Genomic DNA, 62403 nt, shown 5'->3' on the forward strand with positions numbered 1-62403 from the left:
ACTGGGTCATCAAGAGAGCTACCATGGGGCCTGTCATGGGTTGGGTGAAGGGCCCAAGGAATCCCAGATGAGAGTGGGACATCTCAAGGCTGAGCAGTGTCCTGCCATGCAACTTTCTCCCACAAGATAAGTTAACCAACTCAAAAGGACGGGGAGCTAGAGAATAAGGGGTATTTTGTCTTCTTTTATTTTTTAAATTATATTTGATCATCAAAATGTGTGTAGGCAGTAATTTAGCTCTGGGGAAAGTGCCCATTGAAAATTGTGTTGAATAGTAGAGCTCAAATCTCATTACATGAGTAATGGTCCAACAAAGCCTGCCTGTTCTTTGCCACCCACTTTAGTTTGCACAATGGAAATAACTCCTTAGGCAAGAAGAGGAGTCTGATGCAAATTCTGTGTTCCTACAGATGCCCTATTGTCCCTTTTCCAAATATAGCACTGAAGACTGTGGGTGGTGACGTAGGAAGTCATTTGGTTGCTGTGGGCTAGGGAATTAATGTGGAAAGAGTTGCCATAGCCATAGAAAGTGGTCTAGGTATTACCTTGACAGTGCTTTTTGTAGAAAAAGTGGATTCAGATACTAAATTGGGATAATACTCCCTTTATAGATACTAATTACGTAAAAGCAGCTTACTTTTCATTATTAATAGACTATTCTTTAGTGATCAGTGAAGGTTAACTGTGGGTCAATAGCATCTTTTTCTGGGACAACTCATGAGAATGGTTCTGCTAAATATAATGTGACCTTGTCTTTTGTCTCTGAACAAAAGAAAAGAAGTGAAAGGAAAGAAGAAAAAAGGAAAGAAAAAGGAAAGGGAAAAAAAGATAAAAAAAATCTACATTTCTTGGAGTTTTCCACATTACAGTAGCTTCCTGCTGGTTATCCTTCTTCCTTTCTTGTCCCGAGTCAATTACTCACCAAGTAGCCAGACCAATCTTCTTAAAATGCATCACATGTTCTATCAGTGTCCTACTTTGTACCCTCAGATGCTTCTCATTATATGCAAAATTAAAACCAAATCCCTACCATGGTGTCTTAGACTGCTAACATTTGGATCTTGAATGTTCTCCAAAGACCTCATGATAAAGGCTTGGTCACCAACCTGTGGCAATGTTCGTTGGTGATAGAACCTTTAAAAGGAGTGGCCTAGCAGAAGGAAGTTATGCTGTTGGGGGTCATGCCCTTGAAAGGGATGTTGGGACTCTTTCTCTCCTGTTGATTTCCAGTTGCCATGAAATGAGTAATTTTCCTCAGTCAGTCATTTCTGCCATGATGTTCTGCTTCACCACGGGCTCAAAATCAATGGAGCCAACCAACTGTGGACTGATACCTCTGAAATGGAGAGATGAAATAAAGCATTCTCTCCTTTTAAATTGTTTACTCATGTATTTGTCACAGTGATGGAGAGCTGACTGACACACAGGCCCTAACTCATTTTACCCAATTTTGAGTCTTCCAATTCATTAACAGGATACCTCTTCATCAGGTCTTCTTTGATTTACTTCAGCAATATCTTGTGGTTTTCACTAAGAAAATTTTTATATATTTTCTTAGATTTATGTGCAAATTTTTTTCTTTGCTATAATTTACATTATACTTTAGTTTTTTTCCAGTTACTTACTGATAGTATGAAGAAATACCCGACTTACCTCTTAACTCACCTAGCTCCAGCCTTACTGAACTCCTTTCTGTAACAGAGTAAATTCCTTCCCAGCTCAGGTGTTTGTATTTGCTGCTGTCTGTCTAGAAACACCCTGCTGTAAATGTTTGTGTGGTTGCTTATTTTAAACCCTTCATTGAGGTATAATTTACATATGATACAATTCAAGTAAATGATTTAGTGGTTATTAATATATTTACAAAATTATGCAACCATCTCCATAGTCTAATTTCATAATATTTTATTTATCCCTAAAAAAAACCTTGTATGTATAGCAATCACTCATTCCCCCAAATCATTCTCTAACCCTGGACAACGGTTAAGGATCTCTATGTTTCTATATATTTGTCTATCCTGAACTCTTTACATGAATGGGAACATAAAATATATGGGTTAATTGTGTCTGAATTTTTTCACTCAGTATAATGCTTTTGAGATTCAGCTGTGTCATAGTAGTTGTCAGTACTCCAGTCTTTTTTATTTCTCAAGAATTCTCCTTTGTATGGATGTACCACATCTTGTTTATCCATTAATCAGTGGATAGATATTTGTGTTGTTTCTTTTTTTTTTAGGTACTATGTATCATGCTTCTATGAACATTGATGTATGAGCCTTTGTTGTGGCCATACATTTTCATTTTCTTGGGTAGATAGTGTTAAGGTCTGTAAACAAGTCAGGATGGCACCTGGTGTTTTTCCAGAGAAATGTTAGAGTCTGTAAACAAGTCTGCATGGTGCCTGGCAAAATGCCAGAGGGAGTGGTTTGTGAAGTAAGAAAAGCGAGCCATTAAGTGTGGAGATTCCTTATTGGTTGACTGCTGTATCTATTTTATGCTAATTAGATAAGCTGTGTGGAATGTATAAATATCACTCAGGTCCTACAATAAATGGCTTCCACTCCTGCTGTCATTCGACAAGTCATTCGTCACCCCCCGGTTATTTTGCTGCAGCTGGACTGCGGCAAGATAGGAGTAGAATTTCTAGATAAAGTGGTAGCTTAGCATTTTGAGCAGCTGAAAAATTGTTTCCAGGAGTAGCTACAACCATTTTCTATTCCCACCAGCAATGTAAGAAGGTCCCAATTTCTCTACATCTTCACCAATGTATGTGGTTGGTTTTATTTCATTATTTTGATCTGCAACCCAGTGATAAAGCTGGCTTACTTTCCATACCCAGTGCAATGTAACATCCACAGTCACTATCATATTGCCTAATTTATTGATTATATAAAATATTATTATTTTAAATTTTATTCTGCATATTTGTTTACTTGTCTGTTGTCTATTCACACTGTGTCCCCAACAAGCAGAATGGAAACTACATGAAAGTAGGAATTTGTCTATATTTTTTTTTGTTTTTTGAGACCCTATAACAACAGAGCCTGACATAGAATATACACTCAATCGCTATTTATTGAATAAACTAGTCATCCAAATTAGTAAAGTGACTTATAATTATTAAACCAAAATTGGAATAAGTTTTTTGAAATGCACAGCTGCATGGAACAGAGACTCTTCCTTTGATATAGCTTTGGACTTGTGTCTTCTTAATTTCCCAAACTAGAGGTAATGGCTCCTTTCTAATGATCTACGATAACTCTAGATTTACGGACCAATACTAGTCTTATGACTGCAAGAAAGAGGAATTCAGACAGTTACAGGGTCAACCAGACATTAGTCACCATCTGCTTCCACTGTGACCACAGCTTGTGTCCTCATCTCCTGTTATCTGAACTTACTCTTGTAACCAGTGTTCACCTTAATTTGGTTTCCTGGAGGCCTTCCCATGAGAGGTTGTTCCTATCTGAACTATTGGCCAAAACAAAAATGACTGAAATGTCTGAGGAGTCTTGTTTTGCAGCAGGAGAGGCCAGACTAGTTCTAACAGGATTGTCTGTAGGTACTTCTGTATGGCCAAGAACAGAAGTACCCTCACAGCAGAGGACACATGTAGAGGGTGCAGCAAAAGTTGGTGTGGCAGTGATGCAGCAGTGGGTTGTAGACTCTAGGCATGAGGCATAGGGTTGAAGTAGATGCCACTCATTGGAAAAACAGAAAAGGAATGGTCCTCCTCTAGTAGGGATAAAAGACAGGAAGTTAGCAAAGGCTTCTGGGTGAGGGGCATCAATATCTTGTAGTTTTCACTAAGGAAAATTTCATATATTTTCTTAGATATATGTGATTTTTTTTTCTTTGCTACAATTTACATTACACTTTATTTTTTTCTGGTTATTTACTGATAGTATAAAGAATACAAGGTTGACATGTTGACATAATATCCCACGATCTTGCTAAACTCATTGTTTTTGTAGATTAATAGATTCTTAGGGATTTACTGTACAGACAATAATATCATCTTAAAACAGAAAGAATTTTATCTCCTCACAATCTCTCTGCCATTTTTTCACATTTCTTGCTTTTGCACCATGTAGAATGTCCAAAAAAATATTGAATAGCAGTGGAGAGAGTAGACATTTCTGCCTTATTCTTGCTTTTAGGGATCAACAGTCAAATCTTTTACTATTAATGATGAGGTAAATTATAGATTGTTTCATATGTCCTTGATCATTTTTGTGGACTTTACCTTTAACTCCTACTTCCATGGAGATTTTATTATGAAAGACTTGAACTTTTAATTAATGTGCCTTCTGAATCTGTTGAGGTGATTATATAAATTTTTCATGTAATTTTTCATTTTAAAAATGACCAACCTGTTATTGTTAGGAATAGCCCTAGTTTATCACAATTTGCTATACTTTTTATCCAATGAAAATATAATTTACTAATATATTGTTAAGAATATCTGTACTGACAATCATGAGGGATATCAATGGATAATTTTTCTCTGAGAATATCTGTTTTTAAAAATATGGTATCTGGGTTATAAAGTGAATATGCAAAATTTAATAGCTTTTATCTACACACAAAAAAAATACACACCAATCAATATTCCTCCCATGCTCTGTCACCAATGCAACAAGGCTATCTCTCCTGGGAAAATGTAGGAGGTTGATTTCCATGTACTTGAAAAGTACTTCCATTAACTTGATCTCAGATTTTTGACAGGTTTGACCTTTACCTGACTTGTATTCATTGTTAAGAGTAACACTCATTTTAACTTTTTACATCCTAAGAGAAGGAGATCTCTCTGAAAGTGATCTCTGATGTAGCAAGGTGTTTTTGAGTCATACACTTCAAGGGAAAATGAGTCTCAATCCAGGGAGGAAGTGCCTTAATGTTCTCTGCTCTCCACTCCATCCACAAGACTAGAGAAAAGGTCTGCAGGAATTTTGAGGAATCCAAAAGTGAAGATCAAGACCTAATAATGCAGACTTGGAGAGGAGAGATGATCATGGGGCAATAACAACACTTGTAGGTAGGAGATGTGGTTGCTTTAAAAACAACAACAACAACAACAACAACAACAACAAAAACCAGTGGATATTTTTATGGAGAATATTTGAATGAGGTACTTTTTGAAGAAAAAACCCAAAACCTGAGAACAGGTAACCAAGAATAGGACCTAAAGGATAAATGAAGGGCCCAACTAAGAAGTGCTTACCTTGTGAGTCACTTCTCCTTTGGAACAGAAGTCAAATTTAGCATATGTATTTAAATTATGTCCTTATAATCCTCTCTAGGTTATGTAAACTAAGGGTTCTTTTTTTAATTGGTTCTTTTTAGTTATACATGACAGTAGAATCAGTTTTTAAAAACTTATACAAATATGGAATATATCTGGTTCTAATTAACACCTCGTTCTTGTGCATGTACACAATGATGGGATTCATTTAGGTATTTTCACATATGTACATAAAACATTATGTCAGAGTCATTTCATTGTCTTTCCTATTCAAATGCATGGTCCTCAACCCCATGTGCATATTAAAATTACTTTGAGCGTTTTTGTAAAATGCCAAGGCCCAGGTCTCACCCTGGACCAATTTTATAAACATTTCTGGGTGTATTTTCTAGGCAATGATATATTTTGCAATCTCTCAGTTTTTATTAATAGACAATCACATTTGAGAATCAGTAGCCTAGATACTTGACTAAAATTTGTAAAACCCATACAGGCATGGAGTCTCAAAGGGAAAGGAAACCTGTTCATACTGAATCCTGCTTCAGGGCAGGCTCTTGAAAGGAGACTGATTTATAACATGGGGGTCAGGGTTCTGCAGATAAAGAGTTCCTTGTGCTGGTGAGGTAAATAGCAGAAGAGAGTGCAGGGGAAACCCTGGAGGCAGACTATGCGATGGGAGTCAGCTCTATAATGCTTAAACCAACTCGAGACAACTCCTTTCAATTAGAGAGAGAAGCAACTGAGGCACAAGGGGGAAAGCAGTATTATTTGAGTTTCATTGACTTTATTAAAGACTGGCCCTGTAGTTCCAATATTAGGTTTTCCTCAACTTCACATGAAGTTGTGAAAATTGTGATCTCAGGCTTGAGAGCCCTCTTACTGATTAGGAAATTGGCAGGGAGGGATGAACAAAAAAGTAAAATGAACTGATTATTAGCTATGTGTGTTTTCATCCCTGAAATAAAAATTTCTCTGTCTTGTTTGTGTTTATTCAATGTTCATTAATATTTATATATTTATTTCACAGCATAATTATTGCAGATTTTATGCTAAATGTTTTGCCAAAAAAATGGCATGTGACCATTATGTGAAGATTTTTTTTTTAATTGTGCTGGTATTACTTGAAAAAATTGATTACTAAATTCTCTTTGGCCCAAGCTTAGAATGCACAGAACATTCATGAATATGTGTTAATGTGGTGACAACATAGTGAAATGCAGTAATTAATTCTCTTGTCCAGTCATTCATCAAATCATTTTCTAAACTCACTATGAGTCAGGCAAGTTTAAGGCCTGGGGTTAATATGTGAAAGAGAGGCAAGTCCTTTATTCATGAACCTTAGAATCTAGTAGAGGAGACAGTCAAGAAAACAAACAAATAATTATCTAGATAATACAGGCTATAAAAAGAAACAAAGTAGGGTAAGTGGATAGAGAATAGAGATGTGTATAGAAATAAGTCCTGTTTTGCATAAGAAGGTTTTTTGGTATAGTTTGGGCCCCAAAGGACCATGTATTAAAGTTTTGGTCCCTATCTTAGCATCATCAAGAGGTAACAGACACTTTTAAAGAGGTAGAGTCAAGAGGGAGGTCTTCTGGTCATTGAAAATGTGCCTCTGAAGGCACATTTCTTCCTTCCTCTTTCTTTTTCTTGCCAACCATGAGGTGAGAAGTTAGGCTCTACCACATTTCTGCCATGATGTGCTGCTTTGCCACCGCAAAGCAATGGATTATGGAATGAAACCTCCAAAATAAATCTTTTCTCCTTTTACATTTATTATCTCAGGTATTTGTTATACTGATGGAAAACTGACACAGTTGTCAAAGAAATCTCCCTGAAGAGGTGACATTTAATCAGAGGCTTGAGAAAGTGCCAGCCCTATGAATATCTGAGAAATGCAGAAAGCCTTACAAAGAGGAAGCAGTGAGGAAAAGCCCCCAAGACCAGACCAGAATGACTTTAAGATATGCAGGGTGGGATCATGTGCAGCTTTGCCAATCTTGGTAAGGAGTTGGGATTTAATCATAAGTGTGCTGAAAAGTCATTGAAGATACTCAAGCAGATCAATGTTCCTGTTAAATGGTTTTAAAAGACTAGTATGGCTATTGATTTGCAAGTGGATAATTGAAAGAATGAATTAAGTATTATTATGATATCCCATTATGAGCATAAATGTCTGGTCAGGTGAAGTAGATTGAGAGTTCCAAGACACAGAATAGAAATTGTCCCTTGCAGCCTTATCTCGAGGGGATGCCCTCATGATCTAAAAAGACTTAATTAATATGTTTGAAGGGAAAGGTTTCCTTGAGAGGCAATTCCTGTTGGATGAGGTCCCATGCTGTTGGCAAGAGTTTATAAAAACACTCTTCCTTCAAACCATCGCAGATGTGATGATCCAGGAGGAGTCAGAGACTGCATCGTAATGACTGTCACCATAAACAGCTGCATCTGCTTGCTAGGAGAGCCAGGCACATGAGTCTGTGTTTCATACCTATGGCACTGGAACATCATTTTCCATTATGTTCTATTTTGTTCTGACAGACAAATGATTAATTAGCACAATCAGAGCTCTCCTTGAAAATGGCCATGGATCAATGTGTCCCCCTCCATCATGTAATTGAATCAAGGCCCACACACCTGTTTCCACTTCCTTTAAACAAACACCTGCCCAATAACCAATACAAAGCAATATTAAATCTCCACCCGCCTAGTGCATAAGTACGACTTTCAACTTGACCTAATCAATGCTGAAAGCTAGAAAAACACAAGTTTCATAGAAGACTATGTACTGCCTGATCTGTACAGATTATCAAAATGTTAGCATCTCTGGCCCAACCCAGACTGCATAATGCACTTGGCAATGGCTACAGTGTTGGGTGATTCAGCGTTTAGCTCTGGATGGAACTGGGATTATGTTTGGTTTTCCAGTTGTGTGACATGGAGCAATTCACTTAACCTCAGTAAGCCCTTGTTTTCCCATCTTTTAAGTGGGGGTAACAATAATTACTTAAAATGTTTGTTTTCTTAATATATAAATCACACATATAAAAGGTTTATCACAGTATTTAGCACATGATAAATAAGTGTTAGCATTTTTCTCATAATAATAGAATACTAAAAACATTTCTTTTGATTTGGGTGGGAGGGTGCACACCTGTAATCCTAGCAACTCAGGAGGCTGAGGCAGTAGGATCACAAGTTCAAATCCAGCCTCAGCAACTTAGTGAGACCCTGTCTCAAAATAATTAATAAAATAAAATAGGGGCTGGAGATGTGCCTCAGTGGTAAGCAACTCTGGATTAAAAAAAATTACATTTGTATATTGTAATTCTGGTTAGGAGAAAGTTAATTCTACTCTCTCTTTTGTATTGATTACCACTTGACATTCGTGAATAGAATATATGAAACAAATATTTGAGGAATTTGAAAGTAATTAATAACAGGACAACTGGGGAGCAAAAATAAAAAGAATGACCCTTAAGGAAATAACCCCCACCATATTTCTAGGGCAGCCTGTAACTTGAAATTATGCAACAGGTACAAACATAAACAGGTGCAAGTAAAACATTCTGTCTTGGGCTGAAGAACTGCAAAAGAACTCCTGGGAAACAGAGACCTTTTATTCCTCCCAATCCCCCTCAGGCATGTCCCAGCAACGAAGTGGCTTTTTCTCTCATGCAGTGGCAATTGCCACAGCAATGTAGATGGTATCAGGGGTAACAGCTCTAGCTCTTGATGCTGTTTTCTCTTTGCTTTGAGATGGACCCAGTTGCAGGAGATCCATGATAGTACAGGGTGCTAAAACCATAGTTTTCTACCCAGATCCTGGAAAAGAGACCCATAGGAGTGACATTATGGACAGGGATTATTCAGAGATTAAGAGGTAGTTGGAGGAAGGGGAACTTTAAATCCATTTATAAAGTCTTGGACTCATTTCTGAACCTTGATCAGAAGCAATCTAACAAAGGCTTTTAAAATCGAACTATAGTGTAGACTACCACTCAGGTCACAGACTGACCTGTGGGTGGTACATGCACAGAGCTAGATAGATAGGGCAGACAAGGGTGAGAAAGCAAAATTGACTCTGGAACCATTAGACAGATGGATCAGGACTAGAATTCAAAGCTAAGTGTGTTGATTGCCTTTTAGAGCAAGCAAGCAAACAACAATCTTCAGGAACTTTTTAACAGAACTTAGAGCTCATAGAATAATGTCAAAATGTCCAGAATAAAATCTAGATTTACTTGACATATGAAGAACCAGGAAAAGTTTAATATCCTTCAAGGGAAAATATAATCACTAGATATAAAATGCAAGGTAGCCCAGTTGTGGAAATTATCAAAGACTTTAAAGCACAGTTTGTACTGATGAGCCCTGATATAAGTGTGAAATGGGAGACAGTCATTCTCATCAAAATAACAGAAGATATACATTTGTTTGGAGAGAATAAGGTATTGTTTTCTAAACAAGTAATGAACATATAACTGTCTATGGCTTGCCCTACTGAGCTCTGGAGCCTCCACTGGGGCAGAGGAAGCAGAGGGGTAGGTAGAACTTGGGGCTATGTGGAACAGACAAAGTGGGCAAGACCACTGAGCAAAAATGAGTGATGTTGCTGCTCAGGGCAGAAACCCTCCCCCCAACATACATCAGTGATAGGGCTACTGATCAAAGCAGGATACATTTCACATGGTTCAACAGCTTTGAATAATTTAAGGAAACTATGCCACTAGGTAATACAAAATAGAAGGGAATACTTTTATTCATAGGACTTAAAAACAAAGCAGTACATTTGACAAATAACAAGTGTCCATAGAAGAATATAGATGATCCAAAGTAAGAATAAATCACTTTAAAATATATATCTGTCATCAGTCAACGTATGAATGAATAATGCAATTGTGGTATATATTCACGATGCAGTTTTCCTCAGCCATAAAGAAGAATGAAGTTATGGCATTTGCTAGTAAATGGAGGGAACTGGAGACCCTCATGTAAAGTGAAATAAACCAGATTCAGAAAGTCAAAGAATGAATGTTTTCTCTCATGTGCAGAAGCTAGATCAAAATAAGGAGGAAAATGCAGGGGGCTGGGGGAGGAGGGGTCAGAAATCCTATGAAAATAGAAGTGAGGTCAATAGAGTAGGGAAAGGGATTCGGGGGAGGGAGGAGGTATGGAAAGAAGGGAGAAATGATGGAATGAAATTGAGCAAGACTATCTTATGTACATATGTATGTAAGAATATAACACAGTGAATCTTTATATCTATAAAGCACAAATTTTTTAAAAAAACTATAAACAAATAGAAGAAAAACTAGTAGAGTAGAGGAAGGGAAGAAGGGAGGAGAGAAAGGGGAAGTACTAGGGACTGAACTGGAACAAATCATATTCTATGCTTGAATGATTATGTCAAAATGAACCCCAATTTTTTTTAAAAGAGAGAGGGAAAGAGAGAGAATTTTTTAATATTTATTTTTCAGTACTTGGCGGACACAACATCTTTGTTTGTATGTGGTGCTGAGGATCGAACCCTGGCCGCACGCATGCCAGGTGAGCACGCTACCACTTTAGCCACATCCCCAGCCCCAGAGAGAGAAAATTTTCAATATTTATTTTTTAGTTATCAGCGAACACAACATCTTTGTTTGTATGTGGTGCTGAGGATCGAACCCGGGCCGCGCACATGCCAGGCGAGCGTGCTACCACTTGAGCCACATCCCCAGTCCCAGAACCCCAATTTTATACATAAAAATACATATAACTCTAGTGAATTAACACACATACACACACACACACACACACACACACACACAAACATACACACATTTGGGGAGAGAAAATGCCAGATATTTATATTTATATTTCTTTAGTCTTGCAAACTACAACCTTGTGAGATATCCCCAATATTTTAAGTTTTAACAAAGAAAAATATATAGATGTCCTGTGACTCTGATACATTATAACTAGAAAATAAACAATTGTTAAATATAATGAGAAGAAACTGGTGGTACATTTAAGAACTGCATTAAATGCTAGTGCTTTCTTTCACTTCCATTTTCCTGGGGAATGAATAAGACACTGAGTGTTTGAGGGCCTTACTAGTGTTGGATGGAATTCGAGTTCTCAAAGTACTCCATCAGACATTTGTTAATATTCTTTGCGTGTAAGGTACTTTGCTCGCAGAGTGCTTTTCAACAGAAGGAAGCTGGCATTTGTTGAGTTCTTGCGCACTGATCAAAACATCCATCATACACTGAGCTTTTACTATGTGACTGATATTGGATGAATTGCTGATGAACCTGGTTTACTGCATTTATTCTGTCCAACCACCCGACATAGTTTTTCTTATTCTTATTTCACAGAGGAAGAAGTGAGGGAAAAGATAGCAAGTGGCCAAAGTCCTATGATTTGGTTCTTATGTGGTTCTTATGATTTGAAATCATTCTTGATGTGGAGATTTCTTTCTTAGCTGAGAACAAATTCAGAGAGGAACATCCTATACCAAATCTTCTGGCCTGATAATGTTTTAAAGTTAGACTATTAGAGAGGCTTAGCTTGGGTCAGAGAAGAATGCCTTGTTTTAGCTTGTGTTTATATTCTTCAATTTGGAAGAAAGGCAATTTGACAATATTTTAAATAATCTATAATCCCTGCAATTGTAGCTGATGTTTGTTGTTCAAATTAGGCATGCAACCCACTTGAAAACACTCTGAAAGTTTGTCTTTTCCAAGGGAAATAGCTTGTCTCCTTTAACTTCTTCACAAATGGCCTATTTTATTGACTTATGTTATATCAAAGACACCAACTACTTCCTCAATAAAGAAGCAACAATTATAGCAGACCAGATTCTCATGCCAGTCAAAAGTCTTTTGATTTTATTTTTCCACTTGAGAAAAAATATTTCCTTTTAAGGAAATAAGAAGGCTCCATCTCTTTGGACAAAAGTTTACATGTAAGAGAATATCTGTAAAATCAACCAAATCTAATGGGCCACTTTTCTGAGGAATGTTTTTCTATGGGCTAAAAAATGGATTTCTTTACTGAAATCTACAAGGTCTACACATATGCTTTGGTTCAGAAGAGCCTTCAGGGTTTCATCTTTGTGTCTCCATCATGCCACTTGGGTCTTTTCTCATGCATAACGAGACCAAGGAAAATGTGTGACTTGCTTTCCAAGGGCTGTTTCTCAGATCAACCTCTCTATTCAGAGCTATAGGACTTGAACACTGAAATGTGGAACCCAGATGGAATAAATTAAATCAGGGAAAGACCCTGAAACTTTGAGGTAGAATAAGCCAAATTGTTCCCTGGCCAATTCTAAACTGAAAACCATCAGATAGTGTCATTTTACTTTTTATTTCTTTTTAATTCAAAGGAAATCATGCCAATCTCAGTAAAAGAGTTCCTGTTATTCACTTTCTGCAAGTATTTATTGAAATCTTCTTCTTTATTTTCATATATGCGGTCTAGGTTTTTCTTGTAGAATCAACTTGAACATGGTTAACATCAAAGAGAGAAAGAGAGTCCAGGAGTTTGGGACTTGGTGAGAGAATAGTAAGATACCTCATGCAGGGACAGAAAAGAGACTCTGGCCACTTTTTTTGTGGGAGAGGAGCAGATAATAGCAAGCTGAAATTGGGCAGGATGAGAGGTTTAAAAAGATTGTTGTGATAGAACTCGTCTCCTGGAATAAAAGCAGCTCTGAACCTCTTTGAATGAAAGAGAGGTTACATGTGATTAGATCTCATGCAATATTTTTCAAACTTTTCTAAGCCATAAGTATTTTTGTTTTTTAAAAAATACCTGCTTCAGCCCACTAGGTAGTGCAGACACAAGCAGGGATACTGTGTTTAAGTTGGGTCCATTGGTGAGCTTTATATAAGTCCTTAGGCCTGGCAGAACCATCATGATACGCCATTGGTTTAGCAAACCAGAGTGTGAACTCAACCCCTTACTTGTTGCTAGACCTTAGGCTATATAGTCTCTCTCTCTCTCTCTCTCTCTCTCTCTCTCTCTCTCTCTCTCTCTCTCTCTGTGTGTGTGTGTGTGTGTCTGTGTGTGTGTGTGTGTGTGTGTGTGTGTGTGTAGATGAATTCCTACCCCTCAGGATTATTGTGAAGATAAGTGCTAAGGCACATGAAGTGCTTAGCTCAATACCTGGCCTATTGCAGATATTCAATAAATGGCATGCACTCTCCTTACTATCATTATCTTCCTAATCATTAACAGTAGGGTTTACTGACCCTAATCACATTCCAGGCTTTGTCTGAAGGGCTAGTGTGCATTGCTTCTGTTAATTTACACATGATGCCCCTGGGGCTTAGGGAGGTTAAATAGTTTATCCAGAATACATAGTGAGTAGTGGAGTTGAATTTAACTCATTGTGTCCCAGCATTCCATAGAGAGGGTCTTCTACATGGGACTCTGAGCCACAATAGGTTAAGCCTGAAATCCTGAATTTAACACCAGAGCTCAGTTGCTTCTTATTAATGTGTTTTAGGACTCTGTTTACCTTTTGTAGGTCTGTAACTCCATCTCTGAACTCTTTCTTAGTGTACTCTGTTTCCAAAGAAACAGAGCCAGGCAAAGGTAAGAGGAGATTTATTATGTGAACCAGGAAAGCCAGTGGTGTCATGCAGTATGCATCCAAAGGCTTGACAATGAGAGGTGGGATTTGGAAGCAGCATTGCTAACCAGTTCATGGTGCACAGAAGATGACAAAGGCTCTGGCCTTTCTACATCTCAGTTTCTCTTTGTGATCTCTGCTGGAGAGTTAGAAGAATAAACTAGGAAACACTATGGAGTATTTGGAGGTCTTTGGGGATTCCATATGCTAACTGTCACTTGGAAACAATGGGTCTCTTTTACTCCTCCATCATATCTGAAGTCATCTGCCTGATTGTCAGGAATAACCACAAACAAATCCATTTTTAAAACCCAAACTCAGCTTCTACTATAGCCTAAAATAGGCTTCTTCTGTAGTCAGATCACTGTCCTCACTCCCTCCTGAGACTGTTAATTTATTTTCATCTCCCTCATTCATCAGGCGTTTGTTAATATTCTTTGTGTGTAAGGTACTTTGCTCGCAGAGTGCTTTTCAACAGAAGGAAGCTGGCATTTGTTGAGTTCTCGTGCACTCGTCATAACAGCCATCATACACTGAGCATTTACTATGTGACTGGTACTGGATGAGTTGCTGCTAAACCTGGCTTATTGCATTTATTCTGTCCAACCACCTGGCGTGGTTTTTCTTATTCTTATTTGAGAGAGGAAGAAGTGAGGGAAAAGAGAGCAAGTGGCCAAAGTCCTATGTGGTACAAGAAGCCTGAACTTTCATCCTGATAGTTTTTCTTAAACACAAGGGTAAAGGGTGGTACATGGCCCTTAAGTAGCTTTTGGTTTAGTGGGGAGAATGCATCCTATGCAGATAATGATAATGCAAAGTAATAGGTTATAAGTGTCTTAATAAAGGTGCAAAGTGATAAAGGAGTTAAAAAGCATAGGGATCCCTTCAACCAGAGATCATCAAAGAAATCCTGTGCTAGAGGTCTAGCCCAAGACTTACAGGAGAGATGTAGTCTTCCCTTTATCTACATACAGAACCTACATATCCTTCCACGTACTTAAAATCATCTCCAGATTACTTATGATACCTAGTATAACGTAAATGCTAGGTAAACACTTGTTATGCTATTTAGAGAATATTGATGAGAAAAAGTCTCTACATGTTGAGACAGATGCATTTTTTTCTGAATATTGTTGAGCTCTGGTTGGTTGAATTCATGGATGCAGAGCCTGTGGATATGGAGAGCAGACTGTAATTTGTATAGATTATCATGTATGGGGTGGTTTAGTGGAATAGCATTTAAGATTCATATGAAGGCCAAGTAGAATCTGAGACTGTAAAGCTATGGTGGTCAGGGTAGGGAGGGCCCAGAACCAGGTATTTCTCTTCAGTCAGCAGGTGTTATGGGGAAGAAGCAGGCAGAGATCACAGGCAAACTCAAAGTGTCCTGGAAAATGGAGGCCTAAAGTCTGATCCAGGTGAAGATTTTAAGAAGTTCAGAAAGAAAAGCCATTTGGTAGGTACAAATGCAATTGTGACTAGAAATAGAACCAGGATGCAAAGACCAAAAGAGGGGCATAGCACAGGGAGGTGATGCAATGGGAGACAAGAGCAGAGGCTTGCTGCTTCTGGGGCAAAAACACATTTTGGTGGAATACTGCGCGGGAGGGGATGGTACGATCCTGTGATTCTCTTCATTTCTCTGGGATATCCTAAAAGTACTTCCTGGTACTCACCTTAATCAAGCAAATATGGCCCAAGTGGTGCCTGAGGGGGACCAACCAGGCAGAGGCCAGTGTGGTTCAGGGAGAAATAAGCTAGGGTTACATAGAAGGCCACTGCCTTGTGCTGTCACCAGGTTCTGAAGGGACTTCTGGAGACCACATTGTGGTGGGAAACTCAGCAATGACATGGTGACAGATTCTGAGGTAACAGGGAGTAAGACATGAGTAGATAAGGCAAAATGGTGGCTTAGAGTCTGTGTGGCAGGGAAATAGAAGATGCTGTACTGGGATTCTGGAGATAGGTGGGAACTGGGGGCATAGAGGACTGCAGAGGGGACGTGTATATGGAAGGGAGAGATATGAAGGGAAAAGGAGAATTAAGGAGAGGATGGGAGCTTCCACATTCTGAGGAAGTACAGTCAGTGGAGGAAACAAGGGGTCCTCCCCAGGGAACTTGGGAATAAAAAGTCAAAGAGTTTCCAAAATGCAAGGAGGATGAGGAGTGGAAGCTGGTGGTGAGGCTGGTTCTGGCGATGGCCAGTTTCAAAACAGTGTCCTACTTTCTTTGCTAGCGGGTGACCTCTGCCTGTCCATTCTCTTCTACAAATTATAAACTTCCCCAGGGCATTATTTTTCCACGACATGCTCCCTGCCCATTCCATTCTCCGTGTGTTCCCCATTCCATAGAGAGTCAGTGTCTCTGGAACAAGTTAATGTCAAACACTTCTCACTCCACATCACACTCTGCCACATTACACACAGAATTCTCCACCATATTGTCAGTACTGAAATTAGCTCACTGAGTTTTTTGTTATTGTTTGCAATCTTCACCTGACTCATGCAATGTAGTCATTCTGTCTTGCTCCTGGCTGCCTCTTGCACAAAGGGTCCCTGGCACACTGTAGGTGCTTCATCTGCACTCCCATTGGCTGACTGACTCAGGCCCTTTGAATGCCCAGGCGCCACTACATTCTGGATTCTCTTTCCCTCACCTTTGTCACTTCCCCAACCAGGCCTTTGAACACCTAATCTGAATCAGACTCTCCATTGTGTCCTCTTTCTTAAAATCTGGTTAATTTTCTTCAAAGCACTTACCCAGCTTTTAATGATGAATGCATGTGTGTGTTTATATTCTCTCTCCCCCATCAGGCAGTAAGGTCTAGTAGGGCAAAGACTGTACACCACTTGGTTACCACTGTACAGTCTGGGTCAGGTACATAGTAGGTGATTAATTATTCCATAACCAATGAGTACATAGTATTCCAAATTGCTTTGAGTTTAATCATAGAGCAGAATATGCAAACAAACAAACAAAAGATATAGGTGATGAAGGGTTGGGAGACAATTCTGGGTGAGGGTGGATTTAGATCTCCTTGCTACAGCTGTTGTGAGCTCTTACATTGTACATCAAATCCACTTGGAACTAGAGGAAGTTATTTGTATCTTTTTCCTCCCTCAGAACAACTTGAAGGAGGGGCTGGACCAGACTCCTCTGGAGCTGCTGATGGGGGAGACATCTCAGTTCTGGTCTCCTTGGCCAGTAAATCAAGGGCAGCCAACTGGACCACACCTGAGCAGGGAGGCTTCTGGCCACCGACCATGGCTGTGTGGGTGTTAGCACTTGAAGTCTGGCTACTGTTTTCTTCTGTCCAGTTATGCTGCTGCAGGTGTGTATAGTGTTCAGGAGGCTCTGCCGTGAGAAACTCCAGCTGCTGAAGGGAAACAAGAATAAAAAGAGTGGACAATGTATAGTATTTGTACCAAATAGCTCACTCACTTGGGAGAGAGGCATTTATGAGGTCTAAATTCTCTAGAATGGGCTCTTTGAGCCAGGAGCACATTATGGTAGTACTTAGTTTCGATTGGCTAAGGAGTAAGTTGCACCATGCCCGTGATTCTTGTTCTTAATTGGAAAATAGGTGATAGCATTTCCCTCTTATTTATGGGGCAGGGGGGATGATGGAGATGGCAGTTAGGGGAACTGAGTTCCCAAGGTACTTTGTTCCTGAAATGAAGGTGTGGGCACATGATCCTGGAATCTGAAATGATGGCAAAATCGGGTTCTCAATGAATGCCCTCCTCCTCTGGCAGGTTAGACACAGTCACACTCTGCCTCCCATTGCTCCATACCAATAGAAGTCCTTCTCTGATTTGCTGAGCCCGGTCTCCTAACTGAAACTCCAGCTCTTCCACTTGCTGCCTCAGGGCCTCACACAAAGTTTGAAGTTGTTCAGCCTCTTCCCTGAAGATAAATAACAGAAAACAACCAAATTTAATAATCACCTCTAAGGGCATTCTTACCTTGTCCCTCTCAAAATGTTGGTCCTGTCTTGGAAATTTCTTTTTTGGGCAGGGTATAGGGGATTGAACTCAAGGGCATCTGACCACTGAGCCATACCCCCAGCCCTATTTTTTTTTTTAATTTAGAGACAGGGTCTCACTGAGTTGCTTAGCACTTTGCTTTTGCTGAGGCTGTCTTTGAACTTGGGATCCTTCTATCTCAGTCTCCTGAGCAGAGATTACATATTATAGGCATGTGCCGCCATACCTGGCCTGTCTTTGAAATTTTGAATGTCGCCTTCTCTATTTGATTCAGTTACAGAAACAGATATATTCTTCAGGAAGGTTGCTTTTTTTCTGGGGGGGGGGTAAAGGGGGAAGGGGTGCTGAGGATTGAATCCAGGGCCTTATGCATGCTAGGCACGTGCTCTTCCACTGAGCTTTATTCCCATCCTTTTTTTTCTTTAAAACAACTCCATGATAGTATAATTTACCTATCATAAAGTTTACTGTTTTAAAGTTTACCTGATTTGTAGTAAATTTAACAAGGTGAGCAACTATCACCATCATCCAGTTCATGTACCATCTCCCCAAAAAGAACCCTCATGGCCCTGTACAGTTAAATCCTACCTCTATCTTATTGTTCAGGCAATGAACAATGCCTCCGATTTGGGGACATATTTTTAAGAAAATGTTTTATTAGTACATTATAGTCATATATCATGGTAAGGTTCATTTTGATATAAAATCATTTTTTAAAAATTCTTTTATTAAAAAGTATTTTTTAAGTTGTTGATGGACCTTTATTTTATGTATTTATATGTGGTGCTGAGAATCAAACCCAGTACCTCACACATGTTAGGCAAGTGCAATACCACTGAGCCACAACCCCAGCCCAATATAAAATCATTTTGATATAAAATAATTTGTTCCATTTCAGTTCCCCAGTACTTCACCTTTCCTCCCTCCCTTCCTCCCTCTCTTCCTCCCTCTCCACCCCCCCCCCTTAGAGTCTCTGACTGGCCTCTACTGATCTTTCTATTTTTGAGAGATTTGGGACACATTTTTAACCCATGTGAAAATAACGTAGATTTTCAAAACTCTAATAACCTCCAACATTTGCATTTGCATGAACCCTATTCACATCCCCTGAAGATTTCCTGCAGGTAATCCCCCTCCTCCCAGCCCACTGTCTTTCTTCTGACCTTCTCATATCACTCTGGCCTTAAAGAGTAAATGTTCCCATCCAGCAAATGACTATCATAGGCTCCCACTGAGAAAGCAAAAACAAGACCATGAAAGTTAAGAAAAACCTGGCCTGTTTCTCATTAGCCCTGCTCCAGGGTGCTCACCAGTCCTGTCCTGCCCTGATTACCTTCTCTTTCTCCAGGTGTGTGGTCTGGTACTTACTTTTATTACTCCCTCAGATAATTACCTTTCCTCCTCCGACATGTCCCTGGAAAAAAAGTGCCTGCTGTCCTGTGAGGTGCTGCTCAATTTCCTCTAAATGCTCCCGGAAACTCTGGCATACAGTCTTCATGGCTTTCATCTCGAGGACTGTTCACTGAGAACCATTAGAAAGAGCTGAGAAAGGTGTCCTTTCTGATGCACTGGAAAAGCTCACCCAGAGAAGGGAATGGGTCTCCTTCCCACAGGGGATCAAAGTTCTCCTGTTAATATATGAGGAAGAGAATAGGGAGACCCAGCCTTGGGCCTCAGGAAGTAACTAATGCCCATAGTTAGCTGAAACAGGAAGGCAGAGGTTCTTGTGCAGCCCTTGAGTGGCTATCATTATGTCTCAAAGAGACTGGGTGATGTGGCACTGCAAAGACATGGACAGAAGGGGGTAGGGCAGGCCAGCCAGAGGGCTTGTGTTTGGAAAAGTTGAGTCTCTCATTTAATTTTGTTTAACTTTGGTGCTGAGTACCAAGAACACTGGACACATCTGCTCAGATGGTGTGTGCTTGATTAAAGAAAATCTACTTAGAATATATTTTTCATGAGTCATAGCCCTGCTTAGCCACCATCCCTGGAGGTTGAGATCTGCAGCATCAGCTCATCCAGCTAACAAGCTCACCCAGAGTAAGACAGGCAAAGGTTGGGCATCCCATCCTTTCTGGGAGTTGGAATCTGGAATTGAGCTCCATCTACACTCTCCACCATGCTTTCCATTTCTTCTGATGTGAATCATCCTTCAAATTTTACATTCTCTCTAGAGCTGTGCCTTTGCCTTTGTTTCCTAATTTAAACATATTCCTGCAGCATCTGAAATTGCAGAATGCTCTCCACATAACAACTCTGATCTGTGTTAAGATACTTAATCAAACTCTAGCATGGCTTCTAGTAGAACAAGACTCTGTCCCTAGAATGCTTAGCCTCAGCCCCTAATTAAAATGCCTGCCCCCCCAAAAGCTGAGAGCTGCCAGGAAAATTTATAGTTTGCTTTAGCCAAAACCTGGCATAGACCCCTGACCTACCTTTCTTACATTATTTACTAAAAGGGGCTTAAAATTGTGAACGTATATCTCTTACAACTCAGAATTGTCTTTCTCAAGGACCCAAGAACCATTCCTTTGAGACATACTCATCTGGAAGACTGTTGCCCAGGCTCTGTGGGAGGGTAGAATCCTAGTTTCAGTACCTGTCAGCTGGCTGAACAGCATTTACACTGACCAACCTTTTGTAAGTTTTCTCATATCTGACTCTATTGAGCTCCTACTCCTCCCTTTCTCTTACTTTCTTTAAAATGCCTAAATGACCTGTGTGCAAATCAGAATGGAGTTCAGTTCTTTCCCCTACCACCAGCAATTGAACAAAATTTCTTTTCACTGCTCTGACTTCCGTCTGCTGTGTATCTTTGATACGCTCAAGCTCTGTCCATTTGTGGGACACTCTAATGATATGCTGAGTTTTTACCCAGCTGTCTCTCTTATTTTGCAATCTGGTTGGATCATGCTTTGAATAAACCCAGGACTCAAGACCCCAGGATCACTACCTACCCAACTCTGGGTGGGGTTAATGCTTATTGGACCCTAAAGTTATCTCTACCAGTTTCCCCAGGCCCCATCAGTGTGCCTAGCTGCCTGCTCACTTATTCCCTTCTCATTGACATAATTCTAGTTAGGGGCAGCAATGTGTTTAGCTGAAGAACTACATTCCCAGTGTCCCTTGCAGATAGGACAGCCAATGGGATGGAAGCAGAGAGCCTGATGTGGGGCCTTTGAGACACTCTTTAGAGGTATCTGACATGGCTAGCAGGCCCACTTAACATTTTCTTCTCACCCTTCCACAGAGACAAACCTTACACCTAGGCTAATTCTTCCAGTCCTGTTTCTAGGAAGTCCCATATTTCTTACCCTTCTCCCCAAAACCACATGGCCAAGATCCTGGCAGTCCTATGTTCTTTTCAGAATTGTCATAATGGTAATACTTTCTTTTTGCTTTGAGAGTTAAGTTTTGAGTTTATCCTCCAAGTTTTATAATTTTCTATGCAATATTTAACTGCCTCAGTACAAGTGTATGTGAACCAGCAATAAGGAAACTCTGAAGCATTATTGATGTTGGCAAGAGTGCTTGGAAGATGATCATATTATGGCTTTTAAAGCCAGAAAAGATCCTGGAGACCATGAGGGATTCTTTTACAGACACATATTCTGAAAAAGAATGGTTAATAACTTTGTGGTAAAAAAAATGGCAGCCAGATTTCAAACCCAAGCCTTCAGATTTATCTCTTTTCTTCTCAGTACCTGACTGGGTCACAAAGGGCCTATGGAGTAGCTAGACACATGGAGAAATTATCTGTCCCTCAGGAGGGAGTTGATCAAGTGGTTCAAGTGTACACCTATACAATATCCAAGACTGGCCAGGGGTTCAAATTCACTTCAAAGTTCTAGGGACAGTGAGATTAGGCCCTTCAAAAGACATTGCCCAAGTTGGCTGGACATCATAAACATTAGGTTTTATGTTCCATCTTGATCTTTCAGGGTGACCCTTCATGATTGGATGGTGTGGGGTTGGATTTGGAAATAACCAATGGAATGTTCACATTCCCCTCAGTAATGTGGAAGATTCTGAAAGGCTGCCATCTTCTGTCATTTGGAAACACAAAGAAAATACATTTTAGCCCTAGAACAGATAAAGAAACAGTCTGCAAGGAAGAATGTATTTTGTACTCCTTTTCGGGGGTGTCCGGTACCGGGATTGAACTCAGGAGCACTCAATGACTAAGCCACATCCCCAGCCCTATTTTGTATTTTATTGAGAGACAGGGTCTCACTGAGTTGCTTAGTGCCTTGCTGTTGCTGAGGCTGGTTTTTAACTCATGATCCTCCTGCCTCAGGATCCTGAGCTGCTGGTATTACAGGCTTGAGCCACTGCACTTGGCTTTTTTTTTCTTTCCAATTTAAGGACTAAGTTAAACCCTGATCTAATACAAGTTCTGCTCTACTGACCCAAACCCATTAAAACAAACTTCAGTTGTAAAAGAAAGAGTACCAATAACCATTGAACTTTCACTTTTGAATCAGCTCATATTACTTTTTAAATTTTGTATAATTTTGGTTTTCTGTAAAATTAAATCATAAACACAATAGAAGAATTTTCTAATATTCAGATCTTATTCTAGAAAGATTTTCATTTTTGAATTAATAAATAATTCTTGAGAAGTCATCTATATAGGTTTATATATGTAAATTTAATTATATCAACAAATCAATTTTTAAGTTAAATTATTGTAAAGAATCAATTCACTTCTAAGAATTTATTCATATCAACAAACCTTTATCTTAAGATATCCCAGAAGACCACAAAAATGGCCATGTGTTTCTCTTCAGTGAAGCCACTGGATAAGCTGGAGGTGTTTCTCTGTGTCATATTTTTACCTAAAATTGCTCTTAGTTTTAACTTCTGTTTGGAATTCCTGTTATATAAAAGGTGATATCCATGCCTGCCTATAATCTTCATTTGCTCCAAGACGCATTTTATAGTTAATTTTCTCCTAAATATCTTTCCTAACCCTTGCTAATACATAGCATTTAACTTAAAGTCATTTTTCTCTGGAATATTTTTCAGGCCTTATAAACTCACGCTCACTCTGAAGGTGGCAGATGTTGCTGCACTAGGCACCCTTTTCCTCTTTGTTCTTTAAGTTTCTTTGTTTGGTTTCTGGGCTCACCAAGGAATTCCATCCCTGTGTGTGTGTATGTGTGTGTGTGTGTGTGTGTGTGTGTGTGTGTGTGTGTGTAGGCGTGTATGTATGTCTGCTACAAGTACAAATACACATGCACATAGTTGCATGTGTTTTGATTGTTTCCTTTTAATGTGTGTTTCTGGTTCCTTGGATCTAAAGAAAGAGAAACATTAACATCTAGTAAAACTCTATATAGTATTCATTTCAGTAGGTATATACTACTAAATTAATTTGGTAAAAGTACCTTTTTTGTATAATTGCAAGCTCTAGAAGGGGAGAAGGCTAAGGCAATATGGGACAAGATATCTTAAACCGTGGGCTGGTGGCACGCACACTCTTTCCAATTCCTGCTTGTTTAAAACCTACATAGCCATCTGAGGATGTCCACTGTGCATTATGGGCCACAAAGCCTCTCTATTTTCAGGAGAAGTGCTGATATGTCATAGCATCAACCCAGTAGGATCATCTATTTCTAGATGACAAGTTGTTCCGCACAGATGGGACTATGCAGGTCCAAGGCCTAAAGTAGGAAGAATGGGAAAACCTCTGGTCTAGACTCAGGGTTACCCCTAGACCTATATTAGTCTCCTGTCTAAAAAGCATTCTTGCCTAGTACCTGGCTCTGGGTTCTGAGCCTAAGTTTCTCTAGTGCTGTGTCCGTCTGTGTTCTGCCTTCCAAAAGCTTAGTCCTTCTACCTGCTTATATGCTCCCTAGTGCCAGATGCCCACTTTCTCCCTCAGTCCTCAAAATCATGCTCCTACAAATTTCTGAGGACTCCTCCAATACCTCATGTGCTCCAAGCCATGGTAGCAGTGGTCTGACCAGGCTGTGCTACTTGGTCTGCTGTGCTCCTAGATGCCCGGCTTGCCTGATGAAGTCCTTCTAGAACTTGTGTCAGGCCCACCCATCAGCTGCTCTAGACTCTGGGGCTTCTGTACTCATTGACTCAACCATGTCAAATAACCTCCTGCAGCTGGACACTTTTGTTTGTGCCATGGGAGACTGGGTTACCTTTTTTCCCTCTTTGTTCAATTGTGGTCATGTCACTGAATGAGGGATAGTCTAACTGAGTATCTATATTCATCTGTTGTCACAGATACCTGATTTTAATATCAAGTGATAAATTGATAGTACTTCTCAATTGATACATGTTTGGAATCTCTCTTCTCAACACAATCAATAAACGAATTTGTATTGTTTTCAAGGGTGGATGTGAACAGACGAGGTATTATCTTATTGCTTGAATAAAACTTTCTCTTACAAGAAGATAATCTCCATTCATGTATCATTTAAAAATATTCCAAATGCCTGATAGTTTTGAAATATGAAAGAATAATGTGACAAATTATTTCAACTTTCATGTAATTATTTTCTTTATCATTACATTAATAGATATTTCTATTTGTTGAGAGATCATGTAGAAATATGCTTTATCTTCTAAATAATCACTTTCTAATGTAAACATTACTTATATATATATTTAGATATTTTAGAGTTGGACACACCTTTGCTTGGAATGGAATGGATGTCCAAAACTTTCATGTCTTCCAAATTTGAATTTGTATTTGCCACTTTGTAGTTTGGAAGTGCTGGAAGAATTATATAACCTCTCTCAATTCTAGTTCCTGGTCTATAAAAGAGAGAGGACATGGAATATATTAGGAATCCAATAAATATTTATGGTATGTATGAATCCAAGGTCAGATGACATAAAGTCATTAAAATGGTTAGCATAGGTACTCAACAAATATTTATGGAACTGAAGAATTTGAAGGTAACCTAGCAGACACGAAACCCTAGATGCTCAGTAAATCACGTTTCCTATTAATTTTCTTTGAATAGCTGCAATCCTAGTGTCTGTGCCTCTCTTTTAACTCTCTCTGTATGCAGTTTCATGTGTGAGAGTCTTGATATTTTGAATTAATGGTGGGCCTTGAAGGCCTAGATTATTTCTTACCTTGAGGGTTGTTGAAAAGAAGGCACTGGAAGGACTCATTAAATACCTGTTGACTAATCAAAGGCCCAAAAAGGTTGATCAATTTCTAATAACCCCAATGTCTGCTTTGAAGAAAGCCTAGAAAGGGTGGACCAAAGTACTACTTGACATGAGGAGTTCTAGATTCAAGATCTTGGCAGAAGTAAAACAATATTAATAACTGAAGATGAGAGGAACACCCAACTAATATTACCTAGAGCTTCTCTGTACCAGACTGTGGTGAGTACTTTACAAGCTTATTTAATAATAAGACAATCCAGGTCTACAGGCTGCATCATCTCCTTATTTGATAGGGTGAACCCAGAGAAATTAAATGACATGTGCAAGATTATTCAGCAAAGAAAATGTAAGACCCAGAACTTCTCAGCTAGACTGAACTGGAGATGAGGCGAGTGCATGAATGCTGACAATCTTGGGGATATGAATTTACTGTTTTATGCCTTAGTTTTCCCTTCTGTAAAATGAGGACTAATCATAAAGTCTGCCTTCCTTGCTTCAAAAGGTGATTGATTAGAAGCACGAAATAAGAAGAGATTTGGGAGAATATGCCCTCAATAATAAAGTACTCTACAAATAGTTCCTGTGATTTAAGTCAGGAGGGCGATCCCCAAGATCTCACATTCAGAAAGGAAGCCTCAACCTTATCCCTGAGGCATGAGTGGTGCCTTTGGTGCACTTGCTTTCTCATCTTTGCAGGGGAAAGACTTACAGAACAAAGCTCCCTCATCGTGGCGTCCTGGAGGGCTTTCAAGGTCCTCGTGAACTGGGCTTCTGGGTGATCTGCATGTGAGCCCAGGCCATGCCTACAGACTGGAGTTGCAGGGCCGGGGCTTGGCCTTTCTGCACAGCAGTGGGGATGGTGATGACAGCAGCCACAGCAGAGGGTAGGTGTAGTGTGGCAGGTGCCCATTGGGTAAAGACTAGGGAAACCCGTGTCCAGAGAGACCGATTTGGTGAGGGGCAGGGACCTCTGAGTGAAGGCCTTGTCACTTGGGGATGAACAGCAATGCCAGGGCTGGGTTTCATAGGTATAAGTCTGAACAGAAACATCAGTGACCTGTCTCACTTCTGTCTCTAGTCTTGGTCCTGTGGTAGTCAAAGGGTCACACAGAGTGCATTCTAAATCTGTGCTTCCACAGTCAGTCCCCAAGGCCATGGCACTGTGAGCAGCTGACACCAGATTAGAGGACATCTGGGATGACACAGACTGGGAGCAGCCAGCGTTTGAGTCAGTGGGAACATCTCCAGGCAGTTTATTGAGGTGGGAAACAGACCTGTCAGATGTTTGGCCAAGGTCAACTGAACAGGATGTGACTTCTCTGTGCTTAGGAAGTTGCTGTGGTAGCCACTCTTGTACTAGTGAGCTGTGGCTGGTGTAGGGACAAAACTTGCTGCCCTCTTCTGCTCCTAGGGCCTCCAAGTCCTCATGAGGGAAATTGTCTTGAGTCTGATGAATCCCAGGAAAACTTTGAGACTCACAGTGGTGGCCTTGTGCGAGTATTTCCTCTGTTCCCTCAGGCCCCAGAGTCCTGTCCTTCTCTTCTGTGATGTGGGCCAATCCCAGAGGGCCACAATATGTGGAGGTGACCATGGCTCCAGGGCCTTCGTATTCAGCATGGAACACTGGTGGGGGCTGCCACAGATGGCCGACTTCCCTTGGGTGTTCTTTCCCAGTGGCGGTCTTGGCCAGGGTTGCGTCTGGGATCAACAGCTCTGGTGGCCCCTCTGTGGCCTCAAGCTGAGGCTCTTCCTCCACCACAGATGCTGAAGCCTTTTCTTCCAAGATGCTCCAGTCTTGGCTAGAAAAAGATGTGCTCACCATGCTTTTGGAACCAGACCTCTCTGACTCTTGCTGACAGTCCTGGGATGACACTAAGCTGTGGCTCTGATCCCCTGGCTTTCTGCCTCCGTTCTCAGCAGGACTCTGGCTGCTAGGGAAGGAAGACATCTGTAGGAGCAACCGGGACAAAGGGAAAGGTGTCAGGAGGTGGGGAAGGCAATAGGGGTAAGGTTGTAAGTGTCATCATGGTTGACTCCGAAGTTAGGAGACAAAAGTTACAGGCTCAAGTTCTACATCAGTGTGTGCTTCATCCAGCATCAGTTCATGAGGCTCCGCTTTCTTGATTAAAAAAATTAAAAGGATGGGGCTGGGGTTGTGGCTCAGTGGTGGAGCGCTTGCCTAGCATGCAGGAGGCACTGTGTTTGATCCTCAGCACCACATAAAAAGGAAGAAAGAAAGAAGGAAAGAAAGGAAGAAATAAAGGGAAAAAAGAAGGAGTGGTATTGTGTCCATCTACAACTAAAAAATATATATATTAAAAAAATGAAAAGGAAAGGTGGAATGTTCTGAAACCTCGTCTACTGTGACTCCATCATGCTCTGCCCCTTGACTGCACATGGCATGTGCCTCCAAACCCTTCTGAATCTGGCAGCCATCTTAAACTTATCTTACCTTCTAAGTTAGCCATGAGTGAGGTTAGGGTGGACCATGTGGGGTGAGCAATAAGGGCCCTCTTCCTACCTGGAAGGGTGGGGCTTCCGGTGGCTCCTCCAGAAACCCACTGCTGTCGGACTGACAGCTGTTTGTTCTGTCCACCCTGGTGCCTGTGAGAAGAAAGAGGCCTTGAGTTCAGTAAAATAGAAACATGCTGCCAACAGGACCCCCTAGGTGCCCAGCATGTCAGAGAGCCTCCACAAATGCCAAGCATATAGGAATAAAGGAATTCCATTACTTTCTCTCTTAGTTGCTAAAGAGTTCATGTAAAGCTGCATCTCTAGTTTCCTAATACAAAGAGGAAAACATGTACTAGAGGAAGGGGCACTAACTTCTCTCAAAACTAAGTTACAGACAGGCACAGTCATGCATGCATGTTATCCCAGCAGCTCGGGAGGCTGAGGCAGGAGAGTTGCGAGTTCAAAGCTAACCTCAAAAACAAGGTGCTAAGAACTCAGTGAGACCCTGTCTCTAAATAAAATACAAAATAGTTTTGGGGATGTGGCTCAGTGGTTGAGTGTCCTTGATTTCAGTCCCTGGCACCCTCCCCCCAAACAAACAAACAAAAGACTAAATAACAATATGGTTGTGAGCAGATTCTTTACTGAGGGGAAGAAAATTCAGAAGGAGACCTTACATGCCTTAAATTCTACACTAATAAAACAGTAAAAAACTAAAATTTGTATGTGTGTGTGTATATTTACATATTCTTTTTTCTTTTACTAAATTGTTACTAAATTTTAGATAAGAATCTTTTCCTAAGCCAGGTGTGGTGGCACAAGCCTGTAATCCCAGTGGCACAGGATGCTGAGGCAAGAGAATTGCAAATTCAAAGACATCCTCAGCAACTTAGTGAGGTCCTAAAGCAACTCAGTGAGACCATTCTTGAAATAAAATATAAAAAAGGGCTGGGAATGTGGCTTAGTGCTTAAGTGACTCTGGGTTCAATCCTGGTACACACACACACACACACACACACACACACAAACACACACACAAAGAAGATAATTGAATAAACAAAAATAATAGCAATGTGTATGGGGATTATAACAAAGACCTAGAAAAGTGAAAAGTCTGCAAAAATAAGCACTTATTATTATAAAACTGAGTTGTGTGCATGGTAATAGCTACCCAAAAGATATTCCTTTAACATGTGCAATATGTACAAAACATTTAACTTGGGTAATAGACTTGTTTACTTATTGTCAGAGAAAATAGAGACTATTGATTGTGTATTTATTATAGAAATAAATACATTTTAAATATACAAATTAAATGTATATTTAATTTGTGTAATACATTTGATTTTACTGCTTTTGTTATAATTTTAACTCAATCAGTATTAAAACTTTCTAGATCCTTTCAGAGTTAGGAGAACAATTTGTGCTTCTGTGAAAAAATAAATGATGATGATTGTAGTAAACTTTCAAAAGCTCAATGCAGAATATAATTTTTTAAAAGTATTATGCAACAGGCCCTGTCATTTTGGCACAACCCTATAGAGTGGACACCGTATCTTCAAATATTTTCTACATGAACCCCATCTTGCAAGCTTATCATACAAGCTTCAGGACCCCTGGCTGCCTGTTACTACTCACTCCCAAAGCCCCTCTGCAGTACAGTATGCAGACAGGAGAGAAGAGGACAGGACTAATTTCCACTCTTCACTCTCCACCCCCATACTACATATCATTAGAAACCCAACAGGATGCTTGAGCCTTGTTGGAGGATGGCAAGGTAAACTTTGCAACCTCTTGTTCTTTCTTTATGTTTTGGTGTAAAATTTGCACCACAAACTGAAGGACTCCCAGTACGTCATTATTATTTCATCTTTCCAGATAATATCTAAGTAATTATTATTCTGGAGTATAAACTTCACATATGATGTTTGCCATTCCCCTTCTTACAATGCAAAATGAAATGATAAATTAGAATATTAGAATAAAGTGATGTGTTACAGTGTATTCACCCATAGACTGGGTGGACCATAACAGCCTGTTTCAAATGTAAATACAGATGTCCCTGGTATAGGTAGGAGATTGGTTCCAGGACCTCTCCCAAAATTCCAAAATCCTCAGATGCTCAAGTCCCTTATATTAAAAAAAAATGGCATAGTGTTAGCATATAACCTACACATATCTTCTTTTGTACTTTCTTTTTTGAGTTAGGTATTCTTTGTGGGAGAGAGGAAAAGTATTGGTGATTAAATTCAGGGGCACTTGACTACTTAGCCACATCCTGAGCCCTATTTTGTATTTTGTTTAAAGACAGGGTCTCACTGAGTCGCTTAGCGCCTTACCTTTGCTGAGACTGCTTTGAACTCTTCCCTCAGCCTCCTGAGCTGCTGGGATTATAGGCATGTACCACCATGCCCTGCTACATGTACTTTGTGTTTTTAGGATGCTTTTTGTGTAATTTAAATCTTCCTAGATTACTTATATAGCTAATACAATGTAAATGCTATGTGTTGTATATGGTCAGTACAAAAGCTTTGTTCCTTTGAATATTTTTGGTCTGTGGTTGGGCTGTGGATGCAGAAGCCCTTCATGTATGGAGGACAGATTAAACAACCATATACATGAAGGGTGTCTAAAAAGTACAAGGAGTAATCTCCTCTAAAAGGGGTATGTTTGTCATATAACTGTTACTTTTCATTAACTATTTATAAAGCAAAAACAAACAAATCTCTGAAACTGACTTAAGGGAATCTGTGAGTCCATCAGGCTTTGAGGACCTCACTTGTGTGGTGAGATCAAATGGTGGAGTTGGGCATGATTCTGTCAGCAATGAAGCTTTTTAACTTGTGTTTGCTCTAAAAGTTGAATGCATGCATTTAAATTATTTTAAGAAACTCAACAAGAAAAATGTGGGAAAATTTACAGATGGGTTAATTTCTTTAAGAGGTTCAAAATTCTTGCTCCTTTTAAAGCACCTTTTCAGCAACTAGACCATAACACCTAGATACTGGGCTTCCAAATTCTAAATATTCCCTTAGGGGTGTAGGAATTAAAAAAGACAAAGGATGAGAAATCACCTAGCTCAGGATGGCTATGATGGATTATTAAAAAAACAGACAAAAACAAATGTGTATCATGTATCACTCCCCCACCCTCATATGAATGTGTATCACAAGGGAGGCTGGACTTCAGGGAAGGAAGTTGGGCTTTTGGCAAGAGTAACAGAAGTGGTACCAGCATACCCAGGTCAGTTCCTGAAGCTAGCTAGACCAAGAGTGAGCAACCCAAGTCTCAGATCCTCAAGAGAATTCCCCCTGAGCACTTAACATATCCAAGAGCCAGAGCTCTTCCTTACTCTGCTAAATGGGGGCCTTGACTTCCCACTTGGATGCTACCAGTCCTTGTCCTCCAGCTAGATCTTATTTCCCCAGCCTTCCACTCCTGGTTGGCTCTTGTTCCAAACCAGTTAGATAAATAGAACCCTTCACTACCAACCTTCTACACAATTTTGTTATATTGTTTCAATGGCTGGTTCTCCCACCAGGCCAACTTCTCTATGATGAACACTGCTGAAATGCTGCTAGGCTCCGTGACTGAATCATCTAGAAGATCTGGAGCCACCTATCTGGTTCAAATTCTGACTCTTTTATTTATGAGCTATGTAATGTGGGGGAAGTCTGCTTGTCTCCTTGTGTCTGATCCCTCATGTGGAAAAAATGAATATGATACTGTTATTTGTGGAGTTTTGATTAGAATAATATCCACTATTGTCATATATGTAAGCAATAAAAAATCTAATATATTAATAAGGATGCAGAGCATCACTATTGATATTATTATTGAATATCATGAATGATCATTGTGATTAATATTAATATTTATTTTAAGTTTCCTTTTTCAGTACACAGCTGTCTTCATGAATTTCAGTTTTATCTTCCCAATTAGGTGGACCTGCCTGGTGCAGGACTACTTCACTGTTATATACATTTAAAAACATTTTGTGCCTGGGAGGAGGCCAATGCCTCAGGCACTTTATCTAAATAATCACTAGATGGCAGCATTACACCAACCACAGAGTGAGGAGCCAAATCCCTACCAAGAACCTTGGAATGGTTCACATGAGCAAGCCAAGTCAACCTGAAGGCTGCTTTTCTGGACTGTAATGATAATAAAAGCTTCTGAATCCTAAGTGAAAAATTTTACATCTTAAATAGTCTGTTCATATAGGCTCAAGGGAAAAAAAACCTATGGAATTGAAAGATTAAGGAGGGAGAGGGAAAAAAAGAATAGTATGGCAGGCCAAAGTTGTATAGAGAAAGAGAACAACCTGAGACTGTTTGGATTCACTGTCTTCATCAGAGATTCTAACTCACTTATGTCATTACCGAGTTCCTATCTCTTCCATCTTATAATGATAGAAAATTTCTGTGAGAGCTCAGGGGTAAAGCTGAGTCACAGACCAAGGTATCTTAGAACTGGAGTGGACTTTGCACCTGAGGCAAATGCAAACACCCTTAGGAGGTGAGCAGGTAGCCTAAGTATGTGAAGCAACTCGGTTCAGGACCAGAAGTGGTGTGGTGTGGGTTGTGTGGACTACTCTGGTTGTTCCTCAAGGGCATTTTTAAAAAATTGATTTAAAAATGTTTTCTAGACTAACAAAATCTCTCCATTGGCCACAGTCTCCAGGTAAGAAGTCAAGATGGTGTCATGTATCATATAATGCAGGAATCCCTTCTAGAACAATCCTAACAGATGTCACCTAGCAGTGTTCACAATTCTTGTTATGGGGAATTGTTCCTATGTGATTAGAACCTTAGAGCATATTATACTTTTCAGAAATGCTGAAATTCATAGAATTTTCCATTTATTGATCACAGTAAAACTCAGTGAAGTAACAAACAGAACATGACTAACCCCCTTTTCTGAAGAAAGTTCTCTTGTACTTTCCAAGCCTTTCTCCTTAGTGTAGTCCCCCCATTCCCTTTAGATCAGTCCTCATAGGACAGGGTTTCCTACTGTTTGTCCCTTGTACTTTCCGATAAGCTCTTACTTAATAATGCTTGCTGTAAAGCCTGGCTTCCAGATCTTGTTTCCGAAGCCAGCTGAGAACTGGCCTGGCCAGCATCGTCAGCAGGAAGATTGTTCTCCTCCCTACCTCTGGGTATTTTGGTTCCATACTCAGCCTAAGGTTGTGTGAGTTTAGTTAGAAATGGTGCTCCCAGGGTTGGGTTACGCCAACTAAGGAATAAATATTCTGAAAACTAAATGAAGGATTTAGCTTGCATCCTTGTGGAATTGCTCATTTGAGATCATAGTGCCTTCCTGTCAAGGATGATTTTGATCATCACTTAAAAAATTCATTTTCATTTTATATTCTCTAAGAATGGAGAATATTATGTCTGCCTTAAACCTTAGTTTTGGTCTTAGTTCATGAATTTTTGTATATTGTACATGTTATGATTTCCATTTTCATCTTGTTTTGTTGCCATACTTTTGGTATTTATTTTGCTCATTCATTTTGCTTTTTTACTTTTCTTTGAATCTTTATTTTAAATGTGAATAGAATTTTTGAATGATGCTTAAGTCTATTTCTTTGTTTAGATGTATTTATTCCATGTATTTATTCTGAAACTTACTTGTATTATCTATCTATAGCTTGGAAAAATGTTCTTGCTGTGGATCAAGGCACTGTTAATTACTGACGGCAACAGACTTTGGAGGCAGAGCCTGGGTGGCTCTTGAGGAAATCTTCATTCTTGACAAATGAACCTTGGTCCCCCGTGGTGTCCTATGCAGACCTAAGATAGTCCACAGTATCAGCAAAGACACCTGCCCTCATGGAGCTTATGTCTTGACTGTGACCCAGGAGAATTAGTTGTTATGGAAGACATTCCTGAGACAAGTTGATTCTTTCTTCTATGCCAGAAGTCTTGGTAGAAGACTTCCCCTGCAAGGTTTCTATATCACATTCTGATAACTTCCATTAGCAGCATCCTGCTGATACTTTTGGTTCAAGTTCCTTAACCCAGGAATCCCACCCCTCCTTTTTTTTCCTTTTTCCTTTTCTCTCTCTTCTCCCTTCCCTTTTCTCTTACTGATTGCTTCAGATTTAGCTGTTTTCCCTTTGTTCTTTTGTTAGAATAAACTTTCTTCATCATTAAGTGGGGGGGGGCGGAAAACTGCTTCTCTATAATTAACTTTTCTTGGCTTAATACCATTACTTGTTGTTCATTATGATAGAAGCAATAAATGGTGGTGAAGAAATGGAAAAAGCAAAAAGATTCATATATATAATCTAATCATTTAGGAAAATAAAATATTTCTGCATGTTGAAGAATGTGAATTGTCTTTGAGCACATGCATGTGTTTGTTTGTGTTGTAAAATAATAATCATAATATGCACACTTTATATCCTGCTTTTGTCACATAATGTATTTTTTTTCATAAAAATACCATAAAAGATAAAAAATTGTGGCAACTTTTAATTTTTTTATGATTTGCCTTCAATACCTGGGACTTGGGGTACATGCCACCACCAGCTCTTAATCTCTTCAGAAACTACTGAAATTTCAGGATTTTTACTTTTTGAATTAGTGATTTCTTTTTAACTGAATGTTTTAAATTTATTTTCTATGTCATCAATTTAATAATTTATTTTTATTTCATATTCTCTAAGAATGGAGAATATTATGTCTGCCTTTCATCTTAGTTTTGGTCTTAATTCATAAACTTTTATATGTAATACATGCTATAATTTCTGTTTTCTTGTTGTTTCATTGGCATACTTTTTTGGTATTTATCTTGCTCATTCATTCTACTCTTTACTTTTCTTTGACTCTTTATTTTAAATGTGCATGGAATTTTTGAAGACCTTTAAATCTATTTCTTTGTTTAGTTGTATTTATTGTAGCTCCATTTTCATGTGATATACATTCAATCTTATTGGTTATAATTGTATATTATCTACCTTTAAAATTGTGATGGATGTAGTAAAAATGTGGCACACTGGATAAAAATCCTTCCTCCTTTTCTGGAAATAGGTATCATTAATAGTCCATGATAGATTTTTCTGCTATACTGGAATTCAGCCTCAGCATCTTTGTCAGATCAAAATTACTACTGGCTAAAACTAATCAATGAGAATCAGAACTCATGTTTTTAACCACCCTTCTACTTACTGGTGTATCAATAAAAACTGACCTAATTTCATGCGTAAGTAGATCTGATTTTGAGTTGGATCATAGTTATCAAATAGACTAGAAAGAGAATAAAAGAAAATAAGGTAAATTGCATAGCTTACTCTGACACTCAATATATGATAGTTTTATTAATATAATTAGTTTTCAATTCATATTCTTTTGCTAGTGGACTATATTTCCTTTGTTTCTTTGTCCCCCCACCCACAGTAATTCCAAAGGCTTATAGAATGTTTTTGTATTTAACAATATTAACATCAAAATTTTACCCATTTCAAATTATAATTGTCAATGTTGAGAACTAAACAGTATCTATTGGCTCCCTAATGAATCTATATTTAACAGTTTCTCTTCTATTATAACTTTCTTTGACATGATCTAGAATTTTAGATCCAGTAATTGTTATTTTTTAAATATTCATGATAATTTATCTTATTCACAATTATATTTATAATTCTTCAGACTCTGCCTTGCCTGTCCACTCAAACAGGACTCCCTTATCTGGTAGGCTGCTATATATCTTGGACACTTCTTTTTCAGGAAGAATCCATGGATGCTCTATTTCCTTGGCCTATGCTTATCTGAAATGCTGCTTCATATGAACATCAGAAAGCATATTGAATATTTTTTTCATACAGGGGATTGAACTCAGGGACACTCCACCACTGAGCCACATCCCCAGCCCTATTTTGTATTTTATTTAGAGATAGAGTCTCACTGAGTTGTTTAGTGCCTCACTTTTGCTGAGGCTGGCTTTGAACTTGTGATCCTCCTGCCTCTGTCTCTGGAGTTACTGGGATTACAGGGGTGTCCACTGTGCCCATCACATCCACTGGAATTTAAAGTGTAAAGTTTACTACTCAAGAATCCTAAACTGGTCTGGTTGGTGCACAGCTGTAATCCCAGTGACTCGGGTGGCCAAAGCAGGAGGATTGTGAGTTCAAACCCAGCCTCAGCAAACAGTGAGGCCCTAAGCAACTCAGTGAGACTTTGTCTCTAATAAAAATATAAAAAAGGGCTTAGGGGATATAGCTCACTGGTTAAGCAACATTGGGTTCAATTCCTGCTACAAAAAAAAAAGTATGTACCTGTACTATCTACTGACATCTGACATGAGGACATTTGTGAGATATCAATTTGAAAAACAAAAACAAAAATGAAAAAACCAAACCCCTACATTGGTCCAATTAATTGACTATTGTATTTTTAAATATATAACTCATCTGGCCCCTCTAGCAGTGTGAATATCTTTCTCTCTAAAAACTGTCAGATTAACACCATACCTTGAAAATTGTTGAAAAGAACACTCTGGGGTAATATATTCAGACAATGTGACCCAATGATATCTGTCCCCCATCTCCATTCCCCTACAATGCTTCTGTCAGAGGAATGAAAAGAGGCCAGGGTTCCTGGAGCTTTGTGGCATAGAGTAATCAGGGAATCATTGATGACCAAGGATCTTGGAATGAAAAAAGCTAGGATTTTAATACAGTTAGATATTTCTGAAATAGAACATTTCTATGACTCCATAAAGATTGTATTGTTTAACCACACTTATCTTCTTTATCTAGAAGGATACGTATTTATTAGACATTCCTGAGACAAAAAGAAGGGGGAAGATTTAATTTTGAGTACTAAATGTTCATTCTTTATCCTGTAAGAATGTAAAGTAATGGCAAATTTTAATTTAGATCTTTGAAAACAGAATAATAGAAATTTCTAGGACTAAATGAACAGTCTCTCCACTTGAGATAATAAGTAGATTTCAAATTTTGACTTCTCTTGAGTGTTTAATTTCTGTACTGATTCAACTAGCATAGTTCTAGTGATAACTAGTCCAATTGTCCGCCCCCCCTTGTGAATCTGAGTGGGAACAAATATTTATCCTTGCTTCAGTTAACTAGTTGATTGGCAGGTGATTACATCTAATGCTCAGACAGAAAGAAGAAGTAGTCCTTTTATATGGCAGCCTAGTTGATCAAAACTAATAACCCAAGTTGGAGAAGAAAATAAATATTGACCAAGTTAGAACCAAAGTTTCCATCAAAAGTTAAGCTGATGACCTCATCTCCAGCTGTACTCTAGAGCCTCACATGGACTCATGGCTCTGTGAGAAACAGAGGCTTTTCAGGGAGGCCAATATATGTGCATTATTCTACATTCACCCTCCCTGGCGTCCACTACCCTCCATTCCCATCATTGTCTGCCCTGCCTGTGCTCCAGGCTTTGACTTGTATTTAATCAATGGGATGTGCCAGGAGAAGAAGGAGATGGAGGCACAGGGGAAGGGCACAGGATTACACATCCATTGCCTCCTTTTCTAGGGACAATTTGAAAGTGGCTGCACCTTTAGGATGAAAGATTCCTTTGAGTCTTTCTTTTAAAGCTCTAAACTTTTACTGGTTCCAGGACCAGGATCACTCTGTTTCCCCAGACCTAAAAGTGATAATGGCTTTCTATTCTTGATAGCCTTGGGTGTTTCTTTGGTGGTTCCATGAATCCAGCCTGCTTTGGTAAATGGTCCCTTTTCAAAACTCTCTTCAGTTAAACCCTTTTGAATATGTTTTTTTTCTCTGCCTGAGTGATACAACTACCACAATCAGCCACACAATTTAACCCAGTATTCATGTAACATTGTATCTTTTTGCTTTAATTTGAATTCATTTCCTCTGTAACAAAAAGGAAATTTGAGTTTTTAGGGATCTCAAACCATCCAAGTTTGAACAAAAATGGAGAGAAGATTGGGACCTTATCCTTCATATCTGTCAAATTTAATCCTATCATCTTGGCTTGTTCACTAGCATTTTGATGATTCTCTAAAGAATATCTTCCATATTACCTGTTTTTGGCAGGTAGAACAGAGAGGGGGACCGTAATTTAATTATAGAATATTTTTATAATTATTCTAGTATACTGATGTTATTTTTTCCAAGTACAAAGAGTTTTATTTAAAAGATAGAACAGAGAGCAAATGAGACCTCTGGTCATAAGGATATTTTAAATGAAGGATGGTTGTGAACAAGAATATTTTTCCTTCTGGTGTTTCTTTCTACTAGATAGTTTACTAGTATATATTTTTAAGTCTATTATTCAATAAAAATCAGGTAGACTATTGAGGAATTGTAATAAACATAGACCTTGATTTAAATATAATTAAATATATTATTTTATAAAATAGACTCTGACTATAAGGGTAGAATGAACATACATATCTTTGCAAGGTTTGTGTGCATGCCCAGGAAAGATGTGAGATGACCTTGATCATTCACATCTGCCTCACCATGAGTTGCTGAACAAATAGGAAGTGAAAACTAAAGCTGAGTTTTAAATACTTAGAATATCATAGGCATGCCCCAACAATATACAGAGCACCTTATCATAGGGTGCTAAATTTATTTGTTCAGGCACTTAAGAAGATCTCTGTCATTAGCTTAATTAACTTAGTGCTTAACTAAGAAATTTTAGTAGAGACTTCAGTGACTGCAATGACAAAGAATAGACTTTGTGCAATTCATCCTGAAGAATTACTTTAAAACAAACTAACTATAAAAACACAACTAAATCAACCCCCCAAATTCCTTGGGATAATATCTGAATTTGATAAATTTCATATTATATTATTCCAAATGCCAAGTTTATTACAAAGTTTAAAACAAACTAACTACATTACAAAACATGAAAAGAAACAGGTAAGTATGGTCACTACACAGCAAAACAAAATGAAAGTCAATAAAACTTGAGAAAGTGCAGAAGTAGTCACAAGAATAATAAATTAGCCTATATATATATATATATATATATACATATATATATATGTACATATTATATATAATTTTATATATATATATACACATACATATGTATATATGTGTATATATATATATATATATATATATATATATATATATATATATATATATATATTTAAAGGAAAACAATTAAAGGAAACTATATCTAAACATTTAAAGGGATATGTGAGAACAATGTCTCATCAAGTTTGGAATATTGCCAAATAGATTTAAATTATTTAAAAAATAAATAAAATTTTAGAGTTGCAAAGAATGATAAATGAAATGAAAAATTCAGAGCAGGTTGTTGACATCAGAAGTGAGATTGCCAAATAAAGCATCAGAAATTTTGAGAATAAGTCAACTTAGTTTACCCAGCTGTTAAAACAAATAGAAAAAAAAATTAAGAAAAACTAACAGAGCCTTAGAGATTGGTACATAATATGAGTTCAAGAAAGAGAAAAGAAAGGAACATAAAGACTATCTCAATAAACAATGTTTGTAACTTTCCAAATTTGATTTAAAAAATAATGAAATCAATCATACACCTCCTCAAAATACCTACTTGTGCTTGGCAAGTGGTGCACATGTCTAATCCAATGGCTCGGGAGGCTGAGGTAGGAGGATCACAAGTTCAAAGCCAACCTCAACAACTTAACAAGACCCTATGCAACCCAGCAAGACCCTGTTTCTAAATAAAATATTAAAAAGGTCTGGGGATGTTACTCAGTGCTAAAATGCTCATGTGTTCATCCCTGGAACAAACAAAACAAAACAAAAAACCCTTCTTTTATTTGTATTTGTATTCTACTATATTTTGCAGACTATAGTTGAATGTGGGTAAGTGAAACACAAAACTGGATAGGGGGGCTGGGTGCAGTGGCATATGCCTATTACAGCTCCAAATGCTGAGGCAGGAGGATTGTGAGTTCAAAGCCAGCCTCAGCAAAAGTGAGGTACTAAGCAACTCAGTGAGACCCCGCCTCTAAATAAAATACAAAATACGCTGGGGGTGGTTCAGTGCTCCTGAGTTCCATCCTCGGTACCCCCAAAAAAAATCTGGATAAGGGGAACTACTGTAGTAGGGACTCATCTTGAAAGTAATTTGCAATATTGTGATATTTTTATTGACAAAAATGTGACAGCATGATCAGAGATTATCAAAATATAGCCCTTAGTACTCTCTTAAGGAAAATGAGGCATTAAATCATTCAAAAATGAAAATTCTTTCTTTGCTTCTTATTAGCAAGGTATGTGTAAATTTGTATACTTCCATTTTTAGATATGACCAAAACAATTACTAATAGCACTAAGTGACTAATTAAGCATTAATACAAGCAGTGTGTTGGAGTTTACTAAGAATTCAAATTTGGTTTTCTATTAAGAGGCCTGCTTTTTATACAATGCTTTAACAATATACTGCAAGATTCCTACTATACATGCAAACATAGAAGTTGTTGGGAATCTTGCAATTTTCAAGAATTATGATTTGCAATCACTATATTGGTAACATCTTGAATTGATCATGGTTCTACTTAGTGGCTTACCTTGCATTTTAAAATGTAAACAATTATTAATTTAACTTTTTATTTATTATATTTATGTTTATACCTTTAGGATCTAATACTAGTGTTGGTGCCTATTGCCATCAGTAGATTTTTAAACATGTAGATCTTAGAGTTCAGTTACAAATCATCCCTACCACTTGTCATAGATTAGGTTTCCCAGAGATAGACTACGGGTTGATGTTTGATTTAGTGCTTCTAGGAAGAGCAGTAGGTGAATGGGAAATGGGATCATGAAGAGAAGAAGGAAATCCACTCGTCAGCACATCCTTCCACCCGCTGACAAAGATCCAATTGTTCTGTCATCTTTTTGATTCCTCAGGGCCTATTTGTTTCAGCTTCTAAAATAGCTAGTACCTTAAATCACACAGTCAATTCTCCAGATCACTTGATGAGCAGTTTTCAAAGGCCCTGTCTCTGATTTCCTCTGTGCCCAAAGCAGAAAGCAGCATGAAGATTATGCATAAGCAAAAGAGACAAAAACAAAAACAAAAACAAAAACCACATAAGACTAAAAAGGTTTCTAAAATTCACATGTTGGCAGCTTAAAAAGAGTGGCTTATCTTTCAAACAGTTATCAGACTCTACCCCCACACCCCCACATCCTTCCTCCTGCTTTTGCCTTTCCAAACCCAAACATTCTATTTATAAAAGGAATGCTTTTAATCTTGTGGTTTGTGGGTATGGGATGGGTGTCCTGGTCATATTCCAATCAAGATAATTAAATTCTCTCTGTTGCTTACATTCCAAGTGACATTCTTCTTTCCTCTTTAGCAAACTGCTCTGAGGCATCACTGTGAGGTGGTAAACAGCTGGAGGGGCTTCCCCAGAGGTGGTTGCACATCAGTGTTAAGTGAGCTCCTCCCAGTATAGTTTGTCTATCAACTTGTTGAAAGCATTTGGCATTTTTAAAGCTTTTGGCATCTTTCAGAGGAAAAAAAGGGAAGATTCTATGATTAGTGCTATAGCCTCAGTAGATTTGAAGCACTGCTGTAATTAGAATGGAAATAACAGCAACAATTTAAAAAGTGATAGACCTTTGCAGACAGGATGATTGATATAAATGAGGTTCTCAATAACAAGTATTTTATAGATAACCTATAATAAAATTAGGCCTTGCATTTTAGGTTATCAAATAAACCATACCTCCAGTATTAAGCATTTTCAACCTAGGCAGAAGGCTCATTGAAATAGTAACCAAATTTCCCCAGTAGTTTAATTAAACTGAAATGCCTATTAGCATAAAATCAAAATCATATCATTTTTGTGAAAAAAGACATCCTGAATGTAGATAAAAGAGTTCAGATCAAGTTATTTCCAGAGAAATACATTCTAATTCGTTTCCTCCATTTACAGGGACCCTTTGATGAGTTCCTTACCTTTTGAATAATTCAGTGTCCTTGATTCATATCACCACACTCTCCTGCCATTTTCTGTTTTAGATCTGTGTACCCTCCCGTACCCACACCACCTGAGGGACACAATCTAAAATTCAGTAAGTTTGGTTGAGAGAATGAAGATAAATAATTTGAAGAATATTGAAATTTTAGATGAAAATACTTGCTGTCTTAAGAAAAGTTTGCTTAGATTCACTTCTCACCCTACAAATCATAGCAGAGAAAGAAAATTCAACCTCTCTTCTGTTTGAACATGACAGTGAAAGAATTTCAGAAGTAGGCATATTTGCAGTCAGAAGAGGAATTGCTAATGCTCAGGGACATTTCAAGCAGATGTGGCCTCCCTGGGATCCTGAGGAAAGGAGAGAAAACAGACCTTAGGAAAAAAAACTGGAGTGAATATATTTTTCATATTACATTATATTATATTGACATTAAGATAAAAATTGTTAATAAAAACAAAGAAATATATCATTTTATAATGATAAAATAATCAATTTATCAGGAAGACATTACAATTACAACCAAAAAATATACCAAAAACCAAGCTCCAAAATACATTAAAACAAACACACAAACAATCAAACAAAAACCCTGATGGATTTGAAAGGTAAAACATATAATTCAACAATAGTAATGAAGGACTTTAGTACTCTATTTTTAGCAATGAGTAGAACAATCAGACTGAAGATCGACAACAAAATAGAAGAGTTGAAAAATACCATAAGTCAAGTAAACCCAATAGATATTTGAGGAACACTCCTCCTAACAGAAGAAAACACATTCTACTCAAATGTACTGCAGCATTCTCTGGGATAAGCCATATGATAGGTCATGAAACATGCCTCGATATATTTGAAGGATTAAAATATACAAAGCATATTTTCTGAGTGCAATATAATGAAATTTAGAAGTCAGTAACAAAAGGAACTGAGAAATTCACAGTTTTTTTTTGTTGTTGTTGTTTTAAAAAGCTCACTTCCAAGTAAAGAAGATACCACAGGGAAATTAGAATATACTTCATGATGAGTGCAAACCACTGCAACAAGTCATAATTTATGGGATGCAACCAAAACAATTTTTCAAGGGAAATTTTCATCTCTAAAAGGCTTATATTAAGAAAGAATTCAAGTCAGTCATCTAAACCTTCACCTTAAGAAACTACAAAACTATCAAACTAAATGTAAAAAATGCAGGATGAAGGAAATAATATAGAGGAGAGATAAGTAAAATAGATGATTAAAAAACAATAGAAAGAATTTTTAAAGAAGTTTCTTCTTTGAAACGGTCAACAAAACTGACATATCTTTAGGTAGCTTGACCAAGAAAAAAAGTAAGAATGAATTAATAAATCAAAAATGAAAGAAAACATAGTATTAGTAACTTTCCTGAAGGAACATGCATTACAAGACAATGAAATAAATGACAAATTTGATGACTTAGATAAATTGCAGAAATTCCTAAAAAGGTAAAAGCTATTGAGATTTAGTCTAGAAGAAATAAAAAATTTGAACAGGCCTATGACAAGTAAAGGTATTTAATTAATAATTTAAAAACATTCCACAAACGAAAGTCCATGTCTGTTTGCTTTGTTGGTGGATTCTACCAAATGTTTAAAGAATTACTAATAATATAAGGTTCTTAAAAAAACCTTAATAACTTATTACTTCAGAACTCTTCTAAAAATACCGGAGGAGAGAACATTTACCATATTAGCTTTCTGTCACTATAAAAAAATACCTGGGTAATCAACTTATAAAGAAAAAAGCTTTATTTTGGCTAACAACTTTGGAAGTTCTAGTACATGATCAGCTAGTCTCATTGCTTTTGGACAAGGAAGAATATCATAATGGAAATGTGTGGTATAGCAAAACAGGTCAGCTCACAACCATGAAAAGAGATAGAGATAGAGATAGAGATAGAGATAGAGATAGATAGAGAGAGAGAGAGAGAGAGAGAGAGAGAAAAGAGGGGGCCAGGGTTGCATTATCCTCTTCAACGGCATGCCCCTAAGACCTGAAGATCTCCCCTAGGCCCCATGTCTTTAAAGTTCTACCATCCCTCAACAGAACCGCACTTGTTACCAAACCTCTGCTATATGGGCCTTTGGAGAACATTCCAGATCCAAACCATAGAATTTTCCAACTAATTCTATGTCTAGATTTGATATCAAGTATAGACAAAGACATCACCTGAAAAGTCCTTGTGAACATACATGTAAAAGTCCCAAATAAAATACTAGCAAAATAAATTCAACAATACATGTAAGGGTTATGCACTATGTTCATGTGAGATACATCCCAGAAATATGATATTTTAACTAAAAATCAGTCTATACCATAAGCAATAGGTAAAATTAAAAATCAAATACCTATGGTCACCTAGATTGATGCAGAAAAAGCCTTGGACAAAATGTAACAATTTCTAATGATCCAAACCCTCAAAAAACTAGGAATAGAACTGACTATCCTCCACCTGGTAAAGGGCACATACAAAATTAACAGAGTAACATTGTACTTAATGGTAAAAGACTGAATGCTTTCCCCCTAAAATTAAGAAGCAGAAGGGATATCCATTTTCCCTGCTTCTATTTACAGGACAATTATGTCAGAAAAAGAAATAAATAAAACAACATTCAGAATGAAAAGGAAGAATTAAAATTATGTCTATTTGCAGATAACATGGTCATGTGTGTGTGTGTGCACACATATGAATATATATATATATATATATGCACACACATATATCTATACCTAAAAATCCACTAAAAACTATTAGAACTAAAAAATAAGCTCACTGAGGTTGGAGAAAATAAGATAAATATAGAAAAATTTTATTTCCACATAGTAGCAATAAACAGCTCAAAACAAATCAAGAAAATAATTGCATTTATAACAACATTGAAAAAAAATAAAGTACTTAGAATACATTTAACCAAAGAGCTGCAAGACTTCTGTATAGAAAATAATAAAACACAGTTGAAAGATATTTAAAAAAACAAACAAATAAATGGAACTATACTCCATATACAGGTCAGAAAACTAAGGTTAAGATAACAATAGCCTGTAAATTGATTTTAAGATTCAGTACAATTTCTGTCAAAATTCAAAGCACAGTACATGGCTTTTCCAAATATCAAGGAAGTGAAAAGTGAAACCTTGCCATGTGCCTGAAAGCATGAGAACTATTGGAATGGCAAGCTATATGGCCTGTCACAGGTGGATAATGCAATGTGGGTTCTAATATTACATTGTTTATGAGAAATAGGAATTTATGTTTCTTCAGAAGGTCTTGATCATTGAGCAACTCTTTACTGAGTGCTCAGTAGGCAAGGAACTATACAACACAGCAGAATATAAAGGTCTACAAAGAAAAAAATAGAATCTTTTTAAAATTTATATATAACAGCGAATTGCATTACAATTCTTATTACATGTATAGAGCACAATTTTTCATATCTGTGGTTGTAGACATAGTATATTCATTCACACCAATTAGTAAACTACAATTTTAATTCTAAAAGGGCATAGATTTGTTGTTACTTGTTCAACTATTTATTCATTTGATCATTTATTTAAGCAGGCATGCACAAAGATGCATAAGGTTATGTGCAGAGAGGGTGCAGAGCTTCTGTGCCATATCTGGGCACACCACCCTACAGCACATGAACGTATTCACCACCTCAAGAAGCTGCTCAAACCCTGCTACTTAGAGATTTGTATTCAGAATTAATCATGTAGGCACAATTAATGAAATCATTGGTGATTAAATTCAATCTCTAGCCCCTCTCCCTGACCTGGAGGCCAGGGGCTGGGGCTGAAAGTTCTAATGCTTAAAATTAATTGGTTTTCTGGCAGCTATCCCTGACCCTGCATCTAAAAGTCATCCCTCTGCTCTCATGAGTCCTTTTCTTAGGGCTCTAAGAAGTCTGTAAATTCCCAAGTCTTAAGACTTCTGTGCTAGGAACTTTGGAGAAAAAGCAAACATTCATTATTTCTTTTTACTGTACTATGAACACCTAAATGTGTTTATGGCCCCGAGAATACAGTGATGAATGGAGTGATTGTGGTCTCTGTCCTTATGGAACTTCAAATTAGGCAAACTTTCCGAGGGAGAGTTCAGTTTAGAGAAGCTGGTGAAAGTTGAAACAAAGATAAATAAAATATGACCACCTTTTCCATAAGCATTTACCTCCATGGGCAAATAGCAATCAGTAAACTACTTGGGAACAGGAACAAGGTGCTGGGTGTGGGATAGAGGTGAGAGTCAGAGAAGCTAGTACTGGATTTCAGACAACCTGCATCACCTGAATCCCATCTTTTTTGCCATGGTCAATGGTTGGCATTCATTTTTATCAAAGCACAAGACAAGGTGCAGAGTGGAGGGGCCAGGAGAGTTTAGCCAAATAGAGAAGGTGGTTTAAATCCCTACCTCAGGGTGTAACCTGGGTTTTACAGCTCATGGAGAATAATACATGCACACAACAATGTACGCATGGATTCATGGGTCACCTGAATCGATAAATTCCTAAACAAATATGCAAATAAATGAATCATAAAATATAAACTATTTATATATAGGGAGTTATATCATGTTGCTTCCCATTCTTTGAATTTTAAATTTAGGAGATTTGTGGTAGAAATTTCTTATATGAATATTAAAACTTCCTTAAGGAACCATTAAAAATATCCTTTAACAAGCATATTTGTCAAGAATGCTCCTATCCTGTGGGCTTTGGTTTTGGTTCATCTCATTCTCCTTGACTTCTCTACATCTTTAAACAGGAAATTAATTTAGTTTTCCTCAAGTTGTAACACTGGTGTTTTCACTGAAATTGATCCATGCATCAGTAATACTTTTGCATATGATCCTGACATGTTGGACTATGGAGGTTTTCTATTCTCTCAGTAAGGAAGAGTGCATCTAGAATATCTCACTGCTATTATGATTTGGATCTTAAAGATCCCTAAAGGCTCAAGTGCTAATGGCTTGGTCACCAGCATGTGGTGCTACTGGAGGAAGGGAAAACCTTAGGAGATGGAGACCTAGTAGGAGGAAATTAGATCTTTGGGGCATGCCGGCCCTGGCCCCCCCTCTCCTTTTTTGCTTCCTGGTCACCCTGAGTTGACCTCTGTCAGGTACTCCTGCCACCATGATGTACTGTTCTACCCTAGGCTTAAAGCAACAGGGCCAAGTGACCATGGACTGAAACCCTTGAAAATGTGAGCCAAAATTAACCTTTCCTCACATGTTTGTTTTTTTCTTTTTTTTTTAATCTCAGGTTTTTATGTCACAGTCACAGCAAACTGACAAACACAGTTGCCTTATGTGGATACTTTACACTTTTTGAGTGGATACTTTCCACTTTTAAAAAACGTGAGTGATCACCATGAGTTTGGGACCAAGTTAGTCAATTTTGTGACTAAATCAGGATGCTCCAATCTGTGGTTTTAGCTGTTTGAATTTCCTAGGATATAATTAGTTTCTGAATATACTTATCTCAAAATCTTACCTCATGAACTTCTTGAATTAGTGCTCTACTTTCTAAAATATCACCTCCATTTTTGAGCCTAAAGTCACAAATGCAAAAAAAAAAAAAAAAATGTTTGTTTCAGAGTATGGTAAAGAAGGCTGATTATTAGATAAAGTTCATCCTGTTTATAGACCTTTATCCCTTTAAGACACAGCTGGTGCAGGGGCTTTGAATGTGTCGCATTAGGATTCATCTGGCTTCTCTGATAAGTGTTCTTCAGCAGCTTCCATGTGGAGGGAGTTCTGCAGATGCAGTTACAGCAGTCTTTCTCCCTCCCGTGGGATTTCACAGAGTGGCATCTCATCTTGCAGGCAAGATATATCAGGCATACACAGTTGGGGTGATGATTTCTGCCTAAAGTGGTATTTGCCTTTCTAGAGAGCAGGGAGCAGGCTTGTTGTGACCTCTTTGTCTCTGAGGACCCCCTCAGAGGAACTGTCTGGTTGACACTGAGCTCTGATATAAGCACCTGCTCATGGGTGGGCACACCTGATTGCTTGACCCCATGACTGACCTTTCACATCCTGCTAAATCCTTTTTGGCTGTGCGTTTCTTGCTGCACTCAGATTAGCTACAGAAAGAAAGACAAGGAGATCTAATGCATTTTTATAGTCCCCATTCTGGATGTTGAATGTGGCAGTTTATTTCCTGAACAGCTGTGTTGAAGGTCTGAGTGTGTTGGATACACTAAAGGCATCAGCATAGAAATGAAAAAGGAGATTGGCGCATTATATTCAAATCATCTTTCCAAACCTGGGAAGGATTTGGATTGTTCCACTGTTCAGTGGCATTCCGCAGGGGCTAGGAGTTCACCTAGAGGGGAAGGCTGCGATGTGCTGTTTTGTACATTGATGGACAGGTCAATACAGAGGGCATTCTTTAGTCAGTGCTCCTGCTCTTGTAAGACAGAAGGAATTGAGGAATCAAAGAAATGCCCCGAGGTGGAAGAGCATCCAGGATCTTGGGTGGAGTTCTTGCTTTTCTCCGCTTCTCACCATTAGGTTGCCAGATTCACGAGAGCACTTGATGGTGGACTGTGTACCAGATACTTTGCAGGGGTCATACATGCTTCATGTTGCTTAATGCTCATAGGAAACCTCAGGTGAGAGGGGCTTTTAAAAGAGAAGCACTAGTGTGATCCCCTTACCAGATTGTCATTGTTTCCCTAGCCAACTCCTTCTGGCTTTTCATAATCTAATAGTGCCATATCTCTGTAAAGAAATTTGAAGGTGTTTTTTTTTCAAGTGCATTATTCAGATCTTTAATGCATATGGGTATAATGGCTAACAATTATCATGGGTTTGATAGGTGCCAGTTTTTTTGCTAAGAAGTCCTCAAGTGAACATGTAAGATAAATATCATGATCCCCACTTTTAAAAATTGATGAAGAGAGGATAAGGGATATCCCCAAGATCACACAGACAGAAATCACAGACACCAGGACTTGACCTGGTGCCATCTCACCCAGAGCCAAGGCTTTAACTCTGATCTGCTAGCTTTCTTGGTGGCTTATTGTAAGGACAGAGAGAGCATTTCCACTGAACCCAAGCTCAAGAACTTCCTGTCTTGTCTTCATGATGGTAGCATACCTACTTCCCTTAGCAGTCTACTTCATAATTTTTAGCCTATTAATTGTGTTAAATTTCCAAAAACAGTGTTGCAGTAAAACACATCATTCTATGGAATCTAAATACATGAACTTAAAAAAATTTTGAACTGGACAACAAAACTTGATGTAATACCTGGAAATTGAATAACACTTGTTCAAATTAGATGCTGCTCGTAAGCAATTCACAAGTAATTGCCTAGGTCCTGGAAATGTCACCTCAAGTGAGTCTCAGAAATAAGGGAGATGGAGGCACACATTTACATCCAAGTACTTACAGGAAAGCAAAAGTGCCCTTTTTAAAAAGTTCAGAGCCTACCATGGGTATTCATGAGCCTGCAGCTTTGCCAAAGCTTCATCTTCATAATTCTAATAGCAGCGAGGCTCAGGGACAGAGAGTTGTGTTTCTAATCAGTTGATTTATTTGAGCACACTGGCAAGTTCAAAGTCATTTCAGGACCTCTTTGGTTGTCTTCTAAGTGAAGAAAGATTCCAACAAACAGAGATAATATCCCCCAGAAGCTGTGAAAGTCTGTCTAGAAATCAATTGTTAAGCTACCTATGGAGTTTAAAGCAGAAAGAGCTGTAATGAAGTAAGTTTCTGCAGTGGCAGAAAGGATGTATGTGCATTGGACTAGTGGGAACATTGATTATATACTTCTTGTATGCACATTGCTATATGGAGGAAACAAAAGTTTACCGGTAGCCCTGTAGAAATGTAATTGCCCAAGAATTCTCTTATAGGAATCCTCTTGATGTACACATGTGCAGAACTGGAAAAATAATGTGAAAATTTAATGCCAAATGTGATGGTTCCTCCCTTACACACCTGTTATGAGTCAGTGCTTTTTCCAAGCCTTCTGCAGGCACCTCTGCAAGGAGTGTGCCTGTTGGAGTTGGCGGTGGGACTTGGTGCAGTCTTGAGAGGTGCCTTTAAACTGAACTATAGTGTGCAGACATTCTCACTGAAAGGGGCTGTTCCAGTGGGCTCACTCACAGCTTCCATTTGAACCTTCTCTTACCTCAAGTACCAGGCTAGGCCTTGGAAAAATCCCTCCAAGAAGAGCAATAAATAGCACCATGTTAGCAGCACAGATGCCTTAATTTCCCAGCTGTGTGACTTTAGGAAAGTGATAGACACTTCAAAAATTTCAATTTCTTCATCCTCGAAAAGGGCCTAATAATCGTCACCCTTTGGTGGGAGAAATAATAAGATAATGGATAATTAAATCATGCCAAAATTTTTGTGCTGAGATAGGGAGTGTTCAATCAATGTTAACATTCCATTTGTTCCCGTTTTCCTTACGTAATTGAGGGAATTCCCAAGATCACAGCGTTAGTCCTAGAAGAGCTGAAATTTGAACTCAGTTCTTTCCGAATCTAGATCAAGCGCTTTTGCTAATATGGAATTGCTTAAAATTTCCAAAGTCTGACGATGTGCCAGGTATACTGTTGGGTTCCCATCGGTACATAGCTCCTCTCCTCCCAGAGTCTGCCTTCCTGATGCCTCTGAGAATACGTCTCCCATGTCACACAGTCCCTGACACTTTGGAACTCTGTTCTTGAGTCCCCAATGTGCTCCAGGCTCTTCTCTGACATGGAAATGGTGAGGCTGCTTAGGGTGGACATTGTGAGGAGGAGGTTTAAAGAGCAGAAAGCTTGTGTCTTCTGCTATCTGAGAAGGCAGTGACAATTGCAACCAAAGCAGCTGGGCCAAAAGAGCAGGGCAACTTCGGCAGGTCGCACTCTCCATAATGCCATTATTTCAAATGAGCGAACTTTTCAGAGTTTGAGCCCTTGAACGGAATCTCTGCTTATGATGCTTTTAAATTACAGAATTGTGTGTGTGACTTAAACTGTCTGTGCCTCAGATTCCTCATCTGTAAGGCCAGGATCATTAAAACATTGATTTCTTAGAAACTTTGTGGCTGGCATTTCTAATGCAGGGAGAAACTGAGCTAGTAATGTAAAAAGCCAATGTGTTATTTCCTTGGTGCATGCAGACTTATCTCTGTGTGCTTCCTCTCTTCAGAATAGCTAAAGGGTTAAAGGCATCCTAGTTACTGCTGTAGGTTTTTTCCAATCTTGTATCCTCTCAGCCTATCTTGAGGTTACCTGTAGACAGTTTGCAAAGCAGTACCTACCTGGGTCTCTGTATCTGAGGATGTTCCTTGACCAGTAGAGCCTGCCTGTCCATGCTCAAGGTGAGCCACAAGTGCCAAAAAGGTAGACCAAACTGTTACATAAATGAGGGCTAGAATTTGTAGATGAAACCTCAGTTTTCTTTTCTCTCAGAGATGATTCTAGATGTGTCCTACATCTCTTAGAGGTTTCTGACTGGGACCAAATCCTAGTTGTCCATAGCAATAGCCTGGTCACCAACTTAGCTTCTTCTCTTCTCTGTCTCACTGCCCCTCTGCAGCCTGCTTCCTGAGATCACTTTCCCAAAACTGCCTGCATCCAAATCCCTGTCTCAGGATCTGCTTTCAGAGGAATGCCAAGAGAAGGTGGATATGGTTTTTAAAGTAGGACTGTCTCCTGCAGATTTGGGCTCCATTATTACAGTGTTTAACCTTGAGGAGATGACTAAACATCTTGTTACCTCCATTTCCTCATCTTTAGGAAAGGCCTAGAGTGATAAAAGCGAAATGATACTTTTGTGAAGCTTAAGTGAAATAATGAGCGTCAAGTGCTTTGGGGCCATTGTGAGTGCTCAACAAATGTTAACTTTCATTTTTATTACTACAGATATCAATCTATGTAAATCTTTTCTAAATAGATGGCAATGAACCATTCTAGATAATTGCCGAATTTAAAAATTCTGGCAGCTTTCTCACACTTATTTATCGCTTGGATTTTAAAACTCTTTTTGACTTCCTGCTGGCCGATAATTTATACCTCTGTGTCAGCAGAGGAGACAGAGAGACATTAAGAAGGAACTGAGCTAGTAATGTAAAAAGCCAGGCTTCCTGTGCCTAAGTGGATGGTCTGATTCAGGCAGTGAGAGAGAAGATCATGAAATAGAAGTAAAGTGGATTAACATGAAAATTCATGCTCCTGGCACAGTAAGGTGACAGGTAAATGGTTTCTTAGAGCTTTACTAAAACTTTGAAAAATTCCATTGGCAGTGCCTGTGCCCAAATGTAAAATGGTATTTTAGGAAGAAATAGTCTAACAAGCATTTATTAAATGTCTATTGTGTCTCAGACATTCTGTGTCTATGCTTAGTTATTAAGACAAATGTGGCTTGATCTCTGCTCTCAAGTCTGGGGGAGACAGATATGGAAACATATATATAATAGTATAAAGTGCTATTGCCACACCAGAAAGGGCAAAGCACTCATTTAAGCTGAGGCAGAGAGGAAAGAAGGAAGGGTATTTTTCGATACTTATTCTAAAATAGTGGATGCTTTGCAACGAGAACCTCAAAGTTCAAAGTCAACCAAAGTGGGGAGCCAGCATTGAAGCCAAAGTGTTATTTGTCTAAAGCTCTTACCATTATATTAGGCTGTATTGGTGACAGAAGGAAAGGCTCAGTGAGCCCTACTTTAGCTGATAACAACAGATCCTGGTGATATTCTTGGATGTAGTCACAGAGCTCGAGGGCATACCGTGTTTAGAATTTTCTTTAAATTCCCTTCAAAAAAATAATGTGGAAACTGGGAAATTCATAACTTATGGGTTGAATAGTAAGAATAAAGGGGAGAGGCATCTTGATGACCTCTTTAAAGTGGTTTAAAGAAAATATTTTCATAAGCAATATCAAGGGCATATGATGATGGCATTATCAACACAAATCACATACACAAGAGTTTTGACTTTTACTTTATCATTGATTCACAACTTGAAATCATCTATTTTTTTGAGGTATCCTTCACTGTAAGGCAGAACTAGTCACCTCTTGTGATTTTTCAGATTATTTGGATATGGAACTAATGAAGATCTCATTTGGATGAGTCAGTTTCATGGGGTGTCAAGCAGGATTGGGCAAGAGAGTTGGTTGTTGGGAGAAATGGTCTAAAGAATCAATCACAGCTGAATGTCTAAAATACTAAACTCATCCTACCATAAATAAATAATGGCCTCTGCCCTTAGAAGATCAAATGAGAAAATTAAAACAAGGACATAATGAGTTTGCCTACAGTGACCCCAGAACTTTGTGATATTAAGAAAAAGAATGATGTTGATCAATGGGGAAGTAAGGACAAGAAACCAGCATTCATTAAGCACTTTGAAGGCTCTGGACTGTGAGTGATAATAGTCCTCTTCATAGTAGAGACCCAAATAGTGTTCAGTGCTTTACTTGAAGCAGCAGAAGTAGAAGTAGAACCCAAGGTCAGTGTTCAGCTCTGAGAAAACCAGTCTCTCCACATTAGACCATGTTGTCTTGATAAAAACATCCCAGAGGAGCTGGTATTGCTGTAATTCCAAGAAGAATAGGTGTGCAATATTGCAATCAAGTGATTAGAGATTGTCTCAGGAACACTGAAGTCAAGAGCAAATTCTTAGAGCAGAAAGAGCTCGTGATGCTGAGAGCCAAGGAAACCATTTGACTAGAAGAAAGAACATGAAGTTGGGAATTAGGTAGACATGAGGGAGGTCACTCTAGGACTCTGGCCAGAGAAGGAGTTTGCAGCCAGCACTGGGTTCAGGTTAATGCAATAATATTTTTGAATTCCTCTTTTTTCTGAGTCATATATTAGGGAACAAGGAAAGACAAGTCTCCATCCTCAAAGAGATGATAGTTTATGGTCTTAGATTTTAGCAAAGGACCCTTGAAAATTGATCCAATATTTGTGTTTGATCTAGAAGAATCCTGAAGGATGAGGGTTAATAAACATGACTGAAGTATCCAATATGGCAATCTGATTGCAATGGATAAAATATTCCAAGATCACTAGATGATGCCATTCCTATGGAATGAATGCCGTGTCAATGAGATGTGGGAAGTGGACAAGGACCTTGAGGATAGGCAAAAAGAAATGGACTCATTTGTGCAATGTGGCTGAGAAGTGGTGTTTGAACTTAGCTCTCGTGTCTCACTTAGGAGAGTGGGGAGAGGATTTTTTACATATTTCATTTAGTCTTCTCCTCTTTTAATTGGTTAATGAGGTAGAAACCAATATAAAGAAGAGAGCAGTGACTCAGTTAAAATCTGGGCTACCTTCTATGTGCTAGTCAGAGTTGTTAAAAATTGTTGGATTGAACAAATATGAGATACCCACACATCCTTCAGGGACTCAGAATCTAGGCATGGGACAAGAAGGTATTCTACAGGCAATTCCAGTGTTTGTAGCTGTAATTCTTTGATACCAATTATCTCAAATTTAGTGTATTTATTTGTGTTTTTTGTTACAATTGGAAAACAAGGCTCTTTCTGTTCTTTTTGTTAATTAGGTTTTTTTTCCATAAGAAAGGAATATTCAGGGATGCATTAATAGAGGTCTTTAGGGTTTGTTTTTTTTTTTTTGCTTATTCTTCATGATCCAATGATGCACAATGCATATCTCTTTTAAAGTGGGTTCCATTTGACACTGATGGGGTGGGGCCACTTCACTGTCTCCATGACTAGACTGTGTGTTTCCCTGGAGCAGAAACTATGCTATTCTTTGTGAATTCCTGTCATTTAAAACAGATTGTGGCTCATAGTTTAAAATTTATAAATATTTGAATAAAAGAATGCATGAAAAAATCAATGAAGGACTTTAATAGTTATTATTATAGTTTAGAAAGTAGGTTCAAGATAATCTAAGATAATAAAGCATTTTGGAAATGCTATATACATTTAGTATACACATTATATACATTTAATATGCATATAATAGAAAATGCCCAAAAGATACAACAGACTCTTCTACTTAACTGCATCTATGTCTACTAGATTGCCATTTTACAATTTTATTTTATTTTATTTTAAGTATCTACTCTTTGGCAGGCAATGGACTAAATATCTGGAGTTGTCTGCAACCACTTTTAAGTACCTACTATTTGCACGGGAATGCGTTTCTTGAAACATCCTGAAGACTGAGATATAATTGGGTCACTTATGCTATCAAAGAGTCACTATTCTTTGAGCTTACTTGTTTTGTAAATCAAGTGCTATTTCAGAAAAGAACACAGGAGGGCACCAGAGAACAAGGAAAAAATAAACCCCAAAACTAAAAAAATAAAATTTGAAACACTGAACTTCTGGCTCTGGAATAGAGACTTGTTAAATTTATTATCACTCTGAAGTGTATTTCTATTGTTTATTCTTTAAACGCTATGATGTATTTTTATACATATATACATTCATTTTCTAGGCAATGCTTTAAACTTGGGCAGATGTGTGTGCAAGACCAGAGGGGACACATGTAAAGACAATCCAAGGGGTGGCCTTGCACACTTGGTCTAAAATATTTTAATCTCTCTCCTTTGAATCACCTAGAACATTATTTATAGAGAGGAAACCAGTCCCCTGAACAGATTGCAAACCTACTGCTTCTCCAATTTGCCTAGTGATGCCTCTACTCCAGGACCCTGAACACACAACAGTCTCCTGAGGGTAGAGACCCAAGTGTGTTGTTTGAGAAAATAATGGGCTTAATTATTGATTTACTTCAATGTTCTCTGGGCCAAGAAAGGTGGCTACAGGGTACATGGGAAAGGCATCAGACACAGGCACTTAATTATGATTAGAATTTGAAAACTACTAAACCTGGCTTGCATGACAGAATTGTCTCAGCTCATGATATCACTGAGAGGTTGTGGCAGTTTATAAGTGATAGAGATCAACAAAAACCTATCTTTTTGGATTCAAAGGGCTGTGGACATGCGGGTTTGAAATATATGCTTGAATCTGTTCTGCTGACTCTGGAGACCTATGTACACATTTCTGATTATCTGGGAATTTCTGTGTTATATCCCGTCAACATCTCGAATTTTTGTTTTTGTTTTGAGGTTTTTGCTGGTATTTTGTTACAATTGAAAAGCAAAGCTCTTTCTCTCTTGACGTTTTAGTTTTTTGTTTTTCCCATATGACAGAAATATTCAGGACATATTTAAAATAGAGGCCATCAGTGTCTGTCTGTGTGTGTGTGTCGACGGGGGGGTTCTCCAAACCCACCTCCTTTTTACATCTAGAGAAGACAGCTGAAAACAGACCATTAATTGCCTGGGGAGATGCCACAGAAAGGGATTACAAAGTGACACTAGGAAACTGGTGGGAGATGGATACATTTCTCATTTAGATTTTTGTGATGATTTCATGAGTCTACCCACCTGTCTGACCTTATCGAATTATGTAATTTAAAAAATATGTAGTCTGTCATATGTCCATTATGGTTCAATTTAAAAGAAGACATTATACATAACATTTAACACCAGGTGTCTCATGGGCCCAGGCTGAAGATTTTTTTTTTTTTTGTCTTTAAAGTCACTAAAATTATTTCCCAGAATCTGGAATACCCATTCTGTTGCTAGTTCTGAAAATTTGGCCACATCACTGAGGTCCTTCATCTAAGACATAGGAGGACTGAAGTAGTCAATCATCTTGAAGGCACCTTCTAAATTTCTAGAGTTCCTGTGATCTCCATTTTGAAGGTCACTTCACAAATGTTTTGGAGGTACCTCCATTTATTCTGGCAGTATGTCAATTGCATGTAATTTGACTGACCCTACCCTTGCAGGAGATGATGCCTCTACTGCTAAAAGATTCTTCTTTCATTGCATCACTCTTTGAAACAGCAGGGAACTATCTGAGGAAATGTTCCTTTATAGTAGAAGAGAAAAAGGCTGCTCAATTTTATTGTTTGGGCAAATTACCCATCTAAATTGCACATCACATGATAATGGCCTCCCAAACTCATGTTCCCATTTTCAGAATCTAACACTAATAGGATTTTTTGTTAGGTTGAAAATATTACAATTTTTAAAAAGAATGAAAGAACAATGAGAAATAGACATCATGTGAGGCTATAACAAAATTGGAAGGAAAGCAATCACTGGGAAATTCTCCACCTCATAGGACCATAAAAATGACACTGACTATACATAGTGGTGTTAAGGTTGAACTCGATGTTGCTAGAATTTTGTAAGCTTATATAAGACAGCCTAAATCTCATGGCCTAAAAAGGTTCCCTTGAGAGGAGAATTTGCTGGAGTTTCTCCAAAACCCGACTGCTTAAAATCCAAATGACCCCATGCTAGCCTTGCTTATCTCTAGGGAAGTTTCCTTAGCAACATAGCAGCATTGTTAAGTTACTTGAAGGAATGTGTCTTTAACATTGGTGTAAATCAGAGACTGAAGAAATAGAAAAAGCATTTACATTTGCACAATCAATTATTATTGGCATCTGGGTAGACTGTGGAATAGCCAGGATAGGAGTTGCTAATTATTCCTTTATCAATGTACATGGAATTGAATATGAAAAGGAGAAATATAGAGGAGACTCTATACTAGACACTTTTCCTATGTTAATTATCCCTCTTCATACTTTATTTTGCAACTTGGAGACAAGACTGAGGCTGAGAGATATTTAGGCACTTGTCCAGGGTCATGTAGCTATTACCTACTGGAGCAGAAATTTGAAGCTTAAATCCTGTGTTCTCTCTCAAACCCTGCTGGCTCACTATGGATCACGAGGCATTTGCATTATCATATGCCTGTTTCCCACCTGGCATTTTTAATGTACTGGTTTCTTTTTCTTAAGGGCACCCTGAGGGTCTTTATGAGAGATTATAAACTGTGTTGTAATCCTAGTGGCCTGTTATCTCTGTGAGCTCCAGGCCTCCAGGACTAGTAGATAATCCTGGGTGGACACACAGAAATCTCAATCTTTCTTTTTTTTTTTTTTTTTTGACTTTGGGTCTTATTTTTTTCCTCTAGGAAGCTTTTGCATTGACTGATGAATTTTGTAAGTTGAGTTGATTTGGGTTGTGTTATAAAGAATTCAGTTCTCCAGGACATTTTCTCCTGTGCATGCCTGGAACTTCTACCTCTTATCTAAATGCCCCTTGAGAAATTTACATGGCATATCCTTGGCTGCATGAAGCTGTCAGGAGTTGGGTTTGATGACCCCCCCAACCTCACTCCTGAGCTTGTAGGATTTATACCTCAAGTGCCAGTGTGATTTGTTTTCTAAGATAATAATCATTTGATTGTATCCCTCTTGGTAGCATGAGGGAAATCACAGTTCAAGTACAGACAGCCTGCCCCAGAGGTCACAGAACAGAAGCACTCATAGTCCAAATTGAGATGCACACCCATGTGGTTCATTAAATCATTTTTAAAGCACAGAGCAAAAGGCAAAGAGAAGTATATGCAAGTGATGAGCACATTTAGAACAGTGCACCCAAACTACCCTACCTGAACCTTTGGTTACACAGTAGTCATCAGTCTTCCCTGAGGTTGGGTGGTGGGTGTTAAAGAGCTAGAATTGAGGCTGAGAAAGGAATGCAAGCATTGGGGAGGTATCTGGGGCCATCCCTCCATAGCCTAAATGGACAGAGTGCAATTAAGTTTGGCCACAGCTGCAGCTGCCAATTACCCTCATGACCAGAGGAAGGTTTGATCTTTATGTCTTAAGCAGAGCTAAAACATGGAGCCAGAATGGGACCAAATGGGTCTTGCCAAAGGGTTGACCAGTTTAGGAATAGCAGTCATTGGTCACAAACTGTTTGAATTTTGTAAGTATTTAAGGGTAACTCGGTACTGTCATCCCTTTTTGTGGGCAAGTAACTTTCCTATTTGTTCCATTATTTTTATCTTTGCTCATTACACTTGTGCTTTTTTTTTACTTACTCTCATATGTTTTGGAGAGTACCCATTTGCTGTCCTATCTTGACATGCTTTATGAGCTTATTCACCCCCTTTGTTTTTGTTGTTGGCGATAGCAAAATTAAATAACCTTCAATAATACAGCCAACACTATAAACAGCCTGGAAAGACATTTTAAGTGGTCTTTTGGCCTAAAACATAAAACACAAAGCTGTCAGCACAACAGAAAGGTCCTAATAATCTTCGCCTGGCTTCTTCTCTAGACTCATCTCCTCTCTCTCATCCAAATGCCCTCCACTTCCTATACCATGTGGAACTTCTCATCGTCCCCAAGCTGGTTGGGCTCTCTTGGTCCCTGTACATGGCATGGAGTGTTCTTCCATGTCTCATCTGCATAGATCACTAGATCCTGCTCATCCCTGAAGGAGCATAATCATTGCTGTCTCTATAAAGTATTACTTGAACACTACTATCTCTTCCTACCCCAAACCCTAATCAGCGATCACGTGTACACACACATGTACTCCTCCTCTCTACATTCCTAAGATATAAAGAGCACACACTAGTATTAGAATACAGAAAACACTGTATTAGATCACCTAGGTGGCTATCTCCTTCATTAGACTAGAAGTAACTTTGATCCAAGGATGATAATTTTGTCCCCATGTATTACCCAAAGTTGAGCATATCATAAATAAGCAATAGTCATTTGATGAGTTATTGATTTAATGAGTATTTAATAACAAATAAATGAGTGTTATTGTGTAACCACTGGGTGGATTTTTTTTCTTTAGAATAAGGATGAGTTTTTACACTTGTCATATTAAAATTCAGTTCTTATGGAGATTATTTCCCCCTCATTTATTCCTTTGGACTCTTCTCCTTCCAATGTACTGTTTATTCTTATTACGAGAATTTCTATCACTAAATGCTTTTGTAATAACAAATAGTGCTAATCTGTTGGGCACATGTACCATGCTGCATATTAGAACTTGTCCTTCTTGTTCCAAGGGTGCTATATCAGTTCACCCTATAGCAGGAATAGTTGCTAGGATTATGGTTCTCAGGGAACAGCCTCAAACAAGATACTTAGATGCAATAAGCATATAACCAGCTTCTTTTCCTCTTTCCATGGTAGACAATAGTGGTTGATTCCCAATAAATTTCAATTGAAATATCCATAAGCTATTTTTATATGCATTCACATAAATACATGTCAAGTGATTATTATCTCTAGGACTCAGACCAGATTTGGGCAGCATCAACTCAAAATCAAGGGGAAATACATTGTAAAAACTATGAGGACTCACCTTGAATTTCTCTGGGAAATATTGTCTTCTCCTCAGACACTAGCCAGATCAGTCAATGTGAACTCATTGAATAATCAAATATCATGATATATAAATTTTCCCTCCTTTAGTGTCATGAGGACCCACATGCTTTTTCTTATCCTGGAATTCTTCTGTTGCCTCACACATTCAACCCTCATTGCCACCTAACCTGAGTATCAGTTCAAAGAAACATCTCTAGTTCCTTTACCAGGTTGCTTCCCCAAACCTTTCCCTTTGTTCCTCAGAAGTAGCACTAGTCACATAGCCCTTGTCTGAAGTCCTACCCACCACGAACACATTCATCATGAATCCAGAAGGTGGCATCCCTGTGCTATCTACTTGGACTGTCCAGTTCTCTGAAATGGACAAGGATCCTATTTTGGAGTTTGCATTCAAAATACCTACTATTAGGAAAAAAAGAGAGAAGGTTTTGGAAAATTAGAAATAGCTTGCTTCTGGGTCAGGGTGTAGAGAAAACTGTGAGGCTGTGTTCTGTCCACAATGGACCGATGTCAGGTTTGGTGGTAATAGGTCATCTTAGTAGATAGTGATCTGAGGAGACAATATAGCATAGCAATTCAGAATATAGGTTCTGTAGCCAATGCATGAGCTTGTCCAAGGTGAATCGACCCAACAAATTACACAAAGCTCTTTCCTTCAAATGTGGACCTACCATATATTCTTCAAACTTTTTAAAGTGCCTCACAATTGATCTGCTCAGAATGCCCCTTTCTCTTCCCCACAAACTAGCTTATCACCAACCTTCAAACTTCCTAAGTCCTGCTATTGATTCATTCTACTCTTTCCTATGACAACAAGAAACTATATTTCACTTCTTTCTGTCTTCAAACTGAACCTCTACTTCTCGCCACAGGAACCACTGTGAGTGGTCCAGAACTGGAGAACCTCTGGTGCTCATGTTACATGTGAAAGATTTGGAAATTAGCAATAACAAATTGACTGAAGTTCACTGAATTATGCATGTGAAATGATTTTTTCCAAGTAGAATTGAGACCTAGCAATCTGCAAAATTTATAAAAATGGGAAAGTAGTCCCACTAACATATAAAGAAACAAAAATGAATAGAATATCTTGAGGGAATGAGGTTAAGTGAGATACTGGAGGAGAGAGCAGGCTGTTGAAATAAAAGGTGTCTAGGAAATAACCAGGAAAAACTTAAAATACTAAAACAGACTTGAGAAGAGAAACACCGATTGGCAAAAGACAAATCAAAGATCAAATTATTGTTCATGTCTTATGGTGGGTTCATGGAGTAATGCATGTGAAAAGAAAGAAAACAGAGGCTAGAACTTTAAGGAAAACTGGAATCAGGTCATACACAGGGAGAGGCAGGAATGAGGGGTGGGAGCTTCATATAAAAATTAAAGAATGTAGAAAACTCATGTCATGGTGCTGATGTTGGGAGTGGTGGGTGAAGTTTAATGGTTATCAGACTGGAAGGCTTTGGCAATTTTCAGAGTATTAGTTTTAGTATAGAGAAGTAGAGAGAATAACTAGCTGCTGAAATATTGTTGGGGTGACTTAGGAGGGCAGGTGAGATCAATGCCCAGAAGTAGTAACTGAGATAAGGTGGAGTCTGAGAGGATGAGCTTCCTGCTGTGGGCCAGTCTATAGGTCACTGGGAATGAAGAGAGCAAACCAGGCACAAGAGGCTTTGTGGAGAGGAGACCTTCTGGGAGTGGGTATGTTCGGTGAGTATCTAAAGGGAAGAGCTTATAGAGATGTCTGAGGGTAGAAGAAAGGGAAGGTGATTGTTAAAATAAAATTCCAAAGAAGGAAGAAGATGTGAGAAGATTGAGCCTTAAGGTGAGAGTCCTTACATGGGTATTGGAAGGAAAGCTTTGGTTAAGTTTGTGGATTCAAGGGAGGGATTTCATTCCTGCATTCATCAAGTGTTCCCTAAGTACATAAATGCAGAGATGGAAGTTTTAGTCCCAGTTTTCAGGGTACCTCCAATATAGTTAAGAATATAGAATACTGAAAAAGCGATTTATTAAACCATGAGAGAAACTATTAGGAGTGGTGATCAGGGAGCCAAGGGTGATAGAATGGAAAGTGGTGATAAGAAAGAATTTCAAAAGTTTCCCTATGAGTTACAGTATAGATTGGAAGGGAATGGAACTACTATAGGACAACAGAGACTGATCAAGACTACAGTGTCAAAAGCATCCAATTTGGGAATATTTGCCAATGGAGTGTAACCTGATAAAACTCTTTGATCTAATTTCTTTTGGGATATAGATCAAAGTACTTGTAGCTTCTGGCTTCAAAACTCAAGGTTCATAAACCTGTAGTAGGACCACAGATGACAGCTGGCAGTGTAGAGATTGCTGGACTGGGAGTCAGAACCAGAGTGTACTTATATGGCCATTAGAAATTCCTTCTAAGATGTAGGACCTTAGAACTTACTTCACTAAAATGAAGCATCTTTCTCTATTTTTCCAAAGTATGGTCTGAAAACCACCATGTTGAACAGTTGAATAGATCCCCTAAACACTCCTGTCCACCTGGAACCTCAGAATGTTACTTTATTTGGAAGTGGGATCTTTGCAAATATAGTCAGTCTAATTCACAATGAATTAGAATGAGCCTTACTGGAATACCTGGAGTCTTTATGAAAAGAGGGCATACACAAGAGGATGCCATGTTAAGGGGAGGTGAAGATTGGAGTGTCCAAGCTATAAGCCAAGGAGCACCAAGCATTGTGAGAAGTCACCAAGAGCTAAGAAGTGGCAAGGAGACTCCTACCTCAAGCCTT

At 38.4% G+C, this 62403-nt stretch overlaps 1 protein-coding gene across 1 annotated transcript; it reads right to left on the reverse strand.

The window, feature by feature from the left end:
• Positions 1-12103: 12103 nt before the first annotated feature.
• On the reverse strand, positions 12104-59948 carry LOC143385946 (protein ITPRID1-like). Its single transcript, XM_076841377.1, is given in 10 exon segments — positions 12104-12192; positions 17103-17247; positions 17666-17777; positions 19251-19279; positions 19281-19379; positions 25710-26948; positions 27522-27604; positions 58424-58484; positions 58601-58712; positions 59851-59948. Coding segments are annotated over 10 exon segments (2067 nt in total).
• Positions 59949-62403: the final 2455 nt, after the last annotated feature.

This window comes from Callospermophilus lateralis (assembly GCF_048772815.1).
Source record: "Callospermophilus lateralis isolate mCalLat2 chromosome 11 unlocalized genomic scaffold, mCalLat2.hap1 SUPER_11_unloc_1, whole genome shotgun sequence".
NCBI classification, from domain to species: Eukaryota; Metazoa; Chordata; class Mammalia; order Rodentia; family Sciuridae; genus Callospermophilus; species Callospermophilus lateralis.